This window comes from Leptodactylus fuscus, chromosome 11 (genome assembly GCF_031893055.1).
Source record: "Leptodactylus fuscus isolate aLepFus1 chromosome 11, aLepFus1.hap2, whole genome shotgun sequence".
NCBI lineage: Eukaryota > Metazoa > Chordata > Amphibia > Anura > Leptodactylidae > Leptodactylus > Leptodactylus fuscus.
In genome coordinates, this window is record NC_134275.1 from 59540650 (window position 1) to 59612738 (window position 72089).

Below are 72089 nucleotides of genomic sequence, written 5' to 3' on the forward strand. Positions count from 1 at the left end.
AGGGAAACAACGTAGATAGATGGATAAAAAGATAGATATGAGAGAAAGAAAGAAAGAAAGAAAGAAAGAAAGAAAGAAAGAAAGAAAGAAAGAAAGAAAGAAAGAAAGAAAGAAAGAAAAAGAAAGGGAAAAAAGAGGACTTTATTAGCCAATTTCAGTTTCTTAGGAAACTTTTGATAGATAGATAGATAGATAGATAGATAGATAGATAGATAGATAGGAGATAGATAGATAGATATGGGATAGATAGATAGATAGATAGATAGATAGATAGATAATAAATAGATAGATAGATAGGAGATAGATAGATAGATAAGAGATAGATAGATAGATAGATAGATAGATAGATAGATAGATAGATATGGGATAGATAGATAGATAGATAGATAGATAGGAGATAGATAGATATGGGATAGATAGATAGATAGATAGATAGATAGATAGATATGAGATAGATAGGAGATAGATAGATAAATAGATAGGAGATAGATAGATAGATAGATAGATAGATAGGAGATAGATAGATAGATAGATAGATAGATAGATAGATAGATATGGGATAGATAGATAGATAGATAGATAGATAGATAGATATGGGATAGATAGATAGATAGATAGATAGATAGATAGATAGATAGATAGTATTTAGATCAGCACCATGTAAAAGTTCAAATGTGAGTGTAGATCCATCGGGTCCAGCAGTTGATCCCTCCAGTAATAATAATTTAATAATTATCAAAAAGAGGCAGCACTGCAAAGTAATGAAAGAGAACTGATGTGAATTTATTACAAGAACTACCAAAAGTCCTTGAAGTGTTGGCTTTAGAAAGGTCCAGCACTCCGAGTAGTTCTTGCCATAAATTCACGTCAGTTCTCTTTCACTACTTTGCAGTGCTGCCTCTTTTTGATCATTAGATATGAAAATAGATAGAGGAGATAGGAAGGAGATACAGTATATAGATATGAAATAGATAGATAGATAGATAGATAGATAGGAGATAGATAGATAGATAGATAGATAGATAGATAGATAGATAGGAGGTAGATAGATAGATAGATAGATAGATAGGAGATAGATAGATAGATAGATAGATAGATAGGAGATAGATAGATAGATAGATAGATAGATAGATAGAGTGTTGGCAAAAAGTATTGGCACCCCTGCAATTCTGTCAGATAATACTCATGTTCTTCCAGAAAATGATTGCAATCACAAATTCTTTGGTATTATCTTCATTTCATTTGTCTTCAATGGAAAACCACAAAAAAAATTGTCAAAAATCCAAATTGGATATAATTCCAACGCAAACATAAAAAAGGGGGTGGACAAAAGTATTGGCACTGTTTGAAAAATCATGTGATGCTTCTCTAATTTGTGTAATTAACAGCACCTGTTACTTACCTGAGGCACCTAACAGGTGGTGGTAATAACTAAATCACACTTGCAGCCAGTTGAAATGGATTAAAGTTGACTCAACCTCTGTCCTGTGTCCTTGTGTGTACCACATTGAGCACGGAGAAAAGAAAGAAGACCAAAGAACTGTCTGAGGACTTGAGAAGCAAAATTGTGAGGAAGCATGAGCAATCTCAAGGCTACAAGTCCATCTCCAAAGACCTGAATGTTCCTGTGTCTACCGTGCGCAGTGTCATCAAGAAGTGTAAAGCCCATGGCACTGTGGCCAACCTCCCTAGATGTGGACGGAAAAGAAAAATTGACGAGAGATTTCAACGCAAGATTGTGCGGATGGTGGATAAAGAACCTCGACTAACATCCAAACAAGTTCAAGCTGCCCTGCAGTCTGAGGGTACAACAGTGTTAGCCCGTACTATCCGTCAGCGTCTGAATGAGAAGGGACTGTATGGTAGGAGACCCAGGAAGACCCCACTTCTTACCCAGAGACATAAAAAAGCCAGGCTGGAGTTTGCCAAAACTTACCCGAGAAAGCCAAAAACGTTTTGGAAGAATGTTCTCTGGTCAGATGAGACAAAAGTAGGAAAAGGCATCAACATAGAGTTTACAGGAAAAAACAAAGAGGCCTTCAAAGAAAAGAACACAGTCCCTACAGTCAGACATGGCGGAGGTTCCCTGAAGTTTTGCGGTTGCTTTGCTGCCTCTGGCACTGGACTGCTTGACCGTGTGCATGGCATTATGAAGTCTGAAGACTACCAACAAATTTTGCAGCATAATGTAGGGCCCAGTGTGAGAAAGCTGGGTCTCCCTCAGAGGTCAGGGGTCTTCCAGCAGGACAATGACCCAAAACACACTTCAGGTCAGCACTAGAAAATGGTTTGAGAGAAAGCCCTGGAGACTTGTAAAGTGGCAGCAATGAGTCCAGCCCTGAATCCCATAGAACACCTGTGGGGGAGGAGAGATCTCTAGATGGCAGTTTGGAGAAGGCCCCCTTCACATCTCAGGGACCTGGAGCAGTTTGCCAAAGAAGAATGGTCTAAAATTCCAGCAGAGCCTTGTAAGAAACTCATTGATGGTCACCGGAAGCGGTTGTGCGCAGTTATTGTGTCTAAAGGTTGTGCTACCAAGTATTAGGCTGAGGGGGCCAATACTTCTGTGCAGCCCATTTTTGGAGTTTTGTGTAAAATGATCAATGATTTGACTTTTTTTTCATTCTCTTTTGTGTTTTTTCATTGCAAGCAAAATAAATGAAGATACTAATACCAAAGAGTTTGTGCTTGTAATCATTTTCTGGAAGAACATGAGTATTATCTGACAAAATTGCAGGGGTGCTAATACTTTTGGCCAACACTGTATGTGGGGGCACATGAAAAATGAATGATAATGGGCGGAATCAACATAAAAGTGGGCGGAGCTAAGTTTGCCGCAGCGCGTAGGCACACCGCATATTTTGTCCCTCTTTCGGATCTTCAAAAGTTGGGAGGTATGTTACTGTTCTCTACATAGAGATCCCTACCTCACTCTACTATATATACAGAGACCCCACCTCAATCTACTAAACATAGACCTCCAATTAACTGTTCTCTACACGGTGACCCCACCTAATTTTTCTATATACACAGAAACACCCACCCCATTATTCTCTATACAGAGAGTCACACCTCATTGTAGTATACGCAGATCCCCACTTTACTGTTCTTTAATTAGAGACCCCCACCTCATTGTACTATATACAAAGAGACCCCACTTCACTGTACTATATACACAGAGACCACTACCTCAATCCACTATATATAGACCCCATCTCACTATTCTACACAGACCCCAGCCTCAATGTACTATGTACACAGAGACCCCCCACCACAATATATTATACACAGACCCCCATCACATTGTATTATACCCATACCCCCGCCTCACTGTACTATACACAGAGACCCTCACCTCTCTGGTTTCTACACAGAGACCACCACTTGACTTTTCTCTACATAGAGACCACCAACCCTCTATTCTATACACAAAACTCCCACCTTACTGTTCTCTACTCATACCCCCACCTCACTGTTCTATATAAACAGAGACCCCCCACCCAACTATTCTTTATACAGACCCCGCCCCATAATTCACTAGAGACCCCCTTCACTGTACTATACACAAATCCCCACCTCATTGATCTATATACAGAGACCCCCACCTCACTGTAATACATACATGGACCCCACCTCACTGTACTAAATATATAGACCCCACCTCACTGTTCGCTACACATGTCCCCTCTCTATCTCACTGCCTATATTACTGATGACATCATCACGTGTCTGGTTTTTGGATATCTGAAGTGATAATGGGGGGAGGAATGGTACATTTTATCTGGAATGTGTTACATTGTATCATTTCAGCTCCATCTGTGTCAGCTGTTCCAAGGGGTGGGGTTTGTGTGATGGAACGGCGGGGGGACCACAGGAGAAGATGCTGCAGGAAGCAGTTACCATGGCGACCAGAGAGCGAGCGAGAGGGATGTGAGAAGAGGGAGAGAAAGGAAGACACAAAACAGAGGACAACGAGAGAAAGGAGAAAATAAAGCGAGACACGAGACAGACGACGACATGTCAGAATCTGGGGCCGGGGGCAGCTCCGTCTACGACACCAGCTCCCTGCTGCAGTACTGTAATGGTGAGTGCACCAGGAAAATCACAATACCCAGGATGGCCAATGGATAGAAAAGATATAGGTCGAAGAGACGGCGCCTCATGCAACATGGCACGAGGAGATTGCGCCTCGCGACTCCACATACAGCACTTCTGGCATCTCGAGTGGTGGTGGCAGCGCCTGGTACTATCAGTGATGGGGGAGGGGGCATCCTGCAGATGGCGGGGAAGGGGGTATACAGACCCATCGAGGCCTGGAGAGGGAGGCACCGAGGAGGCCATATATTATGTATTATGTGTCTGGCCATGAGGCCACCATTAACCCCTTGTGTCCCCCCACAGATGATGGCCTCTCAGGTCCCAGCGCCATGGACACTGACGATCGTATATCTAATCTGGAGCAGAGGCTTCAGCTCCAAGAGGATGAGATGCAAGTATTGCGAGCTGCCCTAAGCGACGCCCTGAGGAGGCTGCGAGTGTGTGAGGAGAGAGGAGACCCCCTGCGGGGGAGGCAAGGTAAGGAGAGGGGGCTCATTCGGAGAACCTGACTCTGGGGGCCTGGCCCTGAATCCTAAGTATGGAGGCCTGTACCAAGACTCTGACTGAGGCTTATTCAGACATGGCAGCTAATGGCAGGAATAACTCCATCATCTTAATCAAGAGAGCCTGAACATTCCCCAGATCACTAGAAGGTATAATAGGGGGCGGGGCTGTGACAACCTCTCAGACATGATATATACAGGAGGTTGTCAGTAGTAATAGATGAATAGCTGTACTGTAGTATAAGGTGTGCGGATCTCATGTCTGATCACATCATTATATAATAGTTGTCATTAGCAGTGGGCGGGGCTGTGACAACCTATCAGACATGATATATACAGGTGGTTGTCAGCAGTAATAGATTAATATATGTACCATAGTATAATGTTGCTGATGTCTTTTTATATTTTAGGTGCCCATGTTGTGAAGCCTCCCTCCCGCTCTTCTCAGAATGGTATGGCCCCACGCAGGAGGAGTGGCATGTCTACCTCCCCATCATCTCCTAAAAAAGGAGGGACCTCTGTCTTCTCTAAGAGGTACCATTGTGTCCCTGGTTGTATATTGGGTGGTGTCCATAGATTCTCTTCCCGCTGAACATTTGACTTGGCAGTGAAGGAGTTATTCTGTGCACACTATGGCGCATATGTACTGTCTACGTGTCAGTGTAACTGTGCACCCATAAGTAGTGCTGTGTAACATATTTGGTGCAACTTGTGTTGACCTATGACACTTTCCCCTTTTCGGTTGTCTCTTCGCCAGCGTCAACTAAATTACTATATTGTGCCACACATCAGTGATAAATATTTTTAGGACTCGATAAACCCATGTCCAATCTCTAGACACTATCCATGTGACTAGCAAGGCGCTATCTCTAGATACTATCGATGTGACTAGTGAGACCCAATCTCCGGATACAGTGCATGTGACTAGTGAAGCCTCATCTCTAGATACTATGCATGCGATTAGTAAGGCCCCATCTCCAGATACTACCCATGTGACAGCGCCATCTCCAGATACTACCCATGTAACAGCGCCCGCTTCACTTATGTTTGCAGCAAATTTATCTACAGTGATTGAAACCAGCAGAAAAACCTCACACTAGTCCTGGCACATGGGCACAGTAAGATAGCAGATAATGTGAGATCACAGGCCGCCCGGGTGCCCCACACACTTTCCTAGTATTCAGAAGCCTGCCCTAATGTCCCCTGATCTATCTCAGCAAGAGCTGAATGTTCTGACTGCTGGAGAACCTGTTTTATAAGGAGGTCAATACCATAACAGTAGTGCTATCAGGAGCTGCCAGGAGAGGGCGACATAACTCTACTGAACAAGGTGGGATATAGGGCGACCCATCTAAGGGCAGCTGAGTGATGTGGAGCTGCTTACTGTACAATACACTACTGGCGGATTCATCAAACCCTCTACACCCGTTTTCTGGCCTGAGGGGGGATATTGTGGCATATTTTGATGCAAGGCCATTCATTTTCTTATTATATAGCAGACAAACTTGCACTACCTGAGAAGAATAGTATACATTATGTATCTGGGCAATGTATGGCACTACCTGGGCAGAGTAGTATACACCATGTAGCCGGACAATGTATGGCACTAACTGGGCAGAGTAGTATACATTATGTATCTGGACAATGTATGGTACTAACTGGGCAGAGTAGTATACACTATGTATCTGGACAATGTATGGCACTACCTGGGCAGAGTAGTATACACTATGTATCTGGACAATGTATGGCACTACCTGGGCAGAGTAGTATACACTATGTATCTGGGCAATATATGGCACTAACTGGGCAGAGTAGTATACATTATGTATCTGGGCAATGTATGGCACTAACTGGGCAGAGTAGTATACACTATGTATCTGGACAATGTATGGTACTAACTGGGCAGAGTAGTATACAATATGTATCTGGGCAATATATGGCACTAACTGGGCAGAGTAGTATACACTATGTATCTGGACAATGTATGGTACTAACTGGGCAGAGTAGTATACAATATGTATCTGGGCAATATATGGCACTAACTGGGCAGAGTAGTATACACTATGTATCTGGACAATGTATGGTACTAACTGGGCAGAGTAGTATACAATATGTATCTGGGCAATATATGGCACTAACTGGGCAGAGTAGTATACACTATGTATCTGGACAATGTATGGCACTAACTGGGCAGAGTAGTATACATTATGTATCTGGGCAATGTATGGTACTAACTGGGCAGAGTAGTATACACTATGTATCTGGACAATGTATGGCACTAACTGGGCAGAGTAGTATACACTATGTATCTGGGCAATGTATGGTACTAACTGGGCGGAGTAGTATACACTATGTATCTAGACAATGTATGGCACTAACTGGGAAAAATAGTATACACCATGTATCTAGACGATGTATGGCACCAACTGGGCGGAGTAGTATACACTATGTATCTAGACAATGTACAACACTAACTGGGTAGAGTAGTATACATTATGTATCTAGACAATGTATGGCACTAAATGGGCAGAGTAGTATACATTATGTATCTGGGCAATGTATGGTACTAACTGGGCAGAGTAGTATACACTATGTATCTGGGCGATGTATGGTACTAACTGGGCAGAGTAGTATACATTATGTATCTGGGCAATGTATGGCACTAACTGGGCAGAGTAGTATACACTATGTATCTGGACAATGTACAGCACTAACTGGGCAGAGTAGTATACATTATGTATCTGGGCAATGTATGGTACTAACTGGGCAGAGTAGTATACACTATGTATCTGGGCAATGTATGGTATTAACTGGGCAGAGTAGTATACAATATGTATCTGGGCAATGTATGGTACTAACTGGGCAGAGTAGTATACATTATGTATCTGGGCAATGTATGGTACTAACTGGGCAGAGTAGTATACACTATGTATCTGGACAATGTATGGTACTAACTGGGCAGAGTAGTATACAATATGTATCTGGGCAATGTATGGTACTAACTGGGCAGAGTAGTATACAATATATATCTGGGCAATGTATGGTACTAACTGGGCAGAGTAGTATACATTATGTATCTGGGCAATGTATGGTACTAACTGGGCAGAGTAGTATACATTATGTATCTGGGCAATGTATGGTACTAACTGGGCAGAGTAGTATAAAATATGTATCTGGGCAATGTATGGTACTAACTGGGCAGAGTAGTATACATTATGTATCTGGGCAATGTATGGTACTAACTGGGCAGAGTAGTATACACCATGTATCTGGAAAATGCATGGCACTACCTGGGAAAAATAGTATACACCATGTATCTAGACAATGTATGGCACTACCTGGGCGGAGTAGTATACACTATGTATCTGGACGATGTATGGCACCAACTGGGCGGAGTAGTATACACTATGTATCTGGACGATGTACAGCACTAACTGGGTAGAGTAGTATACAATATGTATCTGGACGATGTACAGCACTAACTGGGTAGAGTAGTATACAATATGTATCTGGGCGATGTATGGCACTAAATGGGCAGAGTAGTATACATTATGTATCTGGGCAATGTATGGTACTAACTGGGCAGAGTAGTATACACTATGTATCTGGGCGATGTATGGTACTAACTGGGCAGAGTAGTATACAATATGTATCTGGGCAATGTATGGCACTAACTGGGCAGAGTAGTATACACTATGTATCTGGACGATGTACAGCACTAACTGGGCAGAGTAGTATACATTATGTATCTGGGCAATGTATGGTACTAACTGGGCAGAGTAGTATACACTATGTATCTGGGCAATGTATGGTATTAACTGGGCAGAGTAGTATACAATATGTATCTGGGCAATGTATGGTACTAACTGGGCAGAATAGTATACATTATGTATCTGGGCAATGTATGGTACTAACTGGGCAGAGTAGTATACAATATGTATCTGGGCAATGTATGGTACTAACTGGGCAGAGTAGTATACACCATGTATCTGGAAAATGCATGGCACTACCTGGGAAAAATAGTATACACCATGTATCTAGACAATGTATGGTACTACCTGGGCGGAGTAGTATACACTATGTATCTGGACGATGTATGGCACCAACTGGGCGGAGTAGTATACACTATGTATCTAGACAATGTACAGCACTAACTGGGCAGAGTAGTATACATTATGTATCTAGACAATGTATGGCACTAAATGGGCAGAGTAGTATACATTATGTATCTGGGCAATGTATGGTACTAACTGGGCAGAGTAGTATACACTATGTATCTAGACAATGTACAGCACTAACTGGGCAGAGTAGTATACATTATGTATCTAGACAATGTATGGCACTAAATGGGCAGAGTAGTATACATTATGTATCTGGGCAATGTATGGTACTAACTGGGCAGAGTAGTATACACTATGTATCTGGGCGATGTATGGCACTAACTGGGCAGAGTAGTATACAATATGTATCTGGGCATTGTATGGTACTAACTGGGCAGAGTAGTATACAATATGTATCTGGGCAATGTATGGCACTAACTGGGCAGAGTAGTATACACTATGTATCTGGGCAATGTATGGCACTAACTGGGTAGAGTAGTATACACTATGTATCTGGACGATGTACAGCACTAACTGGGCAGAGTAGTATACAATATGTATCTGGACGATGTACAGCACTAACTGGGCAGAGTAGTATACAATATGTATCTGGGCGATGTATGGCACTAAATGGGCAGAGTAGTATACATTATGTATCTGGGCAATGTATGGTACTAACTGGGCAGAGTAGTATACACTATGTATCTGGGCGATGTATGGTACTAACTGGGCAGAGTAGTATACAATATGTATCTGGGCAATGTATGGCACTAACTGGGCAGAGTAGTATACACTATGTATCTGGACGATGTACAGCACTAACTGGGCAGAGTAGTATACATTATGTATCTGGGCAATGTATGGTACTAACTGGGCAGAGTAGTATACACTATGTATCTGGGCAATGTATGGTATTAACTGGGCAGAGTAGTATACAATATGTATCTGGGCAATGTATGGTACTAACTGGGCAGAATAGTATACATTATGTATCTGGGCAATGTATGGTACTAACTGGGCAGAGTAGTATACAATATGTATCTGGGCAATGTATGGTACTAACTGGGCAGAGTAGTATACACCATGTATCTGGAAAATGCATGGCACTACCTGGGAAAAATAGTATACACCATGTATCTAGACAATGTATGGCACTACCTGGGCGGAGTAGTATACACTATGTATCTGGACGATGTATGGCACCAACTGGGCGGAGTAGTATACACTATGTATCTAGACAATGTACAACACTAACTGGGCAGAGTAGTATACACTATGTATCTGGGCAATGTATGGTACTAACTGGGCAGAGTAGTATACAATATGTATCTGGGCAATGTATGGTACTAACTGGGCAGAGTAGTATACACTATGTATCTGGGCAATGTATGGTACTAACTGGGCAGAGTAGTATACAATATGTATCTGGACGATGTACAGCACTAACTGGGCAGAGTAGTATACATTATGTATCTGGGCATTGTATGGTACTAACTGGGCAGAGTTGTATACACTATGTATCTGGGCAATGTATGGTATTAACTGGGCAGAGTAGTATACAATATGTATCTGGGCAATGTATGGTACTAACTGGGCAGAGTAGTATACATTATGTATCTGGGCAATGTATGGTACTAACTGGGCAGAGTAGTATACACTATGTATCTGGACAATGTATGGTACTAACTGGGCAGAGTAGTATACAATATGTATCTGGGCAATGTATGGTACTAACTGGGCAGAGTAGTATACAATATATATCTGGGCAATGTATGGTACTAACTGGGCAGAGTAGTATACATTATGTATCTGGGCAATGTATGGTACTAACTGGGCAGAGTAGTATACATTATGTATCTGGGCAATGTATGGTACTAACTGGGCAGAGTAGTATACAATATGTATCTGGGCAATGTATGGTACTAACTGGGCAGAGTAGTATACATTATGTATCTGGGCAATGTATGGTACTAACTGGGCAGAGTAGTATACACCATGTATCTGGAAAATGCATGGCACTACCTGGGAAAAATAGTATACACCATGTATCTAGACAATGTATGGCACTACCTGGGCGGAGTAGTATACACTATGTATCTGGACGATGTATGGCACCAACTGGGCGGAGTAGTATACACTATGTATCTGGACGATGTACAGCACTAACTGGGTAGAGTAGTATACAATATGTATCTGGACGATGTACAGCACTAACTGGGTAGAGTAGTATACAATATGTATCTGGGCGATGTATGGCACTAAATGGGCAGAGTAGTATACATTATGTATCTGGGCAATGTATGGTACTAACTGGGCAGAGTAGTATACACTATGTATCTGGGCGATGTATGGTACTAACTGGGCAGAGTAGTATACAATATGTATCTGGGCAATGTATGGCACTAACTGGGCAGAGTAGTATACACTATGTATCTGGACGATGTACAGCACTAACTGGGCAGAGTAGTATACATTATGTATCTGGGCAATGTATGGTACTAACTGGGCAGAGTAGTATACACTATGTATCTGGGCAATGTATGGTATTAACTGGGCAGAGTAGTATACAATATGTATCTGGGCAATGTATGGTACTAACTGGGCAGAATAGTATACATTATGTATCTGGGCAATGTATGGTACTAACTGGGCAGAGTAGTATACAATATGTATCTGGGCAATGTATGGTACTAACTGGGCAGAGTAGTATACACCATGTATCTGGAAAATGCATGGCACTACCTGGGAAAAATAGTATACACCATGTATCTAGACAATGTATGGTACTACCTGGGCGGAGTAGTATACACTATGTATCTGGACGATGTATGGCACCAACTGGGCGGAGTAGTATACACTATGTATCTAGACAATGTACAGCACTAACTGGGCAGAGTAGTATACATTATGTATCTAGACAATGTATGGCACTAAATGGGCAGAGTAGTATACATTATGTATCTGGGCAATGTATGGTACTAACTGGGCAGAGTAGTATACACTATGTATCTAGACAATGTACAGCACTAACTGGGCAGAGTAGTATACATTATGTATCTAGACAATGTATGGCACTAAATGGGCAGAGTAGTATACATTATGTATCTGGGCAATGTATGGTACTAACTGGGCAGAGTAGTATACACTATGTATCTGGGCGATGTATGGCACTAACTGGGCAGAGTAGTATACAATATGTATCTGGGCATTGTATGGTACTAACTGGGCAGAGTAGTATACAATATGTATCTGGGCAATGTATGGCACTAACTGGGCAGAGTAGTATACACTATGTATCTGGGCAATGTATGGCACTAACTGGGTAGAGTAGTATACACTATGTATCTGGACGATGTACAGCACTAACTGGGCAGAGTAGTATACAATATGTATCTGGACGATGTACAGCACTAACTGGGCAGAGTAGTATACAATATGTATCTGGGCGATGTATGGCACTAAATGGGCAGAGTAGTATACATTATGTATCTGGGCAATGTATGGTACTAACTGGGCAGAGTAGTATACACTATGTATCTGGGCGATGTATGGTACTAACTGGGCAGAGTAGTATACAATATGTATCTGGGCAATGTATGGCACTAACTGGGCAGAGTAGTATACACTATGTATCTGGACGATGTACAGCACTAACTGGGCAGAGTAGTATACATTATGTATCTGGGCAATGTATGGTATTAACTGGGCAGAGTAGTATACAATATGTATCTGGGCAATGTATGGTACTAACTGGGCAGAGTAGTATACACTATGTATCTGGGCAATGTATGGTATTAACTGGGCAGAGTAGTATACAATATGTATCTGGGCAATGTATGGTACTAACTGGGCAGAATAGTATACATTATGTATCTGGGCAATGTATGGTACTAACTGGGCAGAGTAGTATACAATATGTATCTGGGCAATGTATGGTACTAACTGGGCAGAGTAGTATACACCATGTATCTGGAAAATGCATGGCACTACCTGGGAAAAATAGTATACACCATGTATCTAGACAATGTATGGCACTACCTGGGCGGAGTAGTATACACTATGTATCTGGACGATGTATGGCACCAACTGGGCGGAGTAGTATACACTATGTATCTAGACAATGTACAACACTAACTGGGCAGAGTAGTATACACTATGTATCTGGGCAATGTATGGTACTAACTGGGCAGAGTAGTATACAATATGTATCTGGGCAATGTATGGTACTAACTGGGCAGAGTAGTATACACTATGTATCTGGGCAATGTATGGTACTAACTGGGCAGAGTAGTATACAATATGTATCTGGACGATGTACAGCACTAACTGGGCAGAGTAGTATACATTATGTATCTGGGCATTGTATGGTACTAACTGGGCAGAGTTGTATACAATATGTATCTGGGCAATGTATGGCACTAACTGGGCAGAGTAGTATACACTATGTATCTGGGCAATATATGGCACTAACTGGGCAGAGTAGTATACAATATGTATCTGGGCAATGTATGGTACTAACTGGGCAGAGTAGTATACACTATGTATCTGGGCAATATATGGCACTAACTGGGCAGAGTAGTATACATTATGTATCTGGGCAATGTATGGTACTAACTGGGCAGAGTAGTATACAATATGTATCTGGGCAATGTATGGTACTAACTGGGCAGAGTAGTATACATTATGTATCTGGGCAATGTATGGTACTAACTGGGCAGAGTAGTATACATTATGTATCTGGGCAATGTATGGTACTAACTGGGCAGAGTAGTATACAATTTGTATCTGGGCAATGTATGGCACTAACTGGGCAGAGTAGTATACACTATGTATCTGGACGATGTACAGCACTAACTGGGCAGAGTAGTATACATTATGTATCTGGGCAATGTATGGCACTAACTGGGCAGAGTAGTATACACTATGTATCTGGGCAATATATGGCACTAACTGGGCAGAGTAGTATACAATATGTATCTGGGCAATGTATGGCACTAACTGGGCAGAGTAGTATACACTATGTATCTGGGCAATATATGGCACTAACTGGGCAGAGTAGTATACAATATGTATCTGGGCATTGTATGGTACTAACTGGGCAGAGTAGTATACAATATGTATCTGGGCAATGTATGGCACTAACTGGGCAGAGTAGTATACATTATGTATCTGGGCATTGTATGGTACTAACTGGGCAGAGTAGTATACAATATGTATCTGGGCAATGTATGGCACTAACTGGGCAGAGTAGTATACAATATGTATCTGGGCGATGTACAGCACTAACTGGGCAGAGTAGTATACAATATGTATCTGGACAATGTATGGCACTAACTGGGCAGAGTAGTATACACTATGTATCTGGACGATGTACAGCACTAACTGGGCAGAGTAGTATACACCATGTATCTGGGCAATGTATGGCACTAACTGGGCAGAGTAGTATACATTATGTATCTGGGCAATGTATGGTACTAACTGGGCAGAGTAGTATACAATATGTATCTGGACAATGTATGGCACTAACTGGGCAGAGTAGTATACATTATGTATCTGGGCAATGTATGGTACTAACTGGGCAGAGTAGTATACACTATGTATCTGGGCAATGTATGGCACTAACTGGGCAGAGTAGTATACATTATGTATCTGGGCAATGTATGGTACTAACTGGGCAGAGTAGTATACATTATGTATCTGGGCAATGTATGGCACTAACTGGGCAGAGTAGTATACATTATGTATCTGGGCAATGTATGGTACTAACTGGGCAGAGTAGTATACACTATGTATCTGGGCAATGTATGGCACTAACTGGGCAGAGTAGTATACATTATGTATCTGGGCAATGTATGGTACTAACTGGGCAGAGTAGTATACACTATGTATCTGGGCAATGTATGGCACTAACTGGGCAGAGTAGTATACATTATGTATCTGGGCAATGTATGGTACTAACTGGGCAGAGTAGTATACACTATGTATCTGGAAAATGCATGGCACTACCTGGGAAAAATAGTATACACTATGTAGCTAGACAATGTATGGCACTACCTGGGCGGAGTAGTATACACTATGTATCTGGACGATGTACAACACTAACTGGGTAGAGTAGTATACATTATGTATCTAGACAATGTATGGCACTAAATGGGCAGAGTAGTATACTCTATGTATCTGGGCATTGTATGGTACTAACTGGGCAGAGTAGTATACACTATGTATCTGGGCGATGTATGGTACTAACTGGGCAGAGTAGTATACATTATGTATCTGGGCAATGTACAGCACTAACTGGGCAGAGTAGTATACACCATGTATCTGGGCAATGTATGGTACTAACTGGGCAGAGTAGTATACATTATGTATCTGGGCATTGTATGGTACTAACTGGGCAGAGTAGTATACACCATGTATCTGGAAAATGCATGGCACTACCTGGGAAAAATAGTATAGACCATGTATCTGGACAATGTATGGCACTAACTGGGCAGAGTAGTATACATTATGTATCTGGGCAATGTATGGTACTAACTGGGCAGAGTAGTATACACTATGTATCTGGGCAATGTATGGCACTAACTGGGCAGAGTAGTATACATTATGTATCTGGGCAATGTATGGTACTAACTGGGCAGAGTAGTATACATTATGTATCTGGGCAATGTATGGTACTAACTGGGCAGAGTAGTATACACTATGTATCTGGGCAATGTATGGCACTAACTGGGCAGAGTAGTATACATTATGTATCTGGGCAATGTATGGTACTAACTGGGCAGAGTAGTATACACTATGTATCTGGAAAATGCATGGCACTACCTGGGAAAAATAGTATAGACCATGTATCTGGACAATGTATGGTACTAACTGGGAAAAATAGCATAGACCATGTATCTAGACCAGTGATTTTCAACCAGTGTGCCGCGGCACACTAGTGTGCCGCGACACATGGTCGGGTGTGCCGCGGGGAAAGTTCCCCAATTACACTTACCTTTCTCCTTGTTCCCTTCGTTCTTCTCGCCGCTCTCTCTCTCTCCGTAGTCTGGCTACGTCATCACATCGCGTCTCTAACTGTTAGCAAGACCGCGGAGAGAGAGAGCAGCGAGGGAACGAGGAGAAAGGTAAGTCTAATGTGTACACTGTCTGCACAGATGGAGGGGACATGAATCTGGGGACAGACATGGAGAGGACATGAATCTGGGGACAAACATGGAGAGGACATGAATCTGGGGACAGACATGGAGGGGACATGAATCTGGGGACAGACATGGAGGGGACATGAATCTGGGGGCAGAGATGGAGGGGACATGAATCTGGGGGCAGAGATGGAGAGGACATGAATCTGGGGACAGATAATGAATGATAATGAAATTTTGTGTTCATCGAAACAGGCCCAGGTTTCACACTGAGTGAGTATAAATACATTTAGAATCTATATTATTAACTATATGTATAATATGTACTGTTTTAGTGTCATTTTGTGCCATTTTGGCTGGTGGTGTGCCACGGGATTTTTTAAGTGTAAAAAGTGTGCCGCGGCTCAAAAAAGGTTGAAAATCACTGATCTAGACAATGTATGTCACTACCTGGGTGGAGTAGTATACACCATGTATCTGGACAATGTACAGCACTAACTGAGCAGAGTAGTATATATCATAGTATATAATATATATATATATATAATAGTATACTATCACATATCTACCTTCTTACATATGGCTCGCCTGCGAGCTTCAGGTATCTGGTACAGTTTTATATTAACCCTTACCTGCGGCTCAGTGACAATGTCATGTTCAATCACATGGGTGCGTCCAGGCATCTCAGAAAACACATCCTTATTCTTCTGCACCAACTCCTTTGTCTCTTGTTTCTGTGCCTTAGACAGGGACTCCGCTGTTTACACCTTGGGTGAAGCCTTACCTGGAGTATTTACCCCTTCAGTAGTGACCTTGCTAGGTGCACCTACTGATGTCAACGTTTCCCTGTCCTTCCAGAGTTTTAGCAAATTTATATGGTATATTTGTTCGGACGTTCTCTTGCCCGGCTGGTACACCACCTAATCGTTTACTTCCCTCACTCTTTCAATAATTTCATTTGGCCCTTGTTGTTTGGCCAGAAATTTACTTTCTACCGTGGGAACCGACACCAAAACCCAATCACCTGGACTAAAGGTCCTAAGTTTAGCCATTCTGTTATAGACTCGGCTCCGGGCTATTTGGGCCTGCTCCATATGTTTCTTCACAATAGGCATTACTGCTGCAATTCTCTCCTGCATCAGGGTAATGTGTTTAATCAGACTCCTGTAAGGGGCCTGCTCTTGTTCCCAGGTTTCCATAGCTTTGTCTATGAGACCACGTTAGTGTTTACCATACACCAACTCAAATGGGGAAAAACCTGTGGAGGACTGGGGTACCTCTAGGATTGTAAACATTGAATAGGGAGGTAGGCTATCCCAATCTTTGCCGTCCTTGCTAACCCTTAAGGGTTTTATTGAACCTCTCCACTAGGCCATCTCTCTGGGGGTGATATACAGAGGTTCGCAGGTGTTTAATTTACAGGCGCTTACACATTTCTTTCATTACTTTGGACATAAAAGGAGTACCTTGGTCAGTCAGGATCTCCTTGGGTATACCTGTCCGATAGCTCCTTGGCAATTAACTTAACCGAAGTATTCCTCGTGGGTATGGCCTCAGGGTATCGTCTAGCTCTAGCATAATCTAACAGCACTATTATATACTGATGACCCCTAGCAGACTTCACAACAGGACCTACAAAGTCCAGGGCCACTTTTTCAAATGGTACCTCTATAATGGGTAGGGGTACCAAAAGACTCCAGAAGTGTGACATAGGTGCGGTTAGTTGACACTCTGGGCAGGAGATACAATACTCTTGGATATGCTTATCAATTCCTGGCCAATAGAAACGCTGTAGAATTCGCTCTTTGGTCTTTTCGTACCCCAGGTGTCCTCCTAACACATGCTTATGTGCCAAATCTAACACTACCCTCTGATAGGGCCGGGGCACCACCAATTGTTCAACAATTTCTCCCCATATTTGGTTAACCCTATACAGTAAGTCCTGGTTCATGGACATATAGGGGACCTGGTTATCAGCCCCTGGCTGCTGCGGTTCACCATTTACCACTTTTGCGTCTTCTCTGGCATGAGCCAGATTATGATCTCTCATTTGAGCAGTCCCAAAATTGTCACGGGACACCTCGAGCTCCAGCATCTCGGGAACTCCCTCCTGACCTTCAGCATCACAAGCTAACACAGATGGGAAAATCATAACCATTTTGGGTCACCCCAACAGTTGGTGTTTCCCTGTCAGGATCAAAAGGTTCAGGGTTAACCTTATGAAAGACATTATTAACATTCACATTTTCAGGACATGGCAGCTTCTGCTTTTTCCACATATTCCAGAACAGAGGAAAATCCCTCCCTAAAATCACATCATGAAACAGGGACTTAACCATGGGGACTTGTTATGGAGACCTCTGCAATAGGATACTCCCTAGTTTCACCATGTATGCAGAAGATCCCAATAGTTTGTCCACTGTACAGTGTAGTGTCGACTAGACCAGGGTTACCAGGCTCCCAGGGTCCAGGAGAGCAAGTACCACAAACCCTGCTGTAGTCACAGTACACATTTGTGGTTTAGACATAGATTCTGCTGAACAAGCGGGTTGAGCAAACAGGGACACCTGCCTAGAACTGCTGCAATCCATGGGCTCAGTTGTCAGGGGACAGTATGCAGCAATGTGACTCAGTTCATGGCACCGCCAACACCTGAGACAGTATGGGTCTCCATTCTGAGACCTGAGTTTAAAGTTTACAGTCCCAGCTGCCTGTTCCCCTCTGAGCGTTCTCCCACCACAACCTTCCTTACCCCTACAGTAGTCGGTATAGTCTTACCAGTCTTGGGGGTAACAGGTCTGGAAAATGTCAGCAGTAGTTCCTTGGTGACTTGTTACCGTTCCATTAAACACACCAGCTGGTCAGCCGTTGTAGGTCCCGCTTGTCCAACCCAGTGCTGAACCCTAAGCGGAAGCGATCTGGTGTACGTATCGAGTACCACTCTCTCCACCATCTGTGCCGAATTGGCCTCCTCAGGCTGAAGCCATTTCTTGACCAGATACACCAGGTCATGCATCTGGGATCAGGGTGAGAGACTCTCAGAGAAAGTCAACTCTCCCAGCACGTACGTACATATTCACACCAAGACCTGCCAGGATCTCACCTCTCAGCTTGGAGTAGTCCTTAGTTTCCTGTTCACACAGGTCATAGTAGGCCTTCTGAGGCTCCCCGATAAGAAACTGTGCCATAACATCAGCCCACTGATCCCTTGGCAACTTCGTTTGCTTGGTCACTCACTCAAAAACCCGAAGATATCCCTCTACATTGTCTTTGGACGTCATATTTTGCAGGGAACTCGGCACGGCAGCTCAGGCAGCAGTCTGTAGACTCTGGGTCTCTCTTACACCAGCACACTCTCCTGCTGTACTCTAGTCGACCAGAGCCTTGCTGAGCTGTGTCAGCGTCTCCATAAGCCGTAAGTTTATCTCCTGCTGCTGGGCTTGCGCTTGCTGTTGTCGCATCTCAGCTTCCATCATGGCTTTTTGCTGATGTGCCTGAGTCTGCTGCTGCTATAGGATGACCTGCCCAAACTGTTTTACAAAGTCCTCCATGGTGGTCTTTTTTTAATCTTTCCTGCAGCTTTGACCCAGGTCATGGGAGAGAAAAAAAATGTGTATGTCGCTTTAGGACTGTTTAACTTTGCCCGCATCCTCCACCATATGTGGGGAAGTTAGCTCAGTAGAAGCAGTGGTATGGACCCAAACAGTCAAGACAGGTACACAAAATGCAGCAAAATGATTTATTTAGAAAAAAACAAGAAAATAAATAAACCTTGACTTCGGGCACAAAAAATAAATAAAACACAATACAGCCTTAAGTTTGGCAAAAACAAAATAAATACCTGCTTGTCTGAGCCACTAGCTAACAGAACGGATAACTTAACTATACATGTGGCTTTCTTCCAGCCACATGAACACAACAGGAGTAATATAGTTTCACCGGACTCAGGGTTACAGGACAGAACCATACACCTCCTTTCACCTCATGGAACTGCCATGAACTGCAGGCTCTGCAGCCTTTTATGGGTCAGTAATGAGCCCAGGATCTACACCTGTGCTGAGGCCTGCTGCAGAGCCGCCCTGGACCACACATACATCAGAAAACTTGGGCTGATATACCTGGACTCCAGCACTCTGCCTGTCACCTTCTCTTGGTGAGTTACCATTTGTGTCGTCTTCTGCAGTGTCCGGCGCTCTATGTCCCCAGAACGTCTCTCCTTTGTGAAGAGGGATATGTCAGATGCCCGGAGCAGGATGCTGCTGTCTACAGGAGGGAGGAGAGATGGGTGAGTGCTGCTGACTCTGCTCTCTCAATTATATGGTGTGAGCATTTTGCTTTACAGACATGTGACCAGTAGTTCATCACTACCACTTGTACGTGTCTGTGAAAACATCACTATCATTCAATACAACCATTTTAGGGTGACTGCATTTGACCATCATCAGCTAGTGCTGACATCACTTCCATCATATTGTAGTCACACCATCTGACATCATGTTGTTACACCTCCTGCCATCACGTTCCCGTCACACCACCTGTTATAATGGTGTATCACACCGCCTGTCACCACGTTATACTCACACCACTTGTTACTATGTTGTAGTCACACTGCCTGTTATTAAGTTGTAGTCCTATTGCCTGTCATCATGGTATAGTCACACCGCCTGTTATGTGGAAGTCATACCACCTGTGTATATTTTGTAGTCCCACAACCTGTTATCATGTTGTAGTTACACCATATGTTATTATGTTGTGGTCACACCACTTGTCAGTATGTTGCAATCATACTACCTATTACTATGCTGAGCTCACACTAGCTGTAATAATGTTGTAGTCATACCGCCTGTCATTATGTTGTAGTCACGTTGCTTGTTATTATGTTCTAGGGGATATTGTCACTCCTTAGGGAGAGACCACCATATAGGTGTGTGGAGACTTGTTAAGCCTTTAGCACTCCACTTTGCAAGGAACTATGGGAAGAATATGCAAATCTGCCTTCCATGATATAATTAGGAAGACAGTTGCTGCCTCAGTGTTGCAAACCAATAGAGGGCGCTCACTGGAATGTGCAAGCCTGTCTTATGACAGGATTCCAGTGAAATAACCCAATAATGGCTGCTCCCTTTAGCATCATGCCTGACCTTCCAAGAGGCCTTTTGGACATCCATATCGCCTGTCATTATGTTTTAGTCTCACTGTTTGTCGCCATGTTGTAACTCCACCATTTGTTATTGTGTAGGCTTCGAGAACATGACCAGTTCTGTATTGTGTGTTGTCCATTTTACATTGGTCTCAATAGAACTGTAAAAATGGATGTGAATAGGACAAGCTGTAAAAATATCAGAATGGAACATCAAAAGACACTTGGATTGCACATTTGGTCGTGTGCATGAAGCCGTAGTCAGATTGCCGTAATGTAACATCACCAGTCAGTGGCGAACTGTGCACCTGTAAGCGCGGTGTGTAGATAAGGTGGGGGAGGACTGTGTACACAGATGTGGTGTAGAGCTGTATACATAGGAGGCTGGAGCTGTGTACACAATGATATACAGAATATTCTGTCAGTAAACATGGCGACTACTTCCCATACAGATGCTGGCACAGGTGCAGCGGGGGCATCACTTTACCTTATCCTCACCCCGATATTTAGATGGGCCCTACAATGTTGTGTCCTGTATGAGGAAGCCTGGTGTAGGTGCAGCCGTATACACTACAGCCAGCAGACACAATCAGATTCCAGTCTGTCCTGAAGAGCTGACAATCTCTGCACCTTGTTCTCAGATCTGCTGATTGCTCTGCTCAGCCGCAGACATGCAGCAGAAATTTGAGTGATTGAGAATCCATCTAATAGAAGTGATGGGACCCTGTGCAGAATATCTGCCCCCTACTTGGGGTTTCAGGTAAACTGTCCAGGGCTGGATTGGCTGCCACATGACAGGAGTCTCATGTAAGCTCCTCAGTTTAGGAGGAGTCTCACTGCTGGGCCGTGAGGCCTCCATCATCACCCTCCACCCTCGGGTGTGTCCGCAGCAGCAGCAGTAGCTGGTGGGGGGTGTAACTCTCTGTAGACCAGGAAGTTCTCCTGACTGGTGATAGTGATACAGACAGAATGAAGAAGGCTTCGAGGTATTGTCTATGAGCAGCACATATTATAACTCTTATTATGCACTGACACAATATAACTCCTATTATCTCTCTCCACAGCAAAAGCAAACAAGTCGTCTTCTACCCCGGTGAGTGCTGCGGACTCTGTGTATCTGTGCGACTTGTTGCGTGTGTTTGGTGTCGTCCTCGCCTGCAGCGACACGTTCCACGGTGTTAGTATTTACCTCAGGTGAATTAGTAGCTAAAGACATGTCTGGAGATAATAAGGCAATAATTATATCCATCTGGGAGGCCATGTATACGGGGCATGGGGGCTGGGGGGGTCGGCCATAAATGAGGGGCCAATGACCAGTCATAAGGACTAGAAGAGCTCTAGGTGCACATATATACACACAGAGAGACATATATAATATATATAATTGCATCTATTTGTATACAGGCTTCCATATAAAGATGTAGCAAAGATAACGTGAACTTCTGCAACTACAGCGGGATATTTTATCAAAAAAACAATGAAAAGTCAGAGAAATATGTTTTACCAAGAACTTTTCATTGGTTATTGTTGTCTTCTATGATAAGATGTAACATTGTTGCAGCAGTTTAACCAATTGTAACAGGATGGGTTATCTCTGCTACATTATTATTATTATTTATTTATATAGCAGCATTAATTCCATGGTGCTTTACATTTGGGGGTTACATACAATACACAGAATATACAGGTAGATATAATACTAACAGTGACTGGCTGGCACAGTGGAGTAGAGGGCCCTGCCCGCGAGGGCTTACATCTATGTATACCCACACACCTACGTATACATACAGGGAATTCATGAGCTGAGCTGCTGCCGTGTCGTGCTGAGGACTGTGCATTACGTCTGTACATGGAGTACACCCCCAATTTGTGGCGCTCCAGTTTTCACCGCAGGTCCTTACAGGAGTATGAAGGACGCCGGTGGTGTAGAGCTGTAGTGTGTGCTTAGATACATGGATGTAATGTGATACAGGCTGGTGCAGGGATAGTTACAGACCTCATTCACATTGGAAGGATAGTATAATCCAGGCCTAATACTGGCCTCCTGTGCTGGACATGATGAAGTGTGAGCTCCTGCCCCCTTAAGGCCCCGGACAGTCTGAATTTCCATTTTAGTAATGCCCTCAGGCAGCTCTGCCTGGCACTGGCGCCACACGGAGTGACACTTCCTCATTTGTATTTTCATGTCTGGTTAGTCAGATTGTGGCTTGGCTCTGACCTCACCGCTGAAGTTTTGCTAACATTACAGTCACAACATCAGTATAACGTGCCTGGCCATATTCTGCAAGGCCTCCACTGCGACAGGACAGTGACCACTGTATAGATAAGCGCTGGTCAGCAATACAGAGCAAGAAACCTGGGAGGGGTTAAAAAACGCAGAGGGACTGCCATGTGTGACCGTGACTACTGCAATCTTAAGCGTGACACAACCATGAGGAGAGCATTGTTACTTTAACACATCTCATGTCACTGCCATTGTTCTGGTCATGCTCCCTCTCCCCCTTCCCCAGTCATACAAAGCCTCATGCTGTCCTTCATCTTCATGTTCCCGCCTATTTTGTGTTTTTCGGGACCTCATTTGACCTCCAGCTTCTGAATATAGACGGTGTCTCTCAGGCATCTACATGTGGTGTAATGTGCAGAAAGCTCACAACTGTCTGTAACATTTCTCTCCCCTACAGAAGAGGGCGTGGTGAAGCTCTACCTGCGGGGGCGCTCTGTTCCCCTCTACGTTCCAGACTCACTGGTTGCGTCCTACAGTCTAGAAGCTAAAGGAGAACTTCCTTCAAGGGAGCTACAGCTGGAATGGGTGTATCCTAACCAAACAATTGCCTCTAGTTTAGCTTGTAGTCACTGGCAAAAATATCCCTGAATATAGCGGGGGCCGTTACAGCCTGCATGTGCATAAGACCATCTCAGGTAATCCAACAAGGTCACATGACAGAGGAGGAGCATAGGGTCTATGGGGGTCCGGAGGGTGGATGTTACTTCTGGACCCTGACTGTCTCTACTCGGGGTCTTCTGACCATTAACAATATAAAGGTTTAGACCTCATGCACATGGCAGTGAATCACACGCCCGTTTTCAGAACAATGGAAATCAATGGGAATATTCAGTGACCATGAATAACATCCATCAAAAACTAGGACATGTCCTATTTTTAGACATTTTCATGGCCAGAACGCAAGGCCAAGTTCCTTTTTTTTTTCTCTGCCATTAAAAATGGATGACAAAGGAGTGACAGCTGGTAAATGGATGAAAGGTTTGTGACCGACGGATGGAAAACAGATCAAGTGTGCAGTCTGTGTATGTTCCAGTGCTTCGGTCCATTACAATATGTATAGAGCAGGTCCTATACTGTATCAGAACAGAACATTGGAACAGACCGGACTGTACACTGCATAATGTCTTAGTCTTCCATACCAGTGGAGGCGCTGCTGTGCATGTGTCTCAGGCTGAGGGATTCAGTTCCACTAAAGTTTATTCATTTATTTCTTTAATGGATCATCATATTCTGTAAAAATTCTGTTCAATGTGTCACCATTCACATCAGTGCATAAGTGAGAATTGGCTCACCCATCTGTAGGGTCCAGCCGGGAGTAGGAGCAATGGCTTGGCTCTGGTTTGTGATCAACGTGTCCATGTTAAGTTACACTCCATGTAATAAACTCTTATCTCCCGTCATAGCCCTTGACCCCACGGTGTACAGATATGGCTACAGGGGTCGAGATTGTCGCAGCAACCTCTACATCCTCCCATCTGGAGAGTTGTTGTATTTCACGGCAGCTGTCTGTGTCCTGTATGACCCAGCAGCTGGCACACAGAGACACTACCGAGGTCACACCGATGACATCAAAAGGTCAGTTTAGGGGTCAGCTGACTTGTGGGGTGACTGTACCCTGTTTCCACCATCACATTATGTTTCCTCATTATGTGATTTTTCTTCATCTTCCAGTCTTGCTGTCCATCCAGACTCTGTAACAATCGCCAGTGGACAAGTGGCGGGTAACTCGCAGGATGGCAAGGTGGGTGAAGGATGTGGGTGAAGCCATTGGTTATCACTTTGAAAACTTCTGACACATCGTAACGTCACAGTTATTGAATAAAAGGACAGTGATAACGCAACCTAAACAAAACAGATCCCCTAACCCACATCTACAAAAGTCCTGTCTTATTATTTCCCCTACCCGATCTCCTTGTAACTTCAATATCTTACCACCCCCAGGCTCTACCCCCTCATGTACGGATCTGGCACTCCGTCAGCCTGTGCACCCTTCATGTCATTGGAGTAGGACATTTCGACCGAGCAGTCACCTGTCTGAGCTTCTCCAAAACGGTAAATTTGCGGCATCCTAAATAATAGATAGCCGACACCATTCATATAATGTGACCCTTGTGCCATTCTTATGTCCTGCAGGATGGCGGGAGTCACCTGTGCGCATGTGATGAATCTGGGGACCACGTCTTGTCAGTCTGGCAGTGGCAGCGCGAGGTGAAGGTGACAGAGGTCAAGGTAGGACATTTCTCTAAATTGGTGAACATTATACGGCGAACGTAGCAAAGCGTTAACCAAGACCATTTGTATGTCACCAGTGTTCTACAGAGCCTGTGCTTGCCGCCATTTTTCACCCAACAGAACCCAACTTGATTATAACTTGTGGGAAGTCCCAGCTGTATTACTGGAGCTTGGAAGGGGCCCCTGCTGGGGGAGGTGCCGGTGCAACAGCCACACTAAGCAAGAGACAGGGAGTTTTTGAGGTAAGATGTTACAGGAGAAGCCAAAAATTGAAGGCTCGACTTGGATTAGGGAATGTGGACTTTGTAAATTCAGCAATGAACTTGTCTGGTCTCATCTGTCCTTCACAGAAACACGAGAAGCCACGCTTTGTCTTGTGTGTGGCATTTGCTGAGAACGGAGATGTGGTTACTGGAGACTCTAATGGAAATTTGTTTATATGGGGTAAAGGTAAGAAGAATCGGAGAACATTCCTCTATAAACTCTACGGTAACACACCGTGATTCCTGGATGTCTACATCTATTTCTTTCAGGCAGTCACAGGATCTCCCAGGCTGTATGTGGTGCTCACGATGGCGGAGTCTTCGCTTTGTGTGTGTGCAGAGATGGGACGTTATTATCTGGAGGAGGCAAGGACGGAAGAGTCATCCTGTGGGATCGGGAATATAAGAAAGTGCGAGAGACTCGGGTATGAGACTCAACGGCGGTATCTCATCCTGTGGCAAGTCTGAGCGGGTGAACATTTACGTAACTCAAACTTTACATTTCAGATTCCTGAATGTTATGGCCCAGTGAGAACTATTGCTGAGGGGCGAGGAGGGGACACGCTCTATGTGGGCACAACAAAGAACTGTGTGATGAGCGGCAGCCTAGAGAATGGACTCACCTGCTTAATCCAGGTAATATGTAATGTGCAGCACTAAATCTCCATCCATACATCACCTTCTGTTTGTACATGGAGACTGGCATATACTGAACAGAATGCTGCCGATGCATTGCTTCAGGGTCTGTCCGCTCGTGTAGAGGACCGGGTATTATAACATGTAAAGTGAAATGTCACACATGTCAAACATGACCATTTTCCTTCTGATTCAGGGTCACACAGATGAACTGTGGGGTCTCTGCTGTCACCCATCACTTGACCTGTTTCTGACCTGTGGCCATGATAAACTGGTTCATCTTTGGAACAGCAAAGAACACCAGCCCGTGTGGACCACCACCCTGGAGGTGAGAGCGTGTTTGTGATGTCATTGGTTCTCCACCATGGCCAGTTATTACTAATTCTAAGGGCATGGACTTGAAGTGTTAGACTTGTCCATTTTACTGAGCGTCTTTCACAATCCGCAGTGGGGTATGGTGTCATAGATGCAGACCTGGTAAATATACCCATGATCATATGTATATCTTTACCTTAGGATCCTGCTCGAGTGGCTGGATTCCATCCATCTGGTCAAGTTGTAGCAGTGGGGACCACAACAGGAAGGTGAGTGACTGCATAGATGTATAACATTATCAAATACCACTGAATCATACTGCAAGTCTTCCTCTCTTTGCTTCTGGCGCCGAGTCACTGCCCCCTCTATGTGTAGCTGGAGCAGAGTGATAATTTTGCTCTCTGTATACCTGGAGCCGAGTCACGGTTCCCCTTTATGTGTACCTGGAGTAGAGTGACTGTCTTCCGCTCTGTGCATGTACAGTTGACTGCCCTCCTCCCTCCATGTACAGGGAGGTGACTGACCCTCTTTCCCATGTGTACATGGAGCTGAGCGACTGTTCTTCCCTCTTACCATCCTTCTCTCTGTGCATCTGGAGTGACTGTCCTTGGCTCTGTATCCCTGGAGGTGACTGACCCTCCTACCCTCTTCATACCTTTACCCGGGTGACCTTCCTCCTCTCTGTGCACCTTTAACCAAGTGACCCTCCTCTCCTCTGTGTACCCGGAGATGAGTGAACACTCTTGCCATCTTTTTCCTCACAGGTTTCTGGTCTTGGACTCTCAGTCACACGTGATAGTGACAACCTTTTCAGATGCGGGTGAACAGATCAGTGCCATCAGCTACAGTCCTGGTAAGGAATCACATCCTGTGCCCCGCTCCCTGCGCCACCTTCTGGGTATCCCTATGTTATACCATCCTTTTGTCCTGCAGATGGCCAATATTTGGCGGTTGGGTCACACGATAATTTTATCTACCTGTACGAAGTGGCTGAAGAGGGACGAGAATACAGACGGGTGGGGAAATGTTCGGTGAGGACTCTCTTAAATTTCATAAATGTTCCTTCAAGCTCAGTTTTGGCTCTTGGTGTTGCACTGATGCCGGGAAATGTAGATTCACAGTGTCTGTGTTATATATGTCGGAGATTCAAGTGTAAAGTGTGAACTGTCTGTAGATGACAATCATCCTGTTCCTCCATACTGCAGGGTCACTCCAGCTACATCACACACCTGGACTGGGCATCCGATAGCTCCAGCTTTATGACCAACAGTGGCGACTATGAAATTCTCTATTGTGAGTAAAATGTCCTCAGGTGAAGAGCACTAAGGGGTCATATCTGCAACATTACCAAATAGCAGTCAAAGGCAGGCTGTAGAACAATGGCTTATTGTCATGTTGGCTTCAAATGATATGTCAAGAGAATTCTGGGTGGGGGCATTTCATAGTAACATCTGTGGATATGAAGTACATTGGGGTTAGCAGGGGGTGACGGGCTAACACTGGGGAATAGGGAAGATGCTGCACATGAGTAAAAATAACCAGATCATGACTTCTCCTTCCTCCAGGGGACCCTGATTCTGGAAAGCAGATCGTCAGTGCAGAAAGTGTACGTAATGTGGAATGGGAGAACGCCTCGTGCACCCTGAGCTTCCATGTGCTGGGTGAGTACCTGGACATGACTGGTGTTGTGTCTGATGTGATGTGCTGCTTCCTAAACATATGACTATTCTATAATGTGCTGCCTGACAACTGGACAAGATGTCTGCTGACTGGTGTCTTATATCACCCTGCAGCCTTTCCTCAGGTTACACAGTGATAAATAAATGTTACTATGTAGACAGACAAAACAACAAAAACAACCTTCCTCTTGTAAAGCGGATTCTTGTATCTTCACCTGAAAGAGGGTCTTTGTGTCTCCAACTGTAAAGAGGGTCCCCGTGTCCTTCCTCCTCTTGTAAAGAGGGTCCCCGTGTCCTTCCTCCTCTTGTAAAGAGGGTCCCCGTGTCCTTCCTCTTCTTGTAAAAAGTGTCCCCGTGTCCTTCCTCCTCTTGTAAAGAGGGTCCCCGTGTCCTTCCTCCTCTTGTAAAGAGGGTCCCCGTGTCCTTCCTCCTCCTGTAAACAGGGTCCCCGTGTCCTTCCTCCTCCTGTAAACCGGGTCCCCGTGTCCTTCCTCCTCTTGTAAAGAGGGTCCCCGTGTCCTTCCTCCTCTTGTAAACAGGGTCCCCGTGTCCTTCCTCCTCTTGTAAAGAAGGTCCCCGTGTCCTTCCTCCTCTTGTAAAGAGGGTCCCCGTGTCCTTTCTCCTCTTGTAAAGAGGGTCCCCGTGTCCTTTCTCCTCTTGTAAAGAGGGTCCCCGTGTCTTCTCATTAACTATACAGAAGGTCCTCAGGTTTTCATCCACCCACACAGCGCTACCTCAGTTGGCACTCTCATGTTCTTTAATATGACAATTACATAATTTTTACCAAATATGTGTAGATGCCAATTCCTTGGACTGTACAAGTTGGATTGATCTAGACGTTTTTTTTTTTTGTTCTTTGTGACTTTCAGGCATTTGGCCAGATGGAGCAGATGGAACCGACATTAATGCAGTGAACAAGTCTCATGACAGAAAACTGGTGGCTACAGGGGATGATTTTGGGGGAGTCCGACTGTACAGTTACCCCTGCGTGGTTCCCCGGGTAAGAGCAAGTAATTTGATTGTACAGAGAAGTGTCTACTACATACGGAGGGATGCAGGGACTTAGAAATGTTGTAGCACGTGTCACCCAATCATATTGTATTATAGAAACCCTGTTCAGTGATCTCAGACACGTTACAATTGTACTGTAGTAGTGCAGTACTTATGGTGGCCTGTGGTCACACGGAAGACACAGATGTACTGTAGTACAGTGATATGATTGTATTATTGAAGTGTAGCTTTGGAGACCGATGATCTCGCAAACAATATGACTGTACTATAGAAGCGCAGTTCTGAAGGTGACCCACGGTCTCAGAGTTGATATGACTGTTGTAGTGATGTTCTAGTGGTGACCAGTGGTCTTACAGACAATACGATTATACTATAGATTAGACCGTGACCCGTATATCTGGAATGGCAGAGAACAAACAGATATGGACATTGTTGTCCTGGATGATGGGAGTGATCTGGGCAAGCCATCACTAATGTCCTTCTCTCTTTTCAGGCCCCAAGTAATAAGTACTGTGGTCACAGCAGTCATGTAACCCGTGTCAGGTTCCTGCACAATGACAGCGTTTTGATCTCGGTTGGTGGCAAGGATTGCACAGTGTTGCAGTGGACGGTCCTGTGACCTGCCTGATACAATCCCTGGATCCTACTGATCTCTTGCGCCGTCTCTATGTTGTCTTCCCATACAGAACCTCTAGATCTTACCAGCAGAGTCTTGTTTTTGGTCCCTTCCCTTTAGCATTCCTCCAGCAGTGCCCACCCCCACAGTGCAGCACCCGGCTCTGCTCAGCACTCGCTTTCGCCACTTCTCAGTTCTCTAGCTCTGGTCATAGTGCCGCCATTTTCTAGAGAGAGCTGGACAGCATGTAACCACAGAAGTCTCTTTGCACCAGGACGTGTACACTCTTATTTGCACAATTGCACAGAGTATTTAAGCTGATGGCAGGAGGCCTAGTCCTCACCCCTGATGTAGAGACGTTTGCTCTGAGGCTGGCACTGACAATTCACTGCAATAAATTCTATAAAACATCTGTCACTTCTCTCTGATCCTTCCATATCTAGAGCCAACTCCTGAGCCCAGGGCAGCATGACCTAAATGGGCAGTCACGCTGTCCGTCACTCCTGCCTGGTCATACTGACAGCAGCTACAGCATCACTACCTCAACAGCTGACACATCAGATGGGGATTGAGGGGTAGAAAGGCAGAATGGGGCAATATCAACATTTTAGACAACTCTCCATCCCTGGTAAGTGGATTATATCACTGGATTAGCAACTCCCTGCTGTTTGTATAGCAGAAAGAGATCACTAAAGAGAGAGAAAATAAGAGCCTCATGGTCAGTCAGATCCTGGATGTAACACTGACTGGACAGGAGAGCGCCACCATCAGTCAGATCCTGAACATGTCACTGAGAGGACAAGAGATTTGAGCGACACTGTCAGTCAGATACTGATCGAGTCAATGAGAGGAGAATACATGACCGCCATCGTCAGATAGATCCTGAACATGTCACTGAGGACAAAACGTGAGCGCCGCCGTCAGTTGGACCCTGGAAATATCACTAATCGGACAAGAGAGTGTTGCTGTCTGCAAACATCCTGGATGTGTCACTGGGAGGACAGGACATGAGAGTGTCACCGTCAGTCAGATCTTGAACATGTCACTGAGAGGAGAAGACATGAGCACCACCGTTAGTCGGACCCTGGAAGCATCACTGATGGTCACTGAGCAGACATGAGTGTTGCCGTCTGCAAAGATCTTGGATGTGTCACTGAGAGGACAGGACGTGAGCTCAACCGTCAGTTGGACCCTGGACAAATCACTGATGATCTCTGAGCAGATATGAGAGCGCCACCCAGTGATATGAGAGTGCCATCGTCAGTCAGATCCAGGACACGTTGCTGATGATCACTGAACAGACAGAACATGATAGCGCCACCGTCAGTCACTGACTGGAAGGAACATGAAAGCACAACTATCAGTCAGATCCTGGCCACGCCACTGGTGGTCACTGACCGGACTTGCCCTCTTACACACAGTCGGCTAAGCAATCTCTATGAAGTTGATAGATATCAGAAGAGACGCTGCGGAGGAGGAAGCACACGAGAGGACAATGGGAGGAACTGGCCTGAAATAGAAATGTCACTGGCGTCCTGCCCAAAAGAAACCATGTGTGATATGTCCGCCATGTAACTCCAGCCACTGCATGTAACAGGTTATGGCATGTAAGGCCAAAGCCCTGTGTAGTCCCCACTGTCATATTGTTTTAATTCCGTTGTGCTGCTTTTTCCCACTTCTATACACGTATGCCGCGTTTTTTGGGGTATTTGACTGCAGTTCAGATATACCTGATGTGCCTAGATTTATTACAGGATTTACTGGGGAAGGTGGAAAAAAGGACAAATGTAGCCCCTTGTTTTAATAAGATTCTTTTTTTTTTTTTGTAAATGTAGATTGTGAGCCCCACATAGATCTCACAATGTACATTTTTATTTTTCCTATCAGTATGTCTTTTTGGAATATGGGATGGAAATCACATGCAAACACGGGGAGAACATACAAACTCCTTGCAGATGGTTTTTTGCCCTTGGTGGGATTTGAACACCAGGACTCCAGCGCTGCAAGGCTGCAGTGCTAACCACTGAGCCACCGTGTGGCCCCGTTTTAATAAGATTCTAAAATAATCATTAAATAATCCCAACAGGGCGAAATTCAGTGTGTTATAGCAGCATGGATAATACAGTAATATATTACAAGAAAAACACAAACAAGCTCAGAATAGCAGATAGAAAAGATACTAGGAGTCATAGAAACTAAAAAGAAAAAGAAAAACTTCAGGATCATTTAGTTCTCTGTGCAGAGTGAAATTCACTTAGCCTGATGTTGATTATACAGCCTGACCAGGGTTGGGAGGAAGGATCTCCGATAGCGCTCCTTCTCACATTTGGGGTGAAGCAGTCGGTCACTGACAGTACTGCCCAGTGCTGTCACGGTCTCATACATGAGATGGGAGTTGTTCTCCAGCATGGAGCTCACCACGGACAATATCCTTCTGTCACCCACCACCTGTACTGGGTCCAGGGGGCTCCCCAGGACAGAGCTGGCCCTTTAACCAGCCTATCAAGTCTATTTCCGGCTCTGGCTGGTATGTTACTTCCCCAGCAGGCCACTCCGAAGAAGATGGCTGATGATATTACAGAGTTGAAAAATGCTCTAAGAAGTGGCCCCTGGACTCCAAAGGCCCTCAGCCTCCTGAGCAGGTAGAGCCTGCTGTGACCCTTTCTGTGCAGCGCCCCAGATCAGCCCAGTCCAGTCCAGTTATTATTGAGGAGCACACCCAGGTACTTATAGGTTTTGACTATCTCAATGGCTTTCCCCTGTATGCCCACCAGATTAGGAGCACTTGTCCGCTTACTAAAGTCCACCTCTATCTCCTTGGTCTTCCCAGCATTAATCCTGAGGTGGTTCTGCTGACAACATTTCACTAAATCCTGGTTTAAGTCTCTGTACTCCCTGCCGTCTCCATCAGTGATAAGGCCGACTATAGCAGAGTCATCGGATTACTTCTGTAAGTAACAGCTGGAGGAGTTGTGCTTAAAGTCAGCAGTGTATAGTGTGAAGAGGAAAGGAGCGAGAACTGTACCTTGTGGTGCCCCCGTACTACAGATCACAGTGTCAGACACACATACTGAGGACGGTTTGTGAGGTAGTCTAGTATCCAGTTGGACAAGTGATGGCCACTCCAACAAGGTCCAGTTTGTCCACCAGTAGCCCTTGGCTGAAAGGTGTTAAAAGCACTGGAGAAATCAAAGAACATTATTCTCACAGTGTTCCCTGGTTTCTCCAGGTGAGAAAGAACTCTATGAAGAAGGTGGATAATGGCATCATCCACCCCCCCCAATGCCTGGCAAACTGGAGGTAGATGTCGCAGTTGCCATGTACCATATTGCTATGTTGCTGGTCTTTAACCGTGGTCTGCCAAGGTATGGAGCAATGTGGTTCAACAAGAAAACCTTTGTCACCCATCCACATCTCAGGTACTCTATGGCTGTTTGCTGGGGGTCCAAGCACTGATTATGAGTCTCGGGAACCATGTCTTCAGCTGATGACGAAAGTGCACTACTGACTGACCAAATACGGCGCTCACTCCCATAGACTGTCAATGGAATTATTCCGCATATACGTGAACATTGGTGCATTCACATTTGAGTCGTGGATCCTTGTTCTTGTATTCATTGGGTTCCTTGGGCACCTACTGATCACATATTTATTGCATGTCCTATGGAGAAGTGGTTATATTTTTTTTCCATTGGCCAGCCCCATCTTTGCGGATATGTTGTTGACAATAATGGGGGCATGACAGGGTACTGTCAAAGGTTGTAGGAGGAGATGGTGACTAGAGTGGAGCACACACGAGAAGGGGTTACCACCATTCATAAACTGGCACAACACCCTGAATAATCTGTGGTGACAACTAGGCCCCTGGCTATGTTATGACGACGCTTCCAGCAGTACCTTTCCTTACAGGCGTTGGCTTCCTGCTGTCCTCTCCTTTACCTCTCTGGTGTCTCCAGGACATCCTGCTGTAGTTCCTCCACTGCTTGCAACATCATCCATGATGGCCATCCACAGAAGTGAGACTAGTCTTGGCCATCTTCATAGGTGGAAGCAGGATAAGGGCTACACACCTCAGCCATATACACTTGGATTATCATCTGATGTATGCTTCCTATGCAAGATGCCATTATAGAGATGTACAATGACATATATCATCTTAAGAAATAACCATACAGTATACAATTTTCTTGCAGGATTTTTTTTAGTGCCCTCAGTAATAAATTATAGATTGGTATGGGCTGGGTGAAGGCCATAAGGACTCTCGGGTAGCCTCTGGTCACAGAGGTGAAAGATTACATAGATGTCTATGGAGGGGGAGCAGTAGCTGACTGAAAATGAATCAGAGAGACATACAGACAGGATGCTGCTGCTAATAGTTAGTCTCCTATCTCACCCCAAGTGTGTCCGTCACATTAATATAGCTCAGTGCTTTTCTAATGCTCTATGTGATGTGGTTGCAACTTCTCAGTGAGCGAGAGAGAGTAATGGATCAGGTTCTCCTCTACTTAATTCACACATACCTTGTTGATAGATTAAGTATACTTTAGTCTTCAGGATTTACAGGCATTAACACTAAAGGGTAAAAAAAATGTAATGTCCACAATAATGTCTGAGTCTGAGTGACCCTGCTGATACTAACGGTCAATGAGGAGGAAGTGGGAAAAGGTAACAGCCAAGTTAAACACAATCCTTATGGTGATAGATCACATGACATGAGCCCTTTAAGCTTGATGGTCACAATACACTCAACATGCCGATCAAACCTGGTGGTAAAGAATGGAGAATGTTCTAGTACACAACGTACAGAAGATTTAGGCTTGGTAACATCCGTGTTGGTGTCTCCGCACCTAATCAGTTTCTGTGATTAGGGTTGAGCGATTGGGATCGGAAAAGATCGGATTCCGATCGGCGATCGAGTAAATTTCGAGTAGCCTCAGTTTCCTGTTCTTAGCTGAAAGGAGTGGCACCCGGTGTGGTCTTCTGCTGCTGTAGCCCATCTGCCTCAAAGTTCGACGTACTGTGCGTTCAGAGATGCTCTTCTGGCTACCTTGGTTGTAACGGGTGGCTATTTGAGTCACTGTTGCCTTTCTATCAGCTCGAACCAGTCTGGCCATTCTCCTCTGACCTCTGGCATCAACAACGCATTTCCGCCCACAGAACTGCCGCTCACTGGATGTTTTTTCTTTTTCGGACCATTCTCTGTAAACCCTAGAGATGGTTGTGCGTGAAAATCCCAGTAGATCAGCAGTTTCTGAAATACTGAGACCAGCCCTTCTGGCACCAACAACCATGCCACGTTCAAAGGCACTCAAATCACCTTTCTTCCCCATACTGATGCTCGGTTTGAACTGCAGGAGATTGTCTTGACCATGTCTACATGCCTAAATGCACTGAGTTGCCGCCATGTGATTGGCTGATTAGAAATTAAGTGTTAACGAGCAGTTGGACAGGTGTACCTAATAAAGTGGCCGGTGAGTGTATATCAACCATCAATAATTCATTGCACACCTATAGACATCACACATCCATAAATCAAATATCTCTATACATGACACATCTGTACAGTATATATCACATACCCTGATGGTCTCTGAGCGGACATGAGAATACCTGACCACCAGTAGGACATGAGAGCACTACTGTCTGTCAGATCCTGGACACGTCACTGGAGATTACTAACCGGACAAAAAAACAAACAAAACGGATCTGACAAAAACAGACATTTTTTTGCAAGATACCTGTTAAGATCTGTCAAAAACGATGGATTTGTATGTGTTCTGTAACCAGTTGTGTCCCCTTTTCTGGATGGAGGCACACGCCGGGGCTGAATCAGCCACAGAATCCACCTGAAGAAAGGGCGGCTCACTTCTTTTTTCCGCTAGCAGGAACATACCGCTAGCGGAAAAAAGAACGCTAGCAGTCTGCATAGACTTCTATTGTGAGGGGTTAGATTTTGAGGAGGATTCAGCACCAAAATCCACCCTCTCTTGCCCCGTGTGAACGAGCCCTAATAAGATATCACATTGCTGCAGTAGTTTAACCAATTGCAGAAGTTCAGGTTAACTCTGCTACATCTATACATCACACACCAATATATATCTCACATACCTACAGTATATGCATTACATCTAAATATACATCACATTCTTATATACATCATATACGCATATAGACCACACATCTATATAGATCACACACCTTTATACATCATACATCTGTGTACATCCCATACCTTTATACATCACATACCCATATAGATCACGCATCTATATACATCGCACACCTATAGACATCACACATCTATATACTGTACATCACATATCCATATAGATCACACACCCATAGACATCACATACATACATACATACATACATCACATACCCATATAGATCACACACCTATAGACATCACATACATACATCACATACCCATATAGATCACGCATCTATATACATCGCACACCTATAGACATCACACATCTATATACTGTACATCACATATCCATCACAAACCTACCGTATATACTCGAGTATAAGTCGACCCATATAAAAGCCGAGGCCCCTAATTTTACCACAAAAAACTGGGAAAACTTATTGACTGGAGTATAAGTCGAGGGGGGGAAATGCAGCAGCTACTGGAAAATTTCAAAAATTAAAATGGTCGGAGTTTTGGGTGCAGTAGTTGCTGGGGAAGGGGAGGGGGTGTTTTGGTTGTCTGTCTGCCCCTTCCCTGAGCTTGAGGACTGGGTTTTTTTCCCCCACTTGGAATTCAGTCTGGCTGAATATAGGGTATCTGCAGTGCTCCTATTAACCCCTTCCCGACGGAACAGAAGCACTGCAGATCCCCTATATTCAGTAGACCGGGCACTTTCAGACACAGGGATACCTAATGTGTTTGTGTTTCACAGTCATTTTCTACTTTTATATGTATTCTAGGGAAAGGAGGGATTTACAACTTTTATTTATTTATTTTTAAATCTTTTTTTTTTTTGCACTATTTTATGGGAGATTCTATACATTGATATTGTGGCTGGTCATAGACAACCCCCCCCCCCTCCTAAAAAAATAATAATATTTTTTTGCTGACTCGAGTATAAGCCGAGGGGGGCATTTTCAGCACGAAAACTGGGCTGAAAAATTCGGCTTAAACTCGAGTATATACGGTATATAGATCACACGTCTATATACATCACACATCTATAATACATCGCACACCTACAGACATTAAACATCTATACATCATACATCTATATATCAATATATACTGTATCTCACATTTATATACATCACATACCCATATACAGTACACATCTATATACATCACATACACATATACATGACATACATATAATACATCACATACCTATATACATAACACATCTATATACATCACAAAACTTATATAATCACACACCTAAAATACATTGCACACCTATAGATATCACACATCTATTTACATCACATACCTATATACATCATATACACTCACCGGCCACTTTATTAGGTACACCATGCTAGTAACGGGTTGGACCCCCTTTTGCCTTCAGAACTGCCTCAATTCTTCGTGGCATAGATTCAACAAGGTGCTGGAAGCATTCCTCAGAGATTTTGGTCCATATTGACATGATGGCATCACACAGTTGCCGCAGATTTGTCGGCTGCACATCCATGATGCGAATCTCCCGTTCCACCACATCCCAAAGATGCTCTATTGGATTGAGATCTGGTGACTGTGGAGGCCATTGGAGTACAGTGAACTCATTGTCATGTTCAAGAAACCAGTCTGAGATGATTCCAGCTTTATGACATGGCGCATTATCCTGCTGAAAGTAGCCATCAGATGTTGGGTACATTGTGGTCATAAAGGGATGGACATGGTCAGCAACAATACTCAGGTAGGCTTTGGCGTTGCAACGATGCTCAATTGGTACCAAGGGGCCAAAAGAGTGCCAAAAAAATATTCCCCACACCATGACACCACCACCACCAGCCTGAACCGTTGATACAAGGCAGGATGGATCCATGCTTTCATGTTGTTGACGCCAAATTCTGACCCTACCATCCGAATGTCGCAGCAGAAATCGAGACTCATCAGACCAGGCAACGTTTTTCCAATCTTCAATTGTCCAATTTCGATGAGCTTGTGCAAATTGTAGCCTCAGTTTCCTGTTCTTAGCTGAAAGGAGTGGCACCCGGTGTGGTCTTCTGCTGCTGTAGCCCATCTGCCTCAAAGTTCGACGTACTGTGCGTTCAGAGATGCTCTTCTGGCTACCTTGGTTGTAACGGGTGGCTATTTGAGTCACTGTTGCCTTTCTATCAGCTCGAACCAGTCTGGCCATTCTCCTCTGACCTCTGGCATCAACAACGCATTTCCGCCCACAGAACTGCCGCTCACTGGATGTTTTTTCTTTTTCGGACCATTCTCTGTAAACCCTAGAGATGGTTGTGCGTGAAAATCCCAGTAGATCAGCAGTTTCTGAAATACTCAGACCAGCCCTTCTGGCACCAACAACCATGCCACGTTCAAAGGCACTCAAATCACCTTTCTTCCCCATACTGATGCTCGGTTTGAACTGCAGGAGATTGTCTTGACCATGTCTACATGCCTAAATGCACTGAGTTGCCGCCATGTGATTGGCTGATTAGAAATTAAGTGTTAACGAGCAGTTGGACAGGTGTACCTAATAAAGTGGCCGGTGAGTGTATATCAACCATCAATAATTCATTGCACACCTATAGACATCACACATCCATAAATCAAATATCTCTATACATGACACATCTGTACAGTATATATCACATACCCTGATTCCCCGAAAATAAGACAGTGTCTTATATTAAATTCTCTTCCGAAATATATGACCTGTCTTATTTTCAGGGGATGTCTTATGAGCGGCTGGAGCTGGACAACCTGCAGTCATGCTGGTGCTTCCTTAGCAGACTGCCGGTTGTAGGTGGTCCAGGAGGTATACATCACATACCTATATATACCACGCACCTAAATACGTCAGACACACCTATATACATCACACACCTATACAATAAAGTTGCATCTATGTAAAACGCATCTATGATTTTGAGATGCTTTTTATCTATCCTGCCATGTTTTGTGACTATGGACGACTATCTGTTATATTACTGGGGCTATCATGGCCGTCACAGCACCAGTAGATGATGACAACCATGTCTTTGTGTGAGGTGTCACCTGTGATCTCCATGGGCGATCATCTGAGGGGTTACATGAGGGGCCAAAGGAAGATCTTATCATGAAGGAGAAGAAGCAGCGACCATACTGGACATTTCCATCCTCTACCTTCTCTGTGGGAACCGAGTCGGACTCAGGTGCCAACCTAGTGATGTGCTGACAGTGTCTGCCCTCACAGGGTGTAGAGGAGGACGGGCACAAGGGCTGCATGTGGCGTGTCTATAGCTATGGGCTTACCACCTCCAATCAGTCACCGCCGGTGTTTGCCTTCGCTGGGTCTCCAGGTAACTGTTTTTTCCTCCCTTGTTCTCTAATCTCCAATTTCCAGTCAGACTCTCCACGAAAGATAAGATAGATAAGATTCAGCTTAAACCAGATGAGACTGTCCTGAGCCGGAGAGACAGCCAGGAACGGGAGATGGGCAGCAAGGAACAAGCCTAGATCTACAGATAGAAGTTATACTGGGATGACCCAACATACTGTGCCAGGCTTGTCCATCTCCGAAATTTGTGCTTTAGTTCGTCCCGTCAACATGTAGTTGTCTTCCTTAAGATAAATGGTGGCAATGATGTCTGGGAGGCGCTTATCTCTTTGTTTGCTCTGATAAATGTGGGTGCTATTGAGTGTGGGGCAGTTATCTAGGCAGGGCAACTGATGTCACAAATATGGGAGACAATTCTCATTTATTGTTGATCTTTGTTGGCAGCTCCCACAGAAAAGTCATCACCATCACTGGCACAATACTCGAGTTTTCGTCCTGCTGACAAATCTGAACTAGGTATAGGGGCAAAAAGAGAACGACCTTGTCCTAATAAGATGTCATTCAGATTTATACAGTCACGATTATACGGATTTAGGGACCTTTCAATGTTACTGTTTTTAGCTCTACTTTTGACTTCTCATAAAGCTCCTTTATTTGCTTCAGTACGTGACTTACCAGGAGAAATCTGCCCCAAGTCAATGACGTCACCAGTCCTACCCAGATAAACCAGCCCCTGTCTGGTGACACTGGAAGGTGATGGAGGTCCCCAGTTTGGATAACTTAGACTTGCAGCCAGAAACTGTAGGGATCTATTCACACGGAGGAAAATGGTGTGGAATTTCAGCGCTGAAAAAAAAGCCTCCGATTCCTTTTTTTGCTAGCATCTCAATATCCTGACTATCTTACATTGACTCCTTCTGTCCAGCACTGATCACAGCCATCACTTCAATGCTTTCCCACTCTGTACCATACTATTACGTTGCGCGGAGCATACAGCTAACTCTCAGCACTGTAATAGTACAGCGTCTGGGAGGATGGGGGACGAGAACGAGACATACTGTTTAGAAGTGAAAAACAGCAGAATGTAAAGAAAGTGACCAAACCCCCAACATGCCCTGAACAAGGCTCAAATAAAAGGAGCCATTGGGAGAGACAAAGAGCGGTACATCGAGGAATGGGGAAGTGCAATAAATAACTCCAAGAAACTCACTGTGTACCAGTCATTGCAAAGAGACTACACCATGGCCACCTACCTGGAGAGAATACGCCACCCCAAACACAGACAGACCCTGAGCCGGTACAGACTGAGCGGCCACAGCCTGGAAATGGAGACAGGGCAACACAGGCAGACGTACAAGCCACGGGAGAACAGACTGTGCCAGCACTGTGACCAGGGGGCCCTAGAAGGCGAGACCCACTTCCTGCTACACTGCACCAAATACTCAGCTGTGAGGGCCACCTACTACCAAAGACTCTCTGCCCACATCCCAGACTTCATATCTGCAGACAAGAAGAGGAAACTCTACATCCTACTGGGAGAAGAAGAGGCCACTGTGGAGATCGCTGCCCAATACGTGTCCAGCTGTCACCAAATAAGAGGAAGATGAGACCCCACAGACTGTTATACCCCAAACCACCCACCCCACCCCCATACTACCATCACCAACTAAGAGGAAGATGAGACCCCACGGACTGTTATACCCCAAATCAGCCCCCCACCCCCATCACCAACTAAGAGGAAGATGAGACCCCACGGACTGTTATACCCCAAATCACCCATAGTGAACATCGTAAAAATTAATAATTTCCGGAATGTGCAAATCAATGCATTTTGGTCACCCTACCTCCAAAATAATAAAAAGTGATTAAAAAATTGTTCATACCAAAAATTGGTACAAATGAAAGGTACTAAAAAAAGAGCCCTCCTGTAGCTCTGTGAACAAAACAGTAATAAGGCTAGAGAAGCCAGAATACAACGACCAGAGGAAAATTGTTCATTTTTGAAAACTGGTGTTTTATTAAGTAAAATATAAAAAACCAATATAAATCTGGTATCGCTACAATCGCAGTGACCCACCGGACAAAGACATTATTAGAAGAGAATACAAAAAATACTGCTTAAAGAAGAATTCCATCACCATAACACTACACACTCCATAGACTTCATCACTTCATCACTTCATCACTCTGTATGTACCGATCACTACACACTGCATACACCTCATGACTGTGTATACCCGTCACTACACACTCCATATACCTCATGACTGTATATACCGTCACTACACACTGCATACACCTCATGACTGTATATACCCGTCACTACACACTCCATAGACTTCATCATTGTATGTACCGATCACTACACACTGCATACACCTCATGACTGTATATACCCGTCACTACACACTCCATACACCTCATCACTGTATATACCCATCACTACACACTCCATACACCTCATGACTGTGTATACTCGTCACTACACACTCCATACACCTCATCACTGTATATACCCGTCACTACACACTCCATACACCTCATCACTGTATATACCCGTCACTACACACTCCATACACCTCATCACTGTGTATGCCCATCACTACACACTCCATACACCTCATCACTATGTATATCCGTCACTATACACTCCATACACCTCATCACTGTGTATACCCATCACTACACACTCCATAGACTTCATCATTGTATGTACCCATCACTACACACTGCATACACCTCATCACTGTGTGTACTTGTCATAACACACTCCATAAACCTCTCATTACTGTGTGTACCTGTCACTACACACTCCGTAACCTCCTCACTGTATCTGTCACTACACACTCCATACACTTCTGTGCTGTCTTGTCCTAGTTTCCTATATAACCCTCCACATATACTGGATGTTCTTGTCTGCTCCTTTCGGTCTCTACTGCACAGTCTCTGTAAGGTTCTGCTCTGGGAATGGTTAATATTTAGCCCAACCCATGGGTCTATCTCCATCTCAGAGCCATGCTGTATGGAGAAGAGTCCAGCACTGTGCAGAGCACACTCCGCAACCAAGGGAGCTCACACTCTATCGGCTCCCATCATCTACCAGGGTCCAGACTGCTCCCCTTCTCCTGACAGCTGCACTCTCTAAGGCAGGTGAGAACACCAGTCTATATCAGATTACACCAGAGAGACAACCTGACTACTCCATTCTGATGAGACCTCTCAATAATTCATCAAGTATGCAGCTGGAGGCAGTCTACCAGCCAAAGAGTGAGTGTGCCTGTCCCTGTGCCACCCCACGGGGTTCTGTAATGCTGCACTCTCATCACTAATTCTGAACTCTCTTCTGTAATGCTGCACTCTCATCACTAATTCTGAACTCTCTTCTGTAATGCTGCACTCTCATCACTAATTCTGAACTCTCTTCTGTAATGCTGCACTCTCATCACTAATTCTGAACTCTCTTCTGTAATGCTGCACTCTCATCACTCACTTTGAACTTGCTTCTGTAATGCTGCAATCTCTACACTCACCCAGAGCTCTCTTCTGTAATGTTGCACTCTCATCACTCACCTACAACTCTCTTCTTTAATGCTGAACTCTAGTCACTTACCTTGAACTCTCTTCTGTAATATTGCACTCTCATCTCTCACCTTGAACGCTCTTCTCTAATGCTGAAGTCACTCGTCACTCATCCTGTACTCACTTCTGTAATGCTGCAGTCTCGTCGCTCACCCTGAACTGACTTCTGTAATGCTGCAGTCTCGTCACTCGCCCTGAACTGACTTCTGTAATGCTGCAGTCTCGTCACTCGCCCTGAACTCTCTTCTGTAATGTTGCACTCTCGTTGCTCTCTCTAAACTTTCTTCTGTAATGCTGTACTCTCCATATTCACTCTGAACTATCCTCTGTAATGTTGCGCTCACCACTCACCCTGTGCTCTCTTCTGTTATGCTGCACTCTCATCGCTAACTATGAACTCTCTTCTGTAGTGCTGCACTCTCATCACTAATCCTGCACACTCTTCTGTAATGTTGCACTCTCTTGACTCACCCTAAACTCGTCCATCTAATGCTGCACTCTCATCATTAGCTAACACCACTCCTCGGTAATGCATTCCTTGTCACTGCAATGTCTCCAGTTTGGTGCTGTCTCTTCTGTTCCTGCTTTGTCTCCCCGCTCTTTTCCATCTTCTCCTTTGCAGTCCACATAGCTTTTCTCTGATCTCATTTATCTCTTTCACACTTCTCACAACATCCAGCACTTTACAAAACTCTTATGAAACTTGGCTGCAACTACTTAAGTCTCTCCCGTACGGTATCTCTGCTCTGTCTAATACTACTCCTGTCTCTCCTGTTCAGCATCTCTGCTATGTCTAATACTACTCCTGTCTCTCCTGTACGGTATCTCTGCTCTGTCTCTAATACTACTCCTGTCTCTTCTGTACGGTATCTCTGCTCTGTCTAATACTACTCCTGTCTCTCCTGTGTGATATCTCTGCTCTGTCTAATACTACTCCTGTCTCTCCTGTTCAGCATCTCTGCTCTGTCTCTAATACTACTCCTGTCTCTCCTGTACGGTATCTCTGCTCTGTCTAACACTACTCCTATCTCTCCTGTGATATCTCTGCTCTGTCTAATACTACTCCTGTCTCTCCTGTGATATCTCTGCTCTGTCTAATACTACTCCTGTCTCTTCTGTACGATATCTCTGCTCTGTCTAATACTACTCCTGTCTCTCCTATGATATCTCTGCTCTGTCTAATACTACTCCTGTCTCTTCTGTACGATATCTCTGCTCTGTCTAATACTACTCCTGTCTCTCCTATGATATCTCTGCTCTGTCTAATACTACTCCTGTCTCTTCTGTACGATATCTCTGCTCTGTCTAATACTACTCCTGTCTCTCCTGTACGTTATCTCTGCTCTGTCTAATACTACTCCTGTCTCTCCTGTGATATCTCTGCTCTGTCTAATACTACTCCTGTCTCTCCTGTACAATATCTCTGCTCTGTCTAATACTACTCCTGTCTCTTCTGTACGATATCTCTGCTCTGTCTAATACTACTCCTGTCTCTTCTGTACGGTATCTCTGCTCTGTCTCTAATACTACTTCTGTCTCTCCTGTACGGTATCTCTGCTCTGTCTCTAATACTACTCCTGTCTCTTCTGTACGATATCTCTGCTCTGTCTAATACTACTCCTGTCTCTTCTGTACGGTATCTCTGCTCTGTCTCTAATACTACTCCTGTCTCTCCTGTACGGTATCTCTGCTCTGTCTCTAATACTACTCCTGTCTCTCCTGTACGGTATCTCTGCTCTGTCTAATACTACTCCTGTCTCTCCTGTGATATCTTTGCTCTGTCTAATACTACTCCTGTCTCTTCTGTACGATATCTCTGCTCTGTCTAATACTACTCCTGTCTCTCCTGTGATATCTCTGCTCTGTCTAATACTACTCCTGTCTCTCCTGTACGTTATCTCTGCTGTCTCTAATACTACTCCTGTCTCTCCTGTGATATCTCTGCTCTGTCTAATACTACTCCTGTCTCTTCTGTACGATATCTCTGCTCTGTCTAATACTACTCCTGTCTCTCCTGTACGTTATCTCTGCTCTGTTTAATACTACTCCTGTCTCTTCTGTACGATATCTCTGCTCTGTCTAATACTACTCCTGTCTCTCCTGTGATATCTCTGCTCTGTCTAATACTACTCCTGTCTCTCCTGTACGTTATCTCTGCTGTCTCTAATACTACTCCTGTCTCTCCTGTGATATCTCTGCTCTGTCTAATACTACTCCTGTCTCTTCTGTACGATATCTCTGCTCTGTCTAATACTACTCCTGTCTCTCCTGTACGTTATCTCTGCTCTGTCTAATACTACTCCTGTCTCTCCTGTGATATCTCTGCTCTGCCTAATACTACTCCTGTCTCTTCTGTACAATATCTCTGCTCTGTCTAATACTACACCTGTCTCTCCTGTACGGTATCTCTGCTCTGTCTAATACTACTCCTGTCTCTCCTGTGATATCTCTGCTCTGTCTAATACTACTCTTGTCTCTTCTGTACAATATCTCTGCTCTGTCTAATACTACTCCTGTCTCTTCTGTACGATATCTCTGCTCTGTCTCTAATACTACACCTGTCTCTCCTGTACGGTATCTCTGCTCTGTCTAATACTACTCCTGTCTCTCCTGTTCGGTATCTTTGCTCTGTCTCTAATACTACTCCTGTCTCTCCTGTACGATATCTCTGCTCTGTCTCTAATACTACTCCTGTCTCTCCTGTACAATATCTCTGCTCTATCTAATACTACTCCTGTCTCTCCTGTTCAGTATCTCTGCTCTGTCTAATACTACTCCTGTCTCTCCTGTACGGTATCTCTGCTCTGTCTCTAATACTACTCCTGTCTCTCCTGTACGGTATCTCTGCTCTGTCTCTAATACTACTCCTGTCTCTCCTGTACGATATCTCTGCTCTGTCTAATACTACTCCTGTCTCTTCTGTACGATATCTCTGCTCTGTCTAATACTACTCCTGTCTCTTCTGTACGATATCTCTGCTCTGTCTAATACTACTCCTGTCTCTTCTGTACAATATCTCTGCTCTGTCTAATACTACATCTGTCTCTCCTGTACGGTATCTCTGCTCTGTCTAATACTACTCCTGTCTCTCCTGTGATATCTCTGCTCTGTCTAATACTACTCCTGTCTCTTCTGTACAATATCTCTGCTCTGTCTAATACTACTCCTGTCTCATCTGTACGATATCTCTGCTCTGTCTCTAATACTACACCTGTCTCTCCTGTACGGTATCTCTGCTCTGTCTAATACTACTCCTGTCTCTCCTGTTCAGTATCTCTGCTCTGTCTAATACTACTCCTGTCTCTCCTGTACGGTATCTCTGCTCTGTCTCTAATACTACTCCTGTCTCTCCTGTACGGTATCTCTGCTCTGTCTCTAATACTACTCCTGTCTCTCCTGTACGATATCTCTGCTCTGTCTAATACTACTCCTGTCTCTTCTGTACGATATCTCTGCTCTGTCTAATACTACTCCTGTCTCTTCTGTACGATATCTCTGCTCTGTCTAATACTACTCCTGTCTCTTCTGTACAATATCTCTGCTCTGTCTAATACTACATCTGTCTCTCCTGTACGGTATCTCTGCTCTGTCTAATACTACTCCTGTCTCTCCTGTGATATCTCTGCTCTGTCTAATACTACTCCTGTCTCTTCTGTACAATATCTCTGCTCTGTCTAATACTACTCCTGTCTCATCTGTACGATATCTCTGCTCTGTCTCTAATACTACACCTGTCTCTCCTGTACGGTATCTCTGCTCTGTCTAATACTACTCCTGTCTCTCCTGTTCGGTATCTTTGCTCTGTCTCTAATACTACTCCTGTCTCTCCTGTACGATATCTCTGCTCTGTCTCTAATACTACTCCTGTCTCTCCTGTACAATATCTCTGCTCTATCTAATACTACTCCTGTCTCTCCTGTTCAGTATCTCTGCTCTGTCTAATACTACTCCTGTCTCTCCTGTACGGTATCTCTGCTCTGTCTCTAATACTACTCCTGTCTCTCCTGTACGGTATCTCTGCTCTGTCTCTAATACTACTCCTGTCTCTCCTGTACGATATCTCTGCTCTGTCTAATACTACTCCTGTCTCTTCTGTACGATATCTCTGCTCTGTCTAATACTACTCCTGTCTCTTCTGTACGATATCTCTGCTCTGTCTAATACTACTCCTGTCTCTTCTGTACAATATCTCTGCTCTGTCTAATACTACATCTGTCTCTCCTGTACGGTATCTCTGCTCTGTCTAATACTACTCCTGTCTCTCCTGTGATATCTCTGCTCTGTCTAATACTACTCCTGTCTCTTCTGTACAATATCTCTGCTCTGTCTAATACTACTCCTGTCTCATCTGTACGATATCTCTGCTCTGTCTCTAATACTACACCTGTCTCTCCTGTACGGTATCTCTGCTCTGTCTAATACTACTCCTGTCTCTCCTGTTCAGTATCTCTGCTCTGTCTAATACTACTCCTGTCTCTCCTGTACGGTATCTTTGCTCTGTCTCTAATACTACTCCTGTCTCTCCTGTACGATATCTCTGCTCTGTCTCTAATACTACTCCTGTCTCTTCTGTACAATATCTCTGCTCTGTCTAATACTACTCCTGTCTCTCCTGTGATATCTCTGCTCTGGCTAATACTACTCCTGTCTCTTCTGTACAATATCTTTGCTCTGTCTAATACTACTCCTGTCTCTCCTGTACGTTATCTCTGCTCTGTCTAATACTACTCCTGTCTCTCCTGTGACATCTCTGTTCTGTCTAATACTACTCCTGTCTCTCCTGTACAATATCTCTGCTCTGTCTAATACTACTCCTGTCTCTCCTGTACCATATCTCTGCTCTGTCTCTAATACTACTCCTGTCTCTCCTGTACGATATCTCTGCTCTGCCTAATACTACTCCTGTCTCTCCTGTTCAGTATCTCTGCTCTGTCTAATACTACTCCTGTCTCTCCTGTACGGTATCTCTGCTCTGTCTCTAATACTACTCCTGTCTCTCCTGTACGATATCTCTGCTCTGTCTCTAATACTACCCCTGTCTCTCCTGTACGGTATCTCTGCTCTGTCTAATACTACTCCTGTCTCTCCTGTACGTTATCTCTGCTGTCTCTAATACTACTCCTGTCTCTTCTGTACGATATCTCTGCTCTGTCTAATACTACTCCTGTCTCTCCTGTAATATCTCTGCTCTGTCTCTAATACTACTCCTGTCTCTTCTGTACAATATCTTTGCTCTGCCTAATACTACTCCTGTCTCTTCTGTATAATATCTTTGCTCTGTCTAATACCACTCCTGTCTCTCCTGTGATATCTCTGCTCTGTCTAATACTACTCCTGTCTCTCCTGTACAATATCTCTGCTCTGTCTAATACTACTCCTGTCTCTCCTGTGATATCTTTGCTCTGTCTAATACTACTCCTGTCTCTTCTGTACGATATCTCTGCTCTAATACTACTCCTGTCTCTTCTGTACAATATCTCTGCTCTGTCTAATACTATACCTGTCTCTCCTGTACGGTATCTCTGCTCTGCCTAATACTACTCCTGTCTCTCCTGTTCAGTATCTCTGCTCTGTCTAATACTACCCCTGTCTCTCCCGTACAGTATTTCTGCTCTGTCTAATACTACTCCTGTCTCTCCTGTACGTTATCTCTGCTGTCTCTAATACTACTCCTGTCTCTCCTGTACAATATCTCTGCTCTGTCTAATACTACTCCTGCCTCTCCTGTACGGTATCTCTGCTCTGTCTCTAATAGTACTCCTGTCTCTCCTTTACGGTATCTCTGCTTTGTCTAATACTACTCCTGTTTCTCCTGTACGTTATCTCTGCTCTGTCTAATACTACTCCTGTCTCTCCTGTACGGTATCTCTGCTCTGTCTCTAATAGTACTCCTGTCTCTCCTTTATGGTATCTCTGCTTTGTCTAATACTACCCCTGCCTCTCCTGTACGGTATCTCTGCTCTGTCTCTAATACTACCCCTGTCTCTCCTGAATGGTATCTCTGCTCTGTCTAATACTACACCTGTCTCTCCTGTGTGATATCTCTGCTCTGTCTAATACTACTCCTGTCTCTCCTGTACGGTATCTCTGCTCTGTTTCTAATACTACTCCTGTCTCTCCTGTACGGTATCTCTGCTCTGTCTAATATTACTCCTGTCTTTCCTGTACGGTATCTCTGCTCTGTCTCTAATACTACTCCTGTCTCTCCTGTACGGTATCTCTGCTCTGTCTCTAATACTACTCCTGTCTCTCCTGTACGGTATCTCTGCTCCATCTAATACTACTCCTGTGCGGTATCTCTGCTGTCTCTAATACTACTCCTGTCTCTTTTGTACAGTATCTCTGCTCTGTCTAATACTACTCCTGTCTCTCCTGTGCGGTATCTCTGCTTGGTCTATACTACTACTCCTGTCTCTCCTGTACGGTATCTCTGCTCGGTCTATACTACTACGCCTGTCTCTCCTGTGTGATATCTCTGCTCTGTCTCTAATACTACACCTGTCTCTCCTGTACGGTATCTCTGCTCTGTCTCTAATATTACACCTGTCTCTCCTGTACGGTATCTCTGCTCTGTCTCTAATACTACCCCTGTCTCTCCTGTACGGTATCTCTGCTCTGTCTAATTCTACCCCTGTCTCTCCTGTACGGTATCTCTGCTCTGTCTAATACTACCCCTGTCTCTCCTGTGTGATATCTCTGCTCTGTCTAATACTACTCCTGTCTCTTCTGTACAATATCTTTGCTCTGTCTCTAATACTACACCTGTCTCTCCTGTACGGTATCTCTGCTCTGTCTAATACTACTCCTATCTCTCCTGTACAGTATCTCTGCTCTGTCTAATACTACTCCTATCTCTCCTGTACAGTATCTCTGCTCTGTCTCTAATACTACACCTGTCTCTCCTGTACGGTATCTCTGCTCTGTCTAATACTACTCCTATCTCTCCTGTACGGTATCTCTGCTCTGTCTCTAATACTACTCCTGTCTCTCCTGTACGGTATCTCTGCTCTGTCTCTAATACTACTCCTGTCTCTCCTGTACGGTATCTCTGCTCTGTCTCTAATACTACTCCTGTCTCTCCTGTACGGTATCTCTGCTCTGTCTAATACTACTCCTGTCTCTCCTGTACGGTATCTCTGCTCTGTCTAATACTACTCCTATCTCTCCTGTACGGTATCTCTGCTCTGTCTCTAATACTACTCCTGTCTCTCCTGTACGGTATCTCTGCTCTGTCTCTAATACTACCCCTGTCTCTCCTGTACGGTATCTCTGCTCTGTCTCTAATGCTACTCCTGTCTCTCCTGTACAGTATTTCTGCTCTGTGTGATACTACTCCTGTCTCTCCTGTACGGTATCTCTGCTCTGTCTCTAATACTACTCCTGTCTCTCCTGTACGGTATCTCTGCTCCATCTAATACTACTCCTGTGCGGTATCTCTGCTGTCTCTAATACTACTCCTGTCTCTTTTGTACAGTATCTCTGCTCTGTCTAATACTACTCCTGTCTCTCCTGTGCGGTATCTCTGCTTGGTCTATACTACTACTCCTGTCTCTCCTGTACGGTATCTCTGCTCGGTCTATACTACTACGCCTGTCTCTCCTGTGTGATATCTCTGCTCTGTCTCTAATACTACACCTGTCTCTCCTGTACGGTATCTCTGCTCTGTCTCTAATATTACACCTGTCTCTCCTGTACGGTATCTCTGCTCTGTCTCTAATACTACCCCTGTCTCTCCTGTACGGTATCTCTGCTCTGTCTAATTCTACCCCTGTCTCTCCTGTACGGTATCTCTGCTCTGTCTAATACTACCCCTGTCTCTCCTGTGTGATATCTCTGCTCTGTCTAATACTACTCCTGTCTCTTCTGTACAATATCTTTGCTCTGTCTCTAATACTACCCCTGTCTCTCCTGTACAGTATCTCTGCTCTGTCTCTAATACTACTCCTGTCTCTCCTGTACGGTATCTCTGCTCTGTCTAATACTACTCCTGTCTCTCCTGTACAGTATCTCTGCTCTGTCTCTAATACTACCCCTGTCTCTCCTGTACGGTATCTCTGCTCTGTCTCTAATGCTACTCCTGTCTCTCCTGTACAGTATTTCTGCTCTGTGTGATACTACACCTGTCTCTCCTGTACGGTATCTCTGCTCTGTCTAATACTACCCCTGTCTCTCCTGTGTGATATCTCTGCTCTGTCTAATACTACTCCTGTCTCTTCTGTACAATATCTTTGCTCTGTCTCTAATACTACACCTGTCTCTCCTGTACGGTATCTCTGCTCTGTCTAATACTACTCCTGTCTCTCCTGTACGGTATCTCTGCTCTGTCTCTAATACTACTCCTATCTCTCCTGTACAGTATCTCTGCTCTGTCTAATACTACTCCTATCTCTCCTGTACAGTATCTCTGCTCTGTCTCTAATACTACACCTGTCTCTCCTGTACGGTATCTCTGCTCTGTCTAATTCTACCCCTGTCTCTCCTGTACGGTATCTCTGCTCTGTCTAATACTACCCCTGTCTCTCCTGTGTGATATCTCTGCTCTGTCTAATACTACTCCTGTCTCTTCTGTACAATATCTTTGCTCTGTCTCTAATACTACACCTGTCTCTCCTGTACAGTATCTCTGCTCTGTCTCTAATACTACCCCTGTCTCTCCTGTACGGTATCTCTGCTCTGTCTAATTCTACCCCTGTCTCTCCTGTACGGTATCTCTGCTCTGTCTAATACTACCCCTGTCTCTCCTGTGTGATATCTCTGCTCTGTCTAATACTACTCCTGTCTCTCCTGTACGGTATCTCTGCTCTGTCTCTAATACTACTCCTGTCTCTCCTGTACAGTATCTCTGCTCTGTCTCTAATACTACTCCTGTCTCTCCTGTACGGTATCTCTGCTCTGTCTAATACTACTCCTGTCTCTCCTGTACAGTATCTCTGCTCTGTCTCTAATACTACCCCTGTCTCTCCTGTACGGTATCTCTGCTCTGTCTCTAATGCTACTCCTGTCTCTCCTGTACAGTATTTCTGCTCTGTGTGATACTACACCTGTCTCTCCTGTACGGTATCTCTGCTCTGTCTCTAATACTACTCCTATCTCTCCTGTGCGGTATCTCTACTCGGTCTCTACTACTACTCTTGTCTCTTCTGTACTTTGTCCTGTATCGGCTTATTTCTGACTGTTTTATTTATGACTGCTCTCTTATCATCTCTGTCTCTTCTCTCGGTACACTGTCTTTCCTCTTGTCCCTCGCTGCATTCTCTTGAATTGTCTCGTTTTCTAATCGCTTCCAATATGTAAATATTTCTATGTAAAGTAGACAGCACATTAATCACCCTATTACTCCCCCCATCTGCTTCTGTCTCTCTCCCATGACGAATCCTAATGATCTGTCACAAAAAGAGACAGTCAAAGGAGCAGTCTCATTTGAAAAAGCGTCTAGACAAATTAACCAAGACCACAAGGCAGCTGACACTAGCAATCCTGCCGTCCCATCTAATCTCCCACTTATGGTGTCAAACATTCACTTGTACCCTGCAATACTGCCCCCTCACCCTGCTCACTTGTACCCTGCAATACTGTGCCCTCACCCTGTTCACTTGTACCCTGCAATACTGCCCCCTGACCCTGCTCAGCTGTACCCTGCAATACTGCCCCCTCACCCTGCTCACTTGTACCCTGAAATACTGCCCCCTCACCCTGCTCACTTGTACCCTGCAATACTGCCCCCTCACCGTGCTCACTTGTACCCTGCAATACTGCCCCCTGACCCTGCTCAGCTGTACCCTGCAATACTGCCCCCTCACCCTTCTCACTTGTACCCTGCAATACTGCCCCCTCACCCTGCTCACCTGCGTGTACCCAGCATTACTGTCCCCTACACTGCTCATCTGTACCCAGAATTACTTCACCTCATTACCACCCTGTCAACCCCCACCTTGCTCCTGTACCCAGCATCACTACCCTGTCACTGCATCTGTCCCCAGCATCACTGCATCCTGCTCACCTGTGCTCAGCATTACAGTCCCCTCACCTCTCATCCTGCTTAGCTGTACCCAGCATTACTGCCTCACCACCCCTCACCTTCTTCAACTGTACTCAGAATTACTGTCCCATCACCCCCTCACCCTACTCATCTATATCCAGCCTTATTACCCTGTCACCACAGCCTGCTGATCTGTACCCAGCATTACTACCCTGTCATTGCTCATCCTGTTCATCTACACCAGGGGTAGGGAACGTACGGCTCTCCAGCTGTTGCAAAACTACAACTCCCAGCATGCATACTTGCTCTGCTGTTCTTGGAACTCCTATGGAAGTGAATGGAGCATGCTGGGAGTTGTAGTTTCACAGCAGCTGGAGAGCCAAAGGTTCCCTACCCCTGATCTACACCAAGCATTACTGCTCTGTCCCCTCTCACCCAGCATCAGTGCCCCATCACCTCTCACTCCGCTCATGTGTACCCTGCATTACTGCCATGTAATCACTCACCCCGCTCCATTGTACACAGCATTAGTGCCCCATGATCCCTTTGTAATGATGCCGGCCGGACACTAGACATCAACACCAAACTCCTCTTATAGAAATCTCCACTCACAGGTGCTAACAGTATGACCCCAACATGAACAACAGGAAAGAACTAGGAAACAAGGAAACCAAGAAAACCAAACTAAGGCCTAGTTCACATGGGGAAAGGGCGGCGTATTTTGGTCCTGATTTTCAACAGTCGCAGCTTCCCGCTCCGGAGTAGGCCCAAATGAATGGGCCTAGTCCAGAGGGTGCTGCCACAAGGCAAACGCTGGGGTTGAATCATGCCGCTCAGGGCTCGTTCACATCTGCGTCGCCCTCTCCGTACTGCAGGTTTCCGTTTCCTGCCTAAAACAGAGACAGGAGACGGAAACCTGCAGGAGTCTTTCTCACCCATTCATTTGAATGGGTGAGAAAGCTGTCCGGCCGTGAGCGGTGGTGAGCGTTTTGCGCTCTCCGCCGCGAAACCGGGTTTTATAATCCGGACACAGAGTCGGACATGCAGTACTCTGTGTCCGGATAAAAAAAATGCGGTTTCGCGGTGGAGAGCCTAAAACGCTCACCGCCGCTCACGGCCGGACCCGGTCTGTGCTTTCCGTCTTCTGGCATGCAGAAGACGGAAACCACAGAACGGAGAGTAGAACGCAGGTGTGAACCTAGCGTCACAGAAAAAGGTGAGCTAATGGTCTACATAGACCACTATTGTAAGGAGGCGGATTATGACATGGATTCAGCTCCAAAATCTGCCCCCTCTTGCCCCATGTGAACGAGCCCTAAGAGCTGAGTATCAGCAATGTGAGCAGGAATAGATGTCTGCAGAGAAATCGGAATCAAACACATCAGAAAGAACTAGAAATGGATCTAGAAAATGACAAAAGAAATCAAATTTGATAACCCAAATCGTTTTTCCTCGTTTACGATTAATTGTCAATTACTTTAGGACACCCTTGCTTTTAGGAGCTACGCCCTGTTTTTATAGATCACTGAATTTTGGTTTTGGATAGTGTATAGCAAGTCATATATCTGGTACCAATGCCAAGTGTAAGTCAGAATGAAATGGATGTAAAATAATTGAAATAATCGATGCGGACAAGTTCACATTGATTATTTGAGCTGACTTTTGAGCCCAGTTTTTGATAATTTTTCAATTAATTGCCCAGCGATATAGTTTTGGCCCTCGGAGGATCATTTTACTTTTTCTTCTACAGATTCAGACATTGAGCTATAAATAGTTTATTGATCGATAATAACACTTTCTGGTTTTGCTGTTCCCTCGCTGAAGCTGCAATGTGATTGGTCAGGGAGTCTCACGCATAATTAGTGTTCTTCTGAATACTTGCCTGTAATTAATTAATAATGATCCATTAGCCATCACTGTGTCTATGTGGAGGAAAGACATGGAAAGGAAATATGATAGTAGATTGTAGTGTCACACCGGGCCATTGTGCTCCTCCTGTCACTGCCACTGTAACTAATGAGGCTTCAACTCCCCATTTTATTATCACATATTCATAACCCCCTACAAGTGAGTGATCATTGCTAGCCATATAATATACATTAGTGCCCTATCCCTACACACCCTGCAGGTTCAACAATAGTGTCCCTCATACTCACACTCAGCAATTACATACTCATATTAGTGTCCCTTAGTCTCACACTCAGCAGTTACACACTCACATCAGTGTCCCTCAGGCTCACTCAGCGGTTACACACTCACATCAGTATCACTCAGGCTCACACTTAGCAGTTACACACTCATCAGTGTCCCTCGGGCTCACACTCAGCAGTTACACACTCATCAGTGTCCCTCAGGCTCACACTCAGCAGTTACACACTCACATCAATTTCCCTCAGGCTCACACTCAGCAGTTATACACTCACATCAGTGTCCCTCAGGCTCACTCAGCAGTTACACACTCACATCAGTGTCACTCAGGCTCACACTCAGCAGTTATACACTCACATCAATATACCTCAGGCTCACACTCAGCAGTTACACACTCATCAGTGTCCCTCAGGCTCACACTCAGCAGTTACACACTCATCAGCATCCCTCAGGCTCACACTCAGCAGTTATACACTCACATCAATATCCCTCAGGCTCACACTCAGCAGTTACACACTCATCAGTGTCCCTCAGGCTCACACTCAGCAGTTACACACTCACATCAATTTCCCTCAGGCTCACACTCAGCTGTTATACACTCATCAGTGTCCCTCATACTTACACTCAGCAGTTACACACTCATCGTGTCCCTCAGGCTCACACTCAGCGGTTGCAAACTCACATCAATGTCCCTCAGCCTCACACTCAGCAGTTACACACTCACATCAGGAACACACGTCAGTTTTATAATCATCCCACGCACAGCCATACTTCAGAGCCCGTTCAGGAAGCCCACCCTGTGACAACCTGTAAGGGTACTCGTGTGTATCTGTTATACACTCGATAAAGGGGTGTTCTCCCAAAACGCTGCCCTAAGCGTCGTGTGTTTTAAATCCTAATAAAAGTGCGTTTGTTTGAAGACTTACGGAGTAGCGCAGTTATTCTTTCATCCTCCGGTCTCTCTCCACACTCACATCAGTGTCCCTCAGGCTAACACTCAGTAATTACACACTCACATAATTCTCTTAAGCTAACACTCAGCAGTTACACACTCACATCAATGTTCCTTAGCCTCACACTCAGCATTTATGCTTAAATTAATATACCTTACACTCAAATTTAGCAGTTACACACTCAAAAAAGTATCCCTCAGGCTCACACTCAGCAGTTACACACTCACATCAGTGTCCCTCAGGCTAACACTCAGCGGTTACACACTCACATCAGTGTCCCTCAGGCTAACACTCAGCGGTTACACACTCACAACATTCTCTTAGGCTAACACTCAGCAGCTACACACTCACATCAATGTTCCTTAGCCTCACACTCAGCATTTATGCTTAAATTAATATCCCTTAAACTTAGCAGTTACACACTCAGAACAGTGTCCCCTAATGCTCATACTCAGCATTACACACTCACATCATTGTCCCTCATGTTGACACTCATTTACCCATAACATTGACACACTCACAGCGGTGTCCCCACTCACACAGCATTTACGCACTCAAGTCTCATGTGGCCTTATAGAGATAACTGTCTGACCTTGTAACCCCTCCCATTCATTATTATGTTGTTGTTCAGAAGATCTTGAACATTTGTCGTCCTGTCACTTTTTAGAACTTCCACTTGTAATGTCCTGTATAGAAGTTGGCACTCAACTCCTTAAATTTTTTCTCCTCTGAGCAATTTCTATAGGCCTTTATGATACTATCCAAGTAGGATTAGGATGCCAACTAAGCCAGTGAAGAATGTTGGCTGCAGAACTCTTTTGAGAGAAATCTAACAAAAAAAAGTATAATCTAAACGGAAATCTCAAGTATAAATGACGAGTCTGCATCTGTCCCTGACCCATAAAATAAGAATATTGTCAATATATCTGCTCCAAAAATAATGTGACCCATGTTAAAAAAAAAGTAACTGTGAAGAAGAAACAAGCACATTTTTCTAGCACCACAAATGATTCTCAATTTTAGGGGCACGGTACGTCCCCATGGCGGTACCCTGTCTAAGTAAAACGTAGCTCACAATTCCAAAGTGCCAAAATCAACATTTTAGACTACGAGTGTGGAACCACGCTCAAACCTAACTCCTTTCGAATTTACATACACAAGGAAAGTCGCAGGAGTAACAGTAATACCCTGGAGTTACCTGGGACCCTTAAAGTGGAGGGAGGCAAATAGTTTGTGACAGGTGATGATCTGCTTGAGACTATCAGGTGGCCATAGACAGGGCAACACTTCTTGTAGATCTTTGGATCATGGTGCTGTTACCACACATGCCTGGGACTTGGCTATTTCATGTGTTATTAGGTCCCCGCCTCGATTTGGTGCCACCATACTACATGACTACATTCTTCTGGATTTGTATGTTATTCCTACAGTCTTTGCTGGTTCTTATAGTCTTATTTCTCTCAACACAGAGCCTGCCATTCGGAATTATGATGGTGTAGTGTTCCAGAACTATGAGCCGCCATGTACAACCTTCCCAAAGACCCGGGCAATGCTGAGCCCCACACAAGGAGAAGTGGGAGAGATGGGGTCGTCAAGAGTTCAATTTATGCTAAAGAAGTGAGTTTAATAGGAAAAAGAACAGAATCTCTCTGGTAGCACATACCCATTCATCTAACATGTCTAACATCACCCCAGAGGCCTGCAACGTTGACTCTGACCTGGATAGCATTCTTCCTCCATCGCTGTATGCGGTTGTCTTCGTAGTGGGACTTCCGGCCAATCTTCTAGCTCTCTGGGCTGCCTGGTTGCAGGTGCGCAAAGGAAAAGAACTCGGAGTTTACCTTCTAAACCTCAGCCTGTCGGATCTACTGTTGATTTGTGCACTACCACCATGGACGGACTACTACTTGAGGAGAGACGTATGGGGGTATGGGCCAGGGGCCTGCCGCCTTTTTGGCTTCATCTTCTATACTAATCTGTACGTGGGTGCTGCTTTCCTGTCTTGTGTCTCAGCTGACCGGTACCTGGCGGTGGCACATCCTTTGAGGTTCCCTGGTGCCCGGCCCATCCGCTCTGCGGCAGCTGTCTCCGCACTGGTTTGGGTCCTAGAACTGGCAGCTAATGCCCCTCCCTTGTTCAGAGACGCTATCACCAGAGACCGGTACAACCATACCTTCTGCTACGAAAGTTATCCCCTATCTGGAAAGGGAGATGCCCTAGCCAATGTGGGGAGGGTGTTAGCTGGATTTTTATTGCCCTGGGGGATAATGCTATTGTGTTATGCTGGGTTGCTCCGTGCTCTGCGGGGCAGTGCATCCTGTGAACGAAGAGAAAAAAGACGGGTGCGTCGGCTGGCCCTGGGGCTTCCTTGTGTGGCACTGCTCTGCTATGGGCCCTATCATGCCCTGCTCCTTTTGCGCAGTCTAGTGTTTCTGATTGGAGGAGGTTCTGTAGCAGCAGGTGAAAGCTGTGCCCTGGAGGAGCGGCTGTTCCCAGCGTACCACGCCTCTCTAGCAATGGCCACCCTGAACTGCTTGGCTGATCCTGCCCTTTATTGCTTGGCTTGTCCAGGAGCAAGGGGGGAGGTGGCAAAAGCAATTGGCAGAGTAGTGGCCTGGGCAATGGGAAAAGACAGAAGTGGCTGGCAGGAAAGGGGCATCGATGGAAGAGGAATCAGTGGCCGAGCTGAGGCGGTGGGAATGGTAGAGATGGGTCAAGGAGGGGGCAGTTCCATCGTCTGAGCTTTATTAGCAATTGGGTGTACAAATTGGAATAAAAGTGATGCCTTGTAACAAAGTTTGTAAGCAGGTGGAGTGTTACTGTGTGGAGATGGTCTGCAAGGGGAGTGTTCCTATGTGGAGATGGCACACAGGTAGAGTGTTCTTATGTGGAGATGATCTACACAAGGAATGTTCCAGAGTGGAGATGATCTAGAGGCGGAGTGTTCTTATGTGGAGATTATCCACAGGCGAAGTGATCCTGGGTGGAGATGGTCTCTATGTGGATAGTTCTAGTATGAAGATGGTCCGCAGATGTAGTGTTCTCGTGTGGTGATGGTCCGCATGTGGAGTGTTCTTGTGTGGTGATGGTCCGCATGTGGAGTGTTCTTGTGTGGTGATGGTCCGCATGTGGAGTGTTCTTGTGTGGTGATGGTCCGCATGTGGAGTGTTCTTGTGTGGTGATGGTCCGCATGTGGAGTGTTCCTGTGTGGTGATGATCCGCAGGTGGAGTGTTCCTATGTGCAGCTCTGTCTGCCATCTGTGTGCTGAGTCAGTGTGTGTTACGTAGACACATCCAGAACGCCAAAGCAATTGAGTTATATGGGAACAGTGGAGAAGAGTGTGGGGGGGTACACAGCTGTTACTGACGGAGGATCGGGCTGTACTGCGCCACACAATACTCACACATACAAATGTAATCAGTAACCCTCAAATAATGTTCAGGACGGGCACCAAAATTTCACCCTGACCTCAGACTCCCTATCACAGCTCAGACAGCAATGCTGTCTACACCTTATTAAATCCTGTTATATACTATTAGACACTGCTGCATACTGTTTGTATACTAATACATACCGTTACACACTGCTACATACTGCTTATATACTAATACATACCGTTACACACTGCTACATACTGTTTATATACTAATACATACCATTACACACTGCTACATACTGCTTATATACTAATACATACCGTTACACACTGCTACATACTGCTTATATACTAATACATACCGTTACACACTGCTACATACTGCTTATATACTAATACATACCGTTACACACTGCTACATACTCTTGGCATACTATTGCACATACTGTTACACACTGCTACATACTGTTGGCATACTACTGCACATACTGTTACACACTGCTACGTACTATTATATGATATAGCTACATAATATATCATGCTATCACATATTGCACTATTTCAAATTGATACATTGTTACAGACGCTGACACACTGGTATATATTACACTCATTGGGGCACATTTATTAAGCTACGTGCACCTTTTTTGGTGCAAATTGTGCCTTTTTGTGTTTTTGTTTTCTGTCCCATGCTTTATTTATGACACTTTGAATTTTTGGAGGGGAAGGGGAGGGGGTATGGCCTAAATGAAGAGCCTTTTCATGCTGGGATCGTTTTCACTTGCACCTTTTTAAAAAGGGTCAGAAAAGGCACCACAAATGCAGGGCAGCACAGTGGCTCAGTGGTTAGCACTGGAGTCCTGGGTTCGAATCCCACCAGGAACAACATCTGCAAGGAGTTTGTATGTTTTCCCCATGTTTGCGTGGATTTCCTCCCATTCTACAAAGACATACTGATAGGAAAAAAAAATAATACATTGTGATCCCTATACACAAATGCCCTCCAGCACAACCTGTCAGGTGAGACAATATTGAAATCGGCAAAGTACACATTAGCTTATAAAGGGGCATCAAAACTAACACATGCACCGAAATCATAAATAGGCACAACCTCAAAAGTGGTTTGAAAAAAGGCACACCTGTGAAAAACATGTCCAAAAAAGGAGCAAAGGACAAAAAAAAAAAAAAAAACTACATCCGGATAGAAATGTCAGATTGCTGCAAAACTTGTCCTGCAGATATGTAAATCATTACAGGTGTGATCTAATTAGACCCTGGATCTGGACTCAAGAGGTCATAAAAAGACTTTCAGAGGCTACTTTTAGGTAGTGTACCTCTTTTTGATCTACCATGAACCCAAACATATTTTGCCCAAATGACAGACTTTGAAGGGTGGCACATCATCGGACTGAATAAATCTGGGTGGTCATTTTCACAAATTGCCTGGCTGTTCTGACCTAGCTGTCACAAGAGGACACACACACAGTAACCAGGACCTGGACAGCGCAGGCAGACCACCAGTAGAGAGGATCCTTTGATCCACTGTTAAGCACAAGCAGCTCCTGCAGTTTCTTTGTCCACCATCCAGACACAGGTACATACTTCATGCGTCCTGCCATTGACAGCCGGCTACTGTTACCTTTGTTTACAATAGTATTGTGAATGACAAACCTGGACTGCTACAGAATGGAATTATATTATCTTCAGCAACTAATCCAGGTTCTCTTCGGGATCCGATGACAGTCAGTTTTCAGTCTGGAGGCCTCATGGCGAGTGCCCAACTGTCTCTCGTCTTGTATCCAGGGTAGAGGTAGTACAAAAGTTACTAGAGCCTCCACCTAATTGTAGATTGTTCCCCAATAAACTTCTCCTTATGCTCTAAAAATTGTAATCACTACATATATCAACATTACACATTAAGAACGTTTCATTCCATCTCAGCAAAAAATTCTCCGGGTGGATGTTTTTGTCAAGGAGTGTATATACTATTGTCCACTTCTACATGCTATTACATACTGTTAGTTATTGATACACTGTTACACAATTTACCACTCTTCTACTATATAAAGTTAAAAGAATTTTTAGAATTTTTTTTTTAAAAAAAAAATATGGCATTTTTTCACGTGGCTGTAAGGAGAAACATCATCCCAGGTTGTGAAATGACATCACACATCGATCTCAATGGTTGCACAGCTCACAGATCACATACAGAACCCACGCTTTCCTTCCAGGCTCTACTTCTTGGATTGTTTCAGTAAAAGTTCTGAAATTTTTGTAGTTTATTTTATTTACACCATGAAAAATAATTTTATTTTGTACTTAAATGAGCCTGACTTCATATGGACGACAACTCCTTCATGTAGATGACAGCAGATTCATGCAGGTGACAGCGCCTTCATGTCATTGAAAGTTCTTTCATGTGCATGACTGTTATGGTCACTGGAGGAAATATCATTAAAAAAGCAAGATCTGGCTAAGATCAGGGTGCGGTAGATCTAGCTGTCCATCCTCTTCTCGACATCTACCGTAATAGTTCTGCGGATGCCAGGTCTTTAAAGATGGCGGCCACTCTGCTGCAGATCAGCTGCCATAGCTACCGGGTCTCTCCGTAATGTACAGCGGAGACCTGGAGCTAATGCCCGCGATCATTGTCCACTCTGATCACAGGCATTGGAGGCCAGGATACCCCCCAAAGTAAATACCTTTTCCATTGCGGGAGCCAACCTGTTCCCAGGGCATCCTAGAGCCTTCTAAAAGCTTCCAGTCCTGCAATAGTAACATAGCATAAGTCCCATAGACTGCAATACAGTTTATTAGTAATACAGTATTGCAGTCTATGGTATTTGCAATCAAACTTGCAGGTTCAAGCCCCCTAGGGGGATCTAATAGAACAGTAATTTAAAAAAGTAACTAAAAGGATCCCAATAGATCGGGTAAATATGTTGTGTTTATTCAATTGTAAAAAGCATTGTGCTACACGTGACAATACAGAGTGTCGAGCAACGTTTCGACCACTGGGGCCTTTATCGAGCTCAGTAGATTGCGGTAAGAAAACCGTAGTTAAGGGTACAGGGTAGTTAACAGGGTCAGACCTTAGTCCATAAATGTCCTGTTGGTAGGTGTGGAGTTCCTACAGGGGTGGCTGTAAGGGGGTTGTAGGGCTAATATAGCAGACGGAGATGGCCTAATTCCCTTGGTGGGTGGTACTGTAAGGTATAACACCAGTTGTATAGAGCCTCGCCTACAAGGAGTCCTTGTTGGGATTAGATGCCCCTGAGTGTGTGGTGAGGCGTAGTCCGTAGCGGATACCGTTGATGGCGGTAGTGGGTTGTCCTACCAACAGGACATTTATGGACTAAGGTCTGACCCTGTTAACTACCCTGTACCCTTAACTACGGTTTTCTTACCGCAATCTACTGAGCTCGATAAAGGCCCCAGTGGCTGAAACGTTGCTCGACACTCTGTATTGTCACGTGTAGCACAATGCTTTTTACAATTTAATAAACACAACATACTTACCCAATCTATTGGGATCCTTTTATTTATTATATGTACTGGGGTGGGATCCTATCCTATAGATCCTTGTAGGTGCCGGTCACACCTTTACACTACTAGTAATTTAAAAAAAAAAAAAGGCTAAAAAAAAACCTAAAACTTCACCCCCTTTCCCTAGGATACATATAAAACTAAAAGATTACTGTGAAACACAAACATATTAGGTAACCTTGTGTCTGAAAACGCCCGGTCTACAAACTCCTAAAAATATTTTTTCCTTACAGTGAACACCGTAGTGGCAAAATACCGTTTTCTTGCGGTTTCACCACCGCTAAAAATTTGAATAAAAAGTGATCAAAGCAATAGACATTTCCCAAAATGGTAAAACTAAAAAGTAAACCTGGCCCTGCAAAAAAAAGACTTCCAAAGCATAAACATACACAGAAATGAGGGCCATGTTTGCATGGATTTCCATCCCATATTCCAAAGACATACTGGTAATAATAAAAATTAAAAAAAAAAAAAAAAACATACACGGAAATATAAAAAAGTTACTAGTGTCAGAATATGGCGACTTTAAGAATTTTTATTTTTTTTTGCAAAGTTTTAGATTTTTCTAAGGAGTTAAAGAGTAAATAAAACTATATAAATTTGGTATCCCTGGAATCATACCAAAGCATAAAATACAGGTGACGTGTCATTTTGTCTGCAACGAACCACAGAAGGAAGACGCACAAAATGCATTTTTTCTTCAAATCAACCCATTCTGAATTTTTTCCAGCTGTCCAGTACATTGTACAGAATAATAAATGGCGGCATCATGAAGAACAATTTACTAAGTAGCGCCTGCCGCAGGACCGGATGGACTTTGCTGAATTTGGAGTCCGAGTTATCACCACAGAAACTGTATGAGGAATAAATGCTCCACCATCAGAAATCAAAACCAGAACCCATAAGCCCGATCAAGATCAAGAAGACGAATCAGGAGGGAGAATATCCAGACCAGTAGTCAGGTCAGGAAGGAACATCTGGGTCAGAGTCAGGAGACAAGCGCTTTTACGGTATTAAGACAAGGGTCTTTTCCAAGAGATCTCAACAGAATTAGGAAATAAGCAGTTTTCTGGCATCAAACCAAGGGTCAGTTCTAAGGGGTCACTATAAAACTATATAACACAAAGTATCAGGTAAGAAAACCAAACAACATTTGCAGGAACCTGAAGGAGGATGAAGGGAGTTTAAACAGATGTCCTTGGCTGCTAATTGGTTGAGCCCAGAGGACGTCTTACTAGGTCGGCAATAGTAGCTGACGAGAGTCCTGAGAAGTGACAACTCCTTAATCTGCTTCATTTGAATGACATTGCTGTCATGTGGGTGATTGTACTTTCCTGTGGATGACAACACCTTAATGTGGACCACAACAACTTCATGTAGACGACAGCAGATTCATGTGGAAAATAGAACCTATATATGGATAGCAACACCTTCATGTGGAAGATAGCGCCATTATGTGGATGATAGTACCTATATCTGGACTACATTTCCTTTATGTTGATGACACCACCTTCATGACTGTTTCACGTTCGCGACAGCACCTTCGTGTGGATGGCGAGACCTTCTTCATGTTGATGATAGCACCTTAATGTGGACCATAGTGACATCATGTGGATGACAGCACCTTCATGTGAACAACAGATCCTTCTTGTGGACGAAAATGTGGACATTATCATTATCTTCATGTGGCTGGCAACTCCTTCATGCGGGCCCTAGAGTCTTCATGTGGATGACAGCACCTTCATGTGGACCATAGTGACATCATGTGGATGAAATCTACTTCATGTGGCTCAAAGTGCCTTCATGTGGCTGATAGCTCCTTCTTGTGGACCCTAGTGCTTCATGTAGGCAATATCTTCTTCATGTGGATGACAGCACCTTGACGTGAATAACAGATCCTTCATATGGACCATAGTGTCTTCATATGGCTGATATCTCCTTCTTGTGGACCCTAGTGCTTCATGTAGGCAATAGCTTCTTCATGTGCCTGACAGCTCCTTCGTGTGGATGTGAGCACCTGCATGAGGATGATAACTCCTTTATGTGTCTGACGGCTCCTTCATGAGGATAATGACTCCTCCATATGGACCACAGCTTCTGCATTTCTTCTCCTTCACATGGAGCATATGCAATGCCACTGTTACTGACCACTTGATGATATTTATTATGTGTGAGAGAACAGTGGCTACTATCTCCCTATCTTGACCCTCATCCTCCCAGACGCCCTTCTGCAGCCACCCATTCAGTGACATCCATTACCCCTCTTCTCTTCTTTAACCTTCACTACAAAGACACAAAGGGTCATTCCTCTGGTGACAGCTGGGAAACATCCGCCTGACTAGTGTGCCTGGGAATTTGTTGTCCCTGTCACAACCTAAAAGAGATAGACATCTCCTTCCGCCCCCTCTCCAATGAAATGTTTAATCTTCTCTCTAGTCTACAGATAGATAAATCAGGTTTGGTGCATATTACTACTGTCACATCAGCTCTCTACTGTAAGAGCGGTCACACTATGGAGCTGTATACTGTAGGAGCAGACACACTATGGAGCTGTATACCGTACGAGCAGTCACACAATGGAGCTGTATACTCTAGGAGCAGACACACTATGGAGCTGTATACTGTAAGAGCAGTCACACAATGGAGCTGTATACTGTAGGAGCAGACACACTATGGATCTGTATACTGTAAGAGCGGTCACACAATGGAGCTGTATACTGTAAGAGCAGTCACACAATGGAGCTGTATACTGTAAGAGCGGTCACACAATGGAGCTGTATACTGTAAGAGCAGTCACACTATGGAGCTGTATACTGTAAGAGCAGTCACACAATGGAGTTGTATACTGTATGAGCGGTAACACTATGGAGCTGTATACTGTAAGAGCAGTCACACTATGGAGCTGTATACTGTAAGAGCAGTCACACTATGGAGCTGTATACTGTAGGAGCAAACACACTATGGAGCTGTATACTGTAAGAGCAGTCACACAATGGAGCTGTATACTGTAGGAGCAGTCACACTATGGAGCTGTATACTCTAGGAGCAGACACACTATGGAGCTGTATACTGTAAGAGCAGTCACACAATGGAGCTGTATACTGTAGGAGCAGACACACTATGGATCTGTATACTGTAGGAGCAGTCACACAATGGAGCTGTATACTGTAAGAGCAGTCACACTATGGAGCTGTATACTGTAAGAGCAGTCACACAATGGAGCTGTATACTGTAAGAGCGGTCACACAATGGAGCTGTATACCGTAAGAGCAGTCACACTATGGAGCTGTATACTGTAAGAGCAGTCACACAATGGAGTTGTATACTGTATGAGCGGTAACACTATGGAGCTGTATACTGTAAGAGCAGTCACACTATGGAGCTGTATACTGTAGGAGCAGACACACTATGGAGCTGTATACTGTAAGAGCAGTCACACTATGGAGCTGTATACTGTAGGAGCAGACACACTATGGAGCTGTATACTGTAAGAGAGGTCACATTATGGAGCTGTATATTGTAAGAGCAGTAACACTATGGAGCTGTATACTGTAAGAGCAGTCACACTATGGAGCTGTATACTGTAAGAGCAGTCACACAATGGAGTTGTATACTGTATGAGCGGTAACACTATGGATCTGTATACTGTAAGAGCAGTCACACTATGGAGCTGTATACTGTAGGAGCAGACACACTATGGAGCTGTATACTGTAAGAGCAGTCACACTATGGAGCTGTATACTGTAGGAGCAGACACACTATGGAGCTGTATACTGTAAGAGAGGTCACATTATGGAGCTGTATATTGTAAGAGCAGTAACACTATGGAGCTGTATACTGTAAGAGCAGTCACACTATGGAGCTGTATACTGTAAGAGCAGTCACACAATGGAGTTGTATACTGTATGAGCGGTAACACTATGGAGCTGTATACTGTAAGAGCAGTCACACTATGGAGCTGTATACTGTAGGAGCAGACACACTATGGAGCTGTATACTGTAAGAGCAGTCACACTATGGAGCTGTATACTGTAGGAGCAGACACACTATGGAGCTGTATACTGTAAGAGCAGTCACACTATGGAGCTGTATACTGTAGGAGCAGACACACTATGGAGCTGTATACTGTAAGAGAGGTCACATTATGGAGCTGTATATTGTAAGAGCAGTAACACTATGGAGCTGTATACTGTAAGAGCAGTCACACTATGGAGCTGTATACTGTAAGAGCAGTCACACAATGGAGTTGTATACTGTATGAGCGGTAACACTATGGAGCTGTATACTGTAAGAGCAGTCACACTATGGAGCTGTATACTGTAGGAGCAGACACACTATGGAGCTGTATACTGTAAGAGCAGTCACACTATGGAGCTGTATACTGTAGGAGCAGACACACTATGGAGCTGTATACTGTAAGAGAGGTCACATTATGGAGCTGTATATTGTAAGAGCAGTAACACTATGGAGCTGTATACTGTAAGAGCAGTCACACTATGGAGCTGTATACTGTAAGAGCAGTCACACAATGGAGTTGTATACTGTATGAGCGGTAACACTATGGAGCTGTATACTGTAAGAGCAGTCACACTATGGAGCTGTATACTGTAGGAGCAGACACACTATGGAGCTGTATACTGTAAGAGCAGTCACACTATGGAGCTGTATACTGTAGGAGCAGACACACTATGGAGCTGTATACTGTAAGAGAGGTCACATTATGGAGCTGTATACTGTAAGAGCAGTAACACTATGGAGCTGTATACTGTAAGAGAGGTCACACTATGGAGCTGTATACTGTAGGAGAGATCTTGCTATAGCGCTTTCTTATTAAATGATGGAACAAATAAAGAACTCCTCATACATTGTAGGTTTTATGTAAATCACATATGGCACAATTCATACCTGAAAGAAACAAAGTTATTTAAGTAATGACCTATGTTCTTCTAGATCAAGTAAAGTAAAAAAATATAATATGTAATCTCCTTGTAATCTGGCACAGGTCTGGAAAGCAAATTGGGGTCTGCTGCCTGCCATGAGTGCCGACTGACAACAGTCCATCGATCGCTGCTCAATGAATTTCTATTCACATGCGGCAGACATCGGGGTATACGAGCTGCTTTGCTTACATGCAGTTTGCCATATGCTGTAAACAATGTATGTGCTGCATAAATAAGAAATGAGCATTTTCTGGCCTGTTGGCCAAATTTAGATGGGGCAATATTAGGAACAACCTTCATTCATCCAGTCATCTGGGTCTGTAAAAATGGCTTTTCGGCTGCAGAAATCTCACACTCCTGCCTGAGCTGCTGGATCTGGTGAGTCAAAGCAAACATGACCCCGACAAGAGGGATAAGAATATAGAAAAAAAGAAGTTTCCTGGAAGTTTCCTGACCGCTATGTGTACAATATAGGTCAAGTATAAACAGAATGGAAAAGATACAAAAGGAGAATGTACTGGAAGACCAAGGAAGACATCAGAACATTGGGAAGGGCAGCTTATATAGGTAAAAACTGGAGTCAATGGTTTTTTTTTCATTGAACAGGGAGACGGCCATCAATAACTAAGTCAGTGTATAGGAGTCCATGGACCATGGAGACAGCCACGTTTACTTGAACAGTCAGTGTACAAGACTACATGGAGCAGGGAGAGGACCACCATTAAATGAACAGTCAGTGTACAGGAGTACATGGAGCAGAGAGATAGCCATCATTACCTGAACAATCAGTACAAAGAAGTACCTGGAGCGGGAAGATGACCACCATTATCTGAGCAGTCAATACAAACAACTATATACAACAAGGAGATAGTCGTCATTACCTAAACAGCCAGTACAAAGAGTACATGGAGCAGGGAGATGGCTGTCATTACCTAAGCGGTTAATACAAAGAAGTATTAAGAGCAGGGAGATGGTCGTCAATACCTAAACAGACAGTGTACAGCAGTACATGGAGCAGGGAGATGGCCGTCATTATCTGACTAGTCAGTACACGGGAGTACATGGAGATGGCTGTGAATAGGAGGACTTAGAATAGGAGATATAGTCTTTTCACCTCACGAGCCAAAGAGTTTGGAACTTGTCATTTTTCGGGATGATGATGTAACTTGTCACAAGGCAAAAAAGATTAAGAAAAAGGCAGGTCATGTAAATAAAATGGTGGAAAACCATCCGGTACTGGCTGAAAATTTAAGGTGAAATTTTCCAAAAATAAAAACCTGTTCCCTAACAATCCCCATCATCCAGGGCTGATTTGTCACTGCTCCGGAGAAAATTGGAAGCAACAGATATAGAACCTAGTTTGTCATCAGCCCCAAAGAAATCAGGGTGACAAGAAGGAACAAGTTCTGAGGGTTGTGCGGGATGGGGTACCAGTCGCAGTCAGGGCTGTGACCGCCAATGTTTTCATTGCAGCAATAACTGACTGCTGACTGGTAACCAATTTCAGTGCTCTGTCCTTGCCTCAAAATTGGATCAAGAACCTGAGGCAGAATCGTTGATTATGTAGATAATCTGTTTTCCCTTAGTCTCAACAGCAGCACAATGCGAGGGGAAGGTCCCCATATTGTGCTGCTGTGGGACGACAGGGAACCTGATTGTGTATAGGCAGCCTTAAACTGGGATTTATTCCATCATTTTTTTTATTTTTGACCTGGAGAAACATGCAGCAATAATTATAATTTCCTCTCTGGGTTCTGCTGTCAGGATCATGCAGCAGAAGATTCTACTATTAAACATTTTTTTGTGACATTCGTTACAAACTAAAAAAAAAAAAAATGGGTGGAAAAAGCTCTAAGTCTATGGAGTGACCCTTCTATAAGTCTGGGAGTGACCGTCCTCTAAGTCTATGGGGTGATCGTCCTCTAAGTCTTGGGACTCCAGAATTTATGCCAGGGATTGTATACAAGGGGAAGAGAAAATGTTAGTCACAAGTGGTGGTGGAGGTCGCAGCAAGTGCAGCCAGAGAGGAAGCCGCCTCTACTCCGAGATCACTATCTACATTCCTGACATCCAGCAGATCATACAGCAGAATAATAGCACAAAATACAGAGGGGCAACTGCAACTATTTACATGACAAATACAAAACCATAAAAAGGTCCAAAACTGAGAGGTAATATAAGGACACCAACATGAACGATAGAGCTGTCACACAATGGAGGTCTATGATGTAAGAGCGGTCACTCTATGGAGCTGTATACTGCTAGAGCGGTCACTCTATGGAGCCATATACGGCTAGAGCGGTCACACTATGGAAGTTTGTACTGTAATAGCGGTCACACTACAGAGTTGTATACTATAAGAGCAGTAACACTACAGAGCTGTATACTGTAAGAGCAGTAACACTACAGGGCCATACACAGCCAAGCGGTCACACTATGGAGCCGTATACTGTAAGCAGTCACACTACAGGGCTGTATACTGTAAGCAGTCACACTACGGAACTGTATACTGTAAGAGCAGTCACACTACGGAGCTGTATATTGTAAGTGGTCACACTACGGAGCTGTATACTGTAAGTGGTCACACTACGGAGCTGTATACTATAAGTGGTCACACTACGGAGTGTATACTGTAAGTGGTCACACTACGGAGCTGTATACTGTAAGTGGTCACACTACGGAGCTGTACACTGTAAGCAGTCACACTACAGAGCTGTATACTGTAAGAGCGGTCACACTACGGAGCTGTATACTGTAAGCAGTCACACTACGGAGCTGTATACTGTAAGTGGTCACACTACGGAGCTGTATACTGTAAGTGGTCACACTACGGAGCTGTATACTGTAAGTGGTCACACTACGGAGTGTATACTGCAAGTGGTCACACTACGGAGCTGTATACTGTAAGCAGTCACACTACGGAGTGTATACTGTAAGCAGTCACACTACGGAGCTGTATACTGTAAGTGGTCACACTACGGAGCTGTATACTGTAAGTGTAAGAACAGTGTGACCGCTCTTACAGTGCAGACCTCCATAGTGGGACCGTTCTTAAAATAGTCACACCACAAAAATTTGTTTTCCTTAAAGTACGGTCAGTTGGTAAGATGGGGGAGCTTTCATGTCCAGTAGATGAACACTGCAGGATACCAGGAAGCACTACTAGGAATACTTATTTACATTTAAAGACGTAACATAAACTACCCATATACTCGTACATGAGAAGAAGAATCCGGGATCTGCTGACAATATGGATCCTTTCAACTATCCCCAAAGGATTTATAGTGAGACACAGGCAAATTTGGCATGTTGTATTTCATCATGCCTGAGTCTTCTTTCTTCCAGCAGATAGCTGGCTGCCACAGATGTCATAACCCTGACAGATGACATGACCCTCATAAATCAGAAGGTATGGGTGTGTCAAGTGGGAAATCAAGCGTTATGTGATGTCTCCTATTCATACCAGTTATTGCCACTTATCGAAAAGTAAAAGTGACAAAATACTTAAACATTGGTTGTCAATTGCCAATCTTGCTGTTTTGTGCGACCAAGTGCATTCAACGCGACATAACAATCCTCAGATGACCATTAATAACCTGTCTTACGGCAGGCCAAGGCTTGTAAGTGCGGGGATTTCTCATTCTCCATATTAAATAAATAAAGAGGTTTTGAATATTCTGTGTCAATACTTTTATCATTTGCATATCATTAACCCGTCTATCCATCCCGCGATCTCCAGAATTCCAAGACTTTTTATTCTTGGTGTTGTAAATTCAGTGTCCTATACAGAGGAGTAACACTTTACACCAATGTCAAGTTGTCCACACACTTCAGCTGTAGGCTGTGCTATGATACTGGAGCTGTACAATGTAGAATGATGGAAACAAGCATGACCCTGACCTCCGCTGTAGTGAGGGGTGGCCCTCCTGTAACCATTACTGGTAGATTATCTTAGACATCAGAGGTGTGCACTGAGACATTAGTATACTTATTATGGTCACTTAGTATAACAGACGTCATGAACTTGATGGTCCGTGAAGGCCAGGAAATTTCCTATAAGGAAGAAGTTGTTCCAGATCAGAGAA

The 72089-nt window shown here is 44.3% G+C and overlaps 2 protein-coding genes across 3 annotated transcripts; both read left to right on the top strand.

Annotated features, from left to right (window-relative positions):
• Window positions 1-3855: 3855 nt before the first annotated feature.
• EML2 (EMAP like 2) lies at window positions 3856-30428 on the top strand. Of its 2 annotated transcripts, XM_075259623.1 has the most exons (22): window positions 3856-4084; window positions 4402-4575; window positions 5012-5135; window positions 20024-20125; window positions 22045-22073; window positions 23662-23791; window positions 24690-24839; window positions 24936-25005; window positions 25206-25316; window positions 25398-25493; window positions 25574-25738; window positions 25847-25946; window positions 26030-26184; window positions 26267-26395; window positions 26592-26723; window positions 26912-26979; window positions 27475-27563; window positions 27644-27741; window positions 27916-28003; window positions 28276-28371; window positions 29259-29389; window positions 29894-30428. In XM_075259623.1, the coding sequence occupies exons 1-22, from the start codon at window positions 4018-4020 to the stop codon at window positions 30017-30019; spliced, it is 2430 nt and encodes an 809-aa protein (XP_075115724.1). In that variant the 5' UTR covers window positions 3856-4017; the 3' UTR covers window positions 30020-30428. The 2 variants fall into 2 exon arrangements, with proteins under 2 accessions (XP_075115724.1, XP_075115725.1); XM_075259624.1 differs by lacking the exons at window positions 3856-4084; window positions 4402-4575; window positions 5012-5135; window positions 20024-20125 and adding an exon at window positions 21888-21966.
• A 27295-nt stretch (window positions 30429-57723) lies between these two features.
• Window positions 57724-58916, top strand: GPR4 (G protein-coupled receptor 4). The gene has a single exon (XM_075259344.1). The coding sequence runs from the start codon at window positions 57818-57820 to the stop codon at window positions 58880-58882; it is 1065 nt and encodes a 354-aa protein (XP_075115445.1). The 5' UTR covers window positions 57724-57817; the 3' UTR covers window positions 58883-58916.
• Window positions 58917-72089: the final 13173 nt, after the last annotated feature.

What these genes read in the sequence shown, in the direction of transcription:
- EML2 (XM_075259623.1), top strand. Translation starts at nt 4,018, where the DNA reads ATGTCAGAATCTGGGGCCGGGGGCAGCTCCGTCTACGACACCAGCTCC. An exon ending in GTCTGAGCTTCTCCAAAACG is followed by an intron (nt 25,317 to 25,397) that starts GTAAATTTGCGG and finishes TATGTCCTGCAG; the next exon opens with GATGGCGGGAGTCACCTGTG. An exon ending in TGCCATCAGCTACAGTCCTG is followed by an intron (nt 27,564 to 27,643) that starts GTAAGGAATCAC and finishes TTTGTCCTGCAG; the next exon opens with ATGGCCAATATTTGGCGGTT.
- GPR4 (XM_075259344.1), top strand. Translation starts at nt 57,818, where the DNA reads ATGTCTAACATCACCCCAGAGGCCTGCAACGTTGACTCTGACCTGGAT.